This window comes from Cryptomeria japonica, chromosome 11 (assembly GCF_030272615.1).
Source record: "Cryptomeria japonica chromosome 11, Sugi_1.0, whole genome shotgun sequence".
NCBI lineage: Eukaryota > Viridiplantae > Streptophyta > Pinopsida > Cupressales > Cupressaceae > Cryptomeria > Cryptomeria japonica.
The window spans coordinates 27,506,227-27,578,315 of NC_081415.1; the positions used below are offsets into that span (position 1 = coordinate 27,506,227).

Here is a 72,089-nt window from a genome sequence, read left to right on the forward strand (position 1 = left end):
TGTATATTTTCGCTGTGTTTACTCTTGCTAACCAGTTTGGACTGATCTCCTCGAGGTCCCTCCTCATCGGTGACTGCTTCAATTTCGCCAAATGGGTTGAAGCTATTCCAGTGCGGAAAACCACTTCTGAGGTTGTTTGTAATTTCCTCAAAGAAAATATTCTGGTTCAATTTGGAGTTCCTCAAAAAATTGTGGCTGATAATGCAACCAACTTCTCTTTTGCTGAGATTTCATTATTTTGTTATGATCATGAGATATCTCTTGCTCACTCATCAGATTATTATCCTTAGGGTAATGGTCAAGCGGAGTCAAGTAATAAAAAAATGATAAATATTATGAAGAAGTTGGTGAGTGAAAATTTCAAAGATTGACACAAACGATTGTATGAAGCTCTTTGGGCGGATCGTACATCTCCAAAAAGAGCTATAGGGATGTCACCCTTTGAATTGGTATACGACATGGGGGCTCAAGTGTCACTTCCCTTAGAACTTGCAGTTTCAAAGTTACAGACTGTTATTGAAGATGTATATTTTCAAGATTCTCTAGAGAAGAGGATTATGTGTTTGATGATGATTGATGAAGAAAGGGATAAATTGGTTGACCGGATTATAGAACATCAAATGAGGGTCAAGAAAATATTTGACAATAAAACCAGGCCATGAAAATTCATGTGGGGCGATCAGGTTCTGCTTTGGGACAGAAGAAGAGAACCAAAAGGTGCACATGTGAAGTTCGAATCATTACGTAAAGGACCATTTGCAATTCAAGAGGTAAAAGCCCCTAACTCTTTCAAGTTAGCATATCAGGATGATACTACTCTTCCCCTAACCTACAATGGGAGGATTTGAAGTTATATCAATTGTAAGTGGGATTCCCCCGCAAGTCTTGTACATAAGTTTTGTTGTGTCTGGCTTGTTGTTTCGGTTCCATTTTTGTGTCTATTTTGGTCCTTTTGATATAAGGCTCATTTTCAAAACCAGAGATCTTGAGGTTCATGTCTTGGTCCCTCATTGTCCCAGTTCCCGTTAGAGCCAATGTTAGTCCCCCCAAATTCTCATTAAAATTTCAAACTCAGAGGTCGCCTTTTGGTGTTTCTTTCCTCTTTCGGTCATAAATTTCCTTTCTTTGAACCCGAGTCATTGAACCTTTTAAAAGTTCAAGGTTCAAAGTTCAAAACGTGCTTTAAAGAATTTTCTTCACGGCTTTGTGTTATAGTTAGGCAAGCACTTTGTTGCAATTTGTATTGAACTTAAACCTTTTTGGTTCAAGGTTCAAAGTCAGTCATGCATCGGTTTTGTTTTTGCTTGTAATTGTTATTTGTCTTGTCGCGTAGTCGATGTTTTGTGTTGCTCTATGTTGTTTCTCAATATTGAACTTAAACCTTTGAACCTCTTGCTTCTTGGTTCAAAGTTCAAAGTTCGAATTCCTAAAGGCTGGAGTTTTACGTAAAATTGATACATGCATCATAAAGGGAATGTGGTGACGGGAAAAGAGAATATTCCGGGAGATTTAAAATGTTAGTTTCAAAAAATTATGACAAGAAATCATGACAATTTGTGAGTCGTGTGATGGAATGACCCGAAATTAAATGCATGTCGTCTATATGTCAAATTAGGTGTTAGCTTACACAAACTTACTTAATCAAGTACAACCAACTAAGTCTTGAGTGTGATTTTGTCTATCTTTGTTATGAAAACTAGCAATTGTTTCTAGAATTTTCTCAGTAGTAATGCGAGCGGAGAAAATTGGAGGTATTGTATCTGCACGCAAAAGTTTTCCGAGAATTTGCTGTTGAGATCAAGTTAGTTTCAGTCATTCTCTCTTCTGCGATATTTTCTTATTCTAGAAGCCAGCTGTGGTTCGTTCCCCTTTGCTATGTATAAAATTTATTGCATTCCTGTAACTGTTTGTTTAAAATGAGAGGGGCCATTATAAGGCCTACTTTGCCAAAACTAGGCCGCACTTCTTGCCTGGTTAGTTCACTCCTAGAGATGGGAGATACTTCATTAGCCCTCATGGATCTCTCTGATTTTCTTGAGAGAGCCAAAAACCCAGTTTAGAATTCAATGATGGAGAAAATAGTGAAGAGTGGTTTGATTGAGTCCTTTGCATTTCCCAATGCTGCACCAGCCAAGAGTTAGTATTGGAATGTATGAATAGGTATGGTGTGGAGCACAGATGTATCAGGAACATCAATGGCGAAGTGCTATTAAAAATCAACAAGGAGATTGTAATGGCAGCCATGGGTATGCCTCATAAAGAGCCATATGAGGACTGGACTATTGGAACATCATACTCATTCTTTTATGAGAAGAAGAGTAGTTATAAAAGTGTGATCGCCAGGAATTGGTTACTGAAGATTCAAAAGGGGGGGTCCAAGTTGCCAAGGCTGCTTACTAGAGAACACTTAATAACATAGGTGCAGGACATTGTCATCCTATTGAATAGGTTAAAAGGAAATGCCCATGCCTTCTACTAGTAAGAATGGATGTACTTCAACATCCAAGTCATGTTGAATGGAAGCGCCTACCTGGATTGGGGGCAGGTAATTGCAAAAAGATTGCACGAGAGTCTAAACAAGTTTGCATGAATGAGTGGTTTCTTCATGTCTTCATATTTGTTTTATATGCTTGCATGTACCCGAGATTGGAATGGACTGTGTCATGAACCTTGGATTGATGGAATAAAGGTATATGAATAGTACCCTCACCTGCAGGAACAAAGATGTGCAGAGAATTTTATGAGATGGAATGACATTTTTGCAGGGAGATTGGTTTACGAATTATAGGGAAACACAAATAAGAGATTGACAACGGAGGCCATGGAATTCATCAACATTTATGGTAGTTACTTTATCCAATTCCCTCAGTTTAGTTATATTTGAGTTGTGGTTTTCAGGGGGAACCTTTCAAGTTACCCCAGTTTGTTTTGAAAAGTTATGTTTTAATTGAAGTTTGTCATCAACTAGCATACATTGACAAAAAGAGTGGAGGGAAGTCCGAGGTGGTATTTCTCGTAGAACTTGGTCACTATAGCTGTGCATCTATTTCAGACGCATTGAATCTTGAACTTGAATTCAAAAAGTTCAAGTTGCAATTGTATGTTGCCAGATACAAATTTGATAGTTGGGCATTTGCTAGAGAGAATTTAGAGGTTGATAGTGATTTTCGACATGAGCCTCAATTGGAGGATTATTGGGAGAACTGTGTTGATGAGTTCGAAGTTAGAAGAAGGTTGTGGTAAAGGTTCACGATTCAACAAATTATCACAATGAGCTTATCCATGAATGTTTCTGGGGTGCAAGAAGATAGAGATGAAGAAGTAGTTGACCCAGAATTCGATAAAAGGATACAGGGACATCCTATCCCAAAAATTGATTGGAATAGGAAAGGGGACGATATCATTAAGGCTAGAACCTTTAATGTGATTATAAGAACAAAAAAATCGTTGAATGATTGTCATTTCAGACAAAAGCCTACTCTTGCCCCTAAGAAAGTTGGTCAAACTTGTGCGACTTCCCAAACATCTCTTCCTTCTTCTAACATTGTTGTTGATATTGCAGGTGAAAGGAATTAGATGACGGAGAAGGCCAAAATTGCAAGTCTAGGAGAGTCTTTTGTGGGTTCTGCCTCTACCCATGTTACCAGACCACATAGTAGGAAAAGTAACCAGAAAACCCTGGCAAGTTCACTGGTAGTGGACTTAGATTATGAGGAAGAAACTCAAGAAGCAATGGATACTCATATGCAAGACCAACCCCTCACAAATGCTGCAGATAAAGGAAAAGAAATCCTGCAACCTGAGGATACTGGGAATACCATGGTTGTTATCACCATTAATCAACAATCACCATTACCAAAGGAAAAATCCATCACTCCTAAGTGGTCGAGTGCTTCACTTACTAAAACTAAGAATGTAATTCCTATTTTAATCCCAAAGGAGGATATGGTTAGCAATTGCCTTGGAAGGACTTAAAAGCCCAAAATAATAAAAAATAGAAACCATGATCGATGTGGATGAGCAAACAAGACACTGAGTTGCAAAAGTGGCTAGACCCCTGATAGATAAGGAGGTCGAGAATGTCACTGAGAAAGATTTTATCATTGAAAATATTGATCTATGGGCAACTTCTTGGGCTATTGAAGTTAAACATTTGGAATCTTCAACCAAAAGGATTCTCACGAGGACTTGGAAGGATGAGAAAGACAAGAATGAGATGAAGCAGATTATAATACAGATGGCTCAATATATCAATGCTATCCAAAATCCAAATCCCCAACCTCTTTCCCAAGTTTCTTTATCATTCGATCCGAAATCGCCCATGAACCAAAACTTACTTGATCAGGTTCCAATGAGCTAAATGATTACAGATGTCTTTAGAGAATAAATTGAATCAATCGCACAACAAGGAACTAGATATATCTCTGATTTGGTCAAAGTGTTCGAGAATGCAGAGTCTATTGGGAAAGAGTTAGAAACGGAAATAGTTGTTTGGGAGAAAGAGAAAAGTAAATGGTTGGATGTGTTGAGGTAGATGGGAGATACACAGAGATATGGAGTGATGAACTTCCTCACTGAGAAGTCGATGCATGGCTTGGATGATAATGTACTCTTCATTTGTAAAGAAAATATTGAGTGGAGAAACTCAATCATTCAACAGGGACATGAGGAATTCGTCAAACTTCTCAAAGAATTGAAGGAATTGACCGACACTACGCAAAAAGACATGAAATGCATAGACCTTCAACTTCTAAGAGAGGATAAGCAAACGCTTGAGGATTTATCACAAATGATTCAAGTTTTCAAAGATCAAATACAACAAATTCAGGAAGCAAAGTCCTTGACAATTGAGGACTTCTCAAAGGTTGCAAGAATTGAATCTACGTTGGTTGTCTGCTTTGATCATCTAAAAATGCATAAGGGTAAGGTCCTACAGGTAAGAAAAAAGAAAGAAGTATGGAAGGAACGAATCCTACATATAGGCCTCCCACATTACTAGCTCATTCTAAACTTCTCTACAACTCACTTGGAATTGCAGAACATTCAAAGTACCCCCAAATCACAAGACAAATAGGTTGAAGCCACGTCATCTTCTAGAGCCTGATCATGCCTCTGTTGCTCGCAGCTCATGCCGCTTTTCTAGTTTAGTCATTGCTTTTTAGTTTTAAGAACTAAACTTATTTAAACTTTGGGATAGAGTTAATCATTTAACTCTGGTTTTATTTGTAATAGACTATTATAGCATCATGATTATTTATATGGTTAGAAAAGTATTTTTAAAGGTCCGAAAACTTTTGATTGAAAGAAACATACTTAATTTTCTTTAGATTTTCAATATAGATATTTGTGGTACTTGAATGAAATGATATTTTGATATGATCTTCAAATCTGTGTTTGAAAGATTAGCAATCTCTGTTGGGATATATGGTTATGTGCGAAATATGCTATTTCATTACCAGTTCTTTCTTAGTCTTTGAATTCATTGATTCTCTTTGTTTAAATGGTACTTCATTGTTGTTTAAATGGCTCTGGCCCCCCTTGTCCTGTGAGGCATGAGCGAGAATCGATCAACATTTACACTACTTTGAGTGTTTTGGGTGGAATAAATTTTATATTGAATGGATATGTGCAGGAGTAAACTCTATGAGCTTTACACTTATTGATAAATATTTGATAGCATTCTTTTATGTTGACAAATGAATGTGAAAGCATTTCTTGCTTTCTCGTGAAAAGTGTGTTTGTTTATGAGTAATTCCCATAAAATTTATTGAACATCTTACGAGGAACTGCACTCTCATGCAAAGGGTAAATCCAAACACGGTGCACCCAACTGTTGGTTTATTTTCTTTTTAATGAAGGGTATGCATGAGTCATTATTTTAAAAAACATATAAAAATCACAGAAAAGGCAAATTTGTTAACCAACATATTTTTGGTGACTTTGCTGGGGAGTCGAATAATAAGATTGGTCGCCTGGTTACAGGATAGCAAGAATTGGATTGTCAATCTTTAGGAGTTTATTCGGCGCCATCAAAATTTTGCATTGTAAATAGACTGGAGCCAAGAAGATATACTAGATCTCAAAGGCGTGAAGGAATAGTTGACTCTGTTTTTCAAGAATTGCAAAACCTAGATGTAATTTAATCATAAGGTGTCAACTATAAGATTCACATTAGGTTCATAAAATGATATGCGTGAAGGAATAGTTGACTCTATTTTTCAAGAATTGCAAAACCTAGATTTTCAATCGTCCTTTTCACCTAAGAGACGAGCAAAAAGTAGACCTCCTTCTCCATCCCCTTCACTCCCTATATCTTTAGTTTGTAAAGTCCTAACCTTGCATGGTGTTGCCTTACCCAGTGTAATCAATCCAAAATCCCTCAATATCATTCTTCTAATGGCAACAAATAATCCTTGGGGGGGCGAAGTAGGTCCATTGAACCTTGGTTTGAATTTGAATGCCTTACTTAAAGGAGCAAGGGATCATTTCCCTAAATTCAGTGGTGATGGGAAGGTCATAGTTGATGAGTATTTGAATGAATTTAACGTTGCATGCGGTATAATAGTTGTCCAGCATGAAGATGTCATAGTAAGGCTGCTTGTACGAACCTTAACTGAAACCACTGCAGATTGGTTCTATCATTTCCTGAACAGTGTAATAACAAACTGGCAAGATTTGGAAACTAAGTTTGAAGCTAGATTCGAGGAAGAAGAGGATGAGCACTCTCTTTTGGCTCAATTAGCCCAGTTAAAAAAAGAAATTCTAGAATATATGAGAGATTTCGTGACTAAATTTGATAAAATTATTCATAAAATTCCTGCAAATCAGAAACCCTCAGATGATAAATTTTAATGTTTTTTTATAAATATTATGCCCTTAGAGCTAGGTTTCTTGATTTGCAGACAAATAATTTCAACTCTAAGTGATGTTAAAAGACTTGCCGTTGAGTTGGAGGATGACTTGATCATTGAAGGAAAATGGAAGAGAGAAGTACAAGTTCCCAATGCGCTACCCTCTACTTCTTCAGAACCTGTAATTCAAAGACTGATGAAAGATGTAATAACCCTCAAAAGATAGTTACCCAAGACTAGTACATCTTATTCATCACCTTACCAAGACATACCAAGGAGGAATACAAATCAGTCTATGGGAATTGGGAATAAAGCCTTGCAATTGCCCCCGACCCAGCAAAGATTGGCGATTGAAGCTCCACCATCAAAGGGGAATATGTGTATTTTTCATCTCACTGATGATCATGAAGGTAATTCTTGCCCAAAAATAGTGCGTTATACACAACTGATTGGTTCTAAAAGAGATTTCAAATGAACTAAGTGAAGAAGAATCTTTTAGGCAACCTGGCGACTCTGAAATCCATTTCCTGGAGTACGAGTTAGATTCAGAAAGAGGAGGTGATATTTTGGTTGCCTTGGAGGATCCTTCATGTGTTGTATTGACAAGGATTCAACATAATGTAAAACCTCAGGGTGCTTCTTCGTCCTCTATTGTGAATTCTAAAGGTAAGGACATTGTTTCAATGTTTCATAATAATGATCATAAGCCTCAAGAACCTCAGTTGATAAAATCTGTAGAGATTGAAGGTTTATTTGATATTGTAGAGTTTTGTAAATCCTCCTGTATTCAAATTACACTAGCTGAATACCTTAAATCAAATCCCAAAGAACTTGATAGGTTAGTTAAGTTTGTAAAAGGAAATAATGCATCACAAGCTAACGTGGTACAACAATCAGTTAATGCTACATTGTCTTCCCAAGGTGATGTGTCAACTCATCCTGTTACTCATGAAGATATCCCTGAAATAATAGCCCTTCAAACCGATGATACGTTATCTATTCTTTAATCAAAACCTGAGCCTTTTTATATATCATTGTTCATAAATGGTCACAAATTAAACAACTGTATTATAGACTCAGGTGCTTTAGATAATATTATGCCATCTGCAGTAGCTAAGGTGTTGGGATTATCGTTAACAAAAACCTTTGGCAGATGCTATTCGATGGACTCTAAACAAATACCGTTATTAGGATAGATCAAAGATGCTCAAGTGGTCCTCACTGCTCATCCAAATAAAAGAATTAAGTTAACCATTTTAATAGCTGATATCCTTGCAAGTTACGACATGTTATTAGGCCGCACATTTTGTAGAGACTTAAGGGGTGAGATAAAGATGGATTAGTCATAAGCCACCATTCCCATAGGAAAATAACGAGTCTGTAGCCTGAACCTAAATCCAAGTTCACTCTTTTTCCCTCTGATGATCCGAAGGCTCAAATTTTGTACCATGAATGCCAATTCAAAAATTATCTGATCTTATCTGATAATGAAGCTTCAAAGAATTTGTCACAATCATAGGCAGAAGAGAATCTATGGTTGATGGAATTCTATGGAAGTTGTTCAGCATCAGGTTCTGGTGCATGGGTAGTTCTCATTCCTCCCTCTGGCATACACATTCCCTTTTCTTTTAAACTGGAATTCAAAAACACAAACAATACCACCTAGTATGAAGCCTTGTTGTTGGGATTAGTGGAAGCAAAAAAAATGGGTGTGTAGCTTCTACAAGTTAAAGGAGATGCAGAGTTGATTGTGAAACAGGTCTGAGGATTGTTCAATGTGAAGAATGAGAGATTGAAGCATTACCGAAATAGAGTCTGGGACGAAATTGAAGATTTTGATGCATTTTCTATTGAAGCCATTCCCAGAGAACAAAACTGCAAAGCTGATTCTTTAGTAGTATCGACTTCTCTATTGATTCCTCATCCTGAGTTTACCAATGATACCTATCGAGTGGAGTTAATATATTGACCTAGTGTACCTGATAATACTGAGTTCAGGCAGGTCTTCGAAAGTGACAAACAAATCAACAACTTCTTGCATTATGTAGAAACATTCGCTATTACATTCTTTGAAGGATCAGATGCTGAATGTAAAGAGTTTTCACCAGAGCGGGGTCAAGAAATGAATGATGGGGTAATATAATTAAAAGGGAATAAAACTCCTAAAGGTTTGGTCTCTTTAGAACGTCTCTTTGATCGTCATGATGCCTATAAGAAAATAAAAGATGAACAAATTCCTGCAGTCCAAGATGCTGGTGGTGATGGAAGAGTTAATATTGGAACTGAGAAAGATCCCAAGTTTATAAATCTAGGAAATTGTTGCACATCTTCAGAGAAAGAAAGGTTCATCAGTCTCCTGTTGGAATACAAAGACGTTTCTGCCTGGTGTTATGATGATCTAAAGAACTTCAAGGAAGGGAAATTTCAACATCACATCCCTATGAAACCTGGAATGAGTCCTTTCCAACAAAAACTTAGAAATTTTAACCCCAAAGTAGCTGAAGCTATATTTCAAGAGGTAGACAAAATGTTGAAAGCCACAATTATATACCCTATTCACCATTCTACTTGGATAGCCAACATTGTCCCTTTCAGTAAGAAAAATGGAGAGATAAGAATTTGTGTGGACTTTAGGAATCTGAATCAGGCCAGTCTCAAAGATAATTACCCATTACCTGCTATGGATCATATTTTGCAAACAGTCTCAGGTTCTGAAATGATGTCTATGCTTGATGTTTTTTCTGGTTATAATCAGATTAGTGTTTCAGAAAGTGACCAGCATAAAATTACTTTCATCACTCGTTGGGGTACTTTCTCCTATAATAGGATGCCATTTGGTCTGATTAATGCAAGAGCCGCCTTCCAAAGGGCTATGGATTTATCTTTTGGTCATTTGAAAGATAAAATAATTGTTGTGTATCTTGATGATTTAACCATGTTCTCAAAGAGGAGAAAGCATCACCTAAGAAACTTGAGGCAGGTATTGCAAAGGTGCCAGGAACATGGAGTGTCGTTGAATCCAAAGAAATCGATGTTTGGGGTTACAAAAGGTAAATTACTTGGCCACATTGTTTCTAAAGAAGGATTTAGAGTGGATCTTGAGAGAGTAAAGGCAATTCAACAGTTAATTTTACCATCGAACAAAAATGCAGTCAGGTCTTTCTTTGGGCAATTAAATTTCCTGAGGAGATTTGTTCCAGATTTTGCAGAAATCAATAGGTACATTGTAAACATGATGAGTGAAAAGCAAGTATTTAAATGGAATGAAGAGGGAAATAAAGTATTCGAATCAACAAAGGAAGCTATTGCTCAAGCACCTATTCTTGTTAATCCAGATTTTAAGAAAGATTTTATCATCTATTGTTATGCCTCAGAACATACCATGTTAGTGATTTTGTTACAAAAGAATGAAGAAAATGAAGAAGTTCCAATATCTTTCATGAGTGTTCCCCTTAAAAAGCATGAATTGAAATATTCCCTGATGGAAAAGCAAGCGTATGTAGTTGTGAAAGCCGTAAAACAATTTAGGTATTATATTCTTCATTCTCATGCAGTAGTCTATGTGCCACATTCTGCTATTAAGAGGATTTTAACTCAATAGGATATTAGAATCAATAATAGGGCCTCATGGGTGTCTAAGATACCAAAGTTTAATCTAGACATTAAACCAACAAAATTAGTTAGGGGACAAGGTTTGAGTAAGTTAATTGCAAAAAGTAAGAATGAAGCGATTGAGGAATTGCCCTTAGTCCTATTTGTTGGACTTCAAGATTCCTGGTTTGCAAATGTTGCATATTACTATCAATATATCATTCAACTTCATAACTATCCATATCCTCAGCAAAGATCTTATGCAAGCCCTGACAGTAATCAAGGGAAATATGCTCCCAACCCTCAACTTTCCAATCATCACCATGTTCAGAAGCCCACTTAGCCAAATAATTAGTTGCTCTATTCCATTCACGAGGAATATGGATGAAAGACACCTTCTCCATCATAGCACTAATTTGCAAAATCTGGTGTACAATCCCTACTAGCTGCCAATTAGTCCCGCTCACCTTCTTCTCAATCAATAGATTAACAATTCACAGATAACCTTATGCCACCTCAACTCATATGCACGCTCCAGGGCATAGAAAATGGCTAATCCCTCCATAAAATTATTACATTGTTGCCTTTTATGCACTAAAATGAAGAAAACCGTGCACCCCCATACGGTCCCTACCGACACCCCCAATCCCAGCAGGACCTAGATTACCCCGAGAGGAGCCATCAGTGTTAATCTTAATGGATTCATCCTGAGGGGGAAACCATCTGCTCACCCTTTGAACCTTCTTCTTAGCACGTCTACCTCTCCCGACACAAGCTGAGACAGGAGACATCTCCTGCAAACCCAACCTACTCACAATATCAACCTCTCCTCTATCTAGAGGAAAATTCACCTCACATTTAGCTTCCACCGTCTCTTGGATCATTCCAATGATTCTATTCCACACTTGCTGAACTAACAGTTTGACTTCCCTAAATATCCTCCTATTCCTCTCTAGCCAGATCTACCAAAGTATGAAAATGGGCCCAATGTGCCAGATAGTCTGGAGAAAAGAGGACAAAATAGGAGGCCTGCCCAAACTGCTCCAAAAATCCACCAAGGAATTTGCGTGAACACAAGGGTGCTTCCACACCCCTCATCAGTAATGCTAGAGCATCAATGAGAAATGGCATCTGAAGAATAGGTGTGAAGAATCCTCCTCTCCATTACCACACAAACACGGATGGAAGGCCTGTGGAACCAACACTTGTGAATATTGTCCCAGGTTAGACATCTATTCGAAGCCAAAGTCCAAGCAAAATAGTTACACTTTGCCCAAGAGAAACTGTTCCAAACATATTTCCACCAGTGCACCTCCCTCCCCTCCAACCTACGAGATGACAACTCTCGGTACCTACTGGCAATAGTAAAAACACCCTTAAGATTTGGGGACCAAGCAAGTTTATGCCTATCCTTAAGGGAACTACAGTGTCTACTAGCCAAAATGCCATGAAGCTCAGCGCAGTCTTCCTCCATACCAACAATCGACCATTCATTAGTAACCTTCCACCGCACCATCTCCAATTGCCCACACCAATAAACTGACTTAAAGTCGCTCACTCTAGACCACCCTGCCTCTAGGAACCTCTTGCTAAGATTCACTAGATTAGGAAACTGCTCAATAATGGGGGGGTAGCCATCCCAAGAATTGAACCAAAAGAGAACCTCTTCCCCCCTCTTATAGATCCAAAAAATTCCTTCTTTGATCAGTGCAACCCCTTTCTTGAGAGTACTCCAAATGGTAGAGCTTTTTCCCTCAATCGGATATCTTGGTATTTCCTCCTTCGGGATCCTTTGCATATACTTGTAAGACAAAATCCTAGCCCAACCTCGATCCTGTTCAACACACTACCTCTAGTACAATTTTGCCACCAAAGCCTCCCCAACTAAAGTAGATTCCTTAGGCCAATCCCATCCAACTGTTGCGAGCTGCACACCAAGTCCCATTTGCAAGACTCTATTCATAGGAGGATAGGTTGCCTACCCATAAGAATTGCCTTGCCAAAGAATCCAATTCCTTCACAAACCACTTTGGGGCCACTTGGAGCATATACTTATAAATCAGAAAAGCATGAACCATCGACTGGATTAGTTGAACCCACCCAACAAAGGATAACCATCTGTGTGTCCAATGTTTAACCTTCATGCAAAATTTATCCAGAATACCATGCCAAGAGTCCCTGAGAGGACTACCAACAGAGATAGGAATACCCAGGTAAGTCAAGGGAAGAGAACTAACCTGGAATCTCAAGATATGAGCAATCCTTAACTGAATAGTTCCGGGTGTGTTGTAGAAGAGAATGAAAGATTTATCCTCATTGATCAACTGGATAGAAGAAGAAAGATAGACATCCAAGACTTTACGCAGATTTATAGCTTCTCTGATCCTAGCTAGTCCCATCAGGGCCGTATCATCCACAAATTGCAAACGGGACTGAGGAGGTATGTCATTACCCCAACCATGAATGATACCCAGTGCCACACTATACTTAATCAATCTCCCTAGACCCTCAACCAGAAGAATGAATAAGTACGGGGAAAGAGGGTCCCTAGACGCACCAAACGACTCAGTATGATCTCCATTAATTAGCACAGAGAATAAGGTAGATGAAACACAACTCATAACCCATTGGATGCATTCATTAGCAAAACCAAAGGCCCTAAGAATTTTCTGGAGAAAGGACCAACCGACTCTATCATAAGCCTTTTCCATGTCCAGCTTGATAAACATAGCTTTTTCCTTTGAAGTTTCCATAGAATGAATGGTCTCAGTGGCAATGACCACTCCATCCAATATTTGACAACCCTCCAAAAACCCATTCTTCTCTTCAGAAATGACACCCCCAAGCCAATTCTTCAACCTTTCCACTACCAGCTTAGAAATAATCTAATAAATCACATTACAGAGAAAAATAGGGCGGAACTAGCCTAACCAGTCAGCCCCATCACACTTGGGGATGAGTGCAATGAAAGTCGCATTCAAAGCCCAAAGCATCTTCTTATTCCTTTGGGACTCTTGGACCACCTCCAATAAGTCCAATTTGATAATATCCCATAATTATTGATAGAACTCAATCAGAAACCCATCCGGTCCAGGAGCCTTCCCCTTCTTCATGTGGAAAACAATCCTCTCAAGTTCGTCCAACAAAATAGGTCCCATAAGCTACTCATTCATCTCCCTCGTAACTAGAGAAGGGATACAAGTAAGAACCTAATTTTCCTCTCCTGATTCCCCTTGAGAATTCTCACTAAAAAAGGGATTAGAAATACTGCATAGACTCCCTAGAAATCTCCTGCAAGGATAAACACTGCTCATGTCTATCATTAACCAGAACAGGGATGGAATTGCCATGTCTTCTTGCTTTCACTGAATTGAAAAAGAACGCAGTATTCTTATCCCCCGCTTGAAGCCAATCAATACAAGCTCTCTATTTCCAGTAGATTTCCTCCCTAAGCTCCCACTCCTCTAAATCCTTGACTGCCCTGACTTCTTCCCTAAGCAAGGCTTCTAACAATCCATGCTCTCTTATCTCTCTGGTAATTGCATTCAACTCTAATTGAGCACCTATCTTAGCATTAAAAATATTACCAAAACACTGACGATTCTACCATTTAAGCCGAAGCTTAACAAATTGTAGCTGCTCGACAATAGTGTACATAGCAGTGCTAAAGGCGTGCCTCCCTTTCTTCCACCACTCCGCAACATGATCCTGCAAAGAAGAATCTTGCAACCACATAAGTTGGAATTTGAATGAAGGAGTGTGAGCGACTTGAGCAGAGGTTGACACCAATTTGATGGACCAGTGGTCCGAACCTCTCCAATCTAAAATCTCAAAGCATGTGGACCATCCCCCACCAACCCAAAAACTAGAAACCAGAAAGTGATCCATCCTCTCCGCAATCCAATACTCCCCTATCCTCTTGTTGTTCCAAGTGAACAGACCATTACCGGTCTTGATGTCAACAAGATTCAAGGTTGATATACTATCCCGAAGGAGGGATGAAGAAGGCTCTAACCACATAACACCACCCTTTTTCTCACTCAAGTCTAAGATGGCATTGAAATCACCCGTCATAATCCACAGATGAAAAGGAAAAAACCCATGAATAAAAGTAATATGAGACCACAAATTCTTCTTACCCTGAAGATAATTGGGAGCATAAATGTTAGTAAGCAAGATATATTCCCCAGTCTCAAGACTAGAGGCAGCCCCAAATACAGATGATCTGGAAGAAACCCACCATATAGGACAAATCCTCAAGGGGTTCCAAAGATAAGCCACACCTCTAGAGGAGCCAAATGCCCCAATACACTGACATTCTCCTCTCCCCCATAGCTTTGGCACGAGACACAACATACTTTCCATAGATAATTTAGTTTCCTGCAAGAAAAGGACATCAGGAGAATGACTCCTTATCAATTCTCGAGCAACTATTTGTCTAGGGACACTGTTCAAGCCCCTCACATTCCATGATAGCACAATCATTTCGAGGGATTAGAAAAATGAGAATCCAAAGTCTTTACTAACCCTGACAACCAAATTCTCCCCCATCAATTTGATCTTTTCCAAGTCCTTCTTTCTGCCAACCTTTGAAATCTTCTATGTTGCTCCTTTTTTAATGTCTTTTTGAAGAAGACCCAAATGTAAAGAGATCTTATTACTTTTAACCCCAACAAAGTCCAATTTATGTGTTGCAGGAGAAACATCCCCACCAGCCATCTTCACTTCAACACTAGAGATGGGTCCCTTCTGAGCCACTACCTACTAATCCATCTCCATCTGTTGACTCCCTATCTCTTGCAGACCCTGGGTAGTATCCAAGTTCACACTATCAGGCATCAACCCTGTTGCACTATGATCCAAAGGAATCATCCTTGGATTCACCTCCTGTTGGCTAAGATCATCCAAGGCTTCAAATTTGTTAAAGGTATCCTCCTCCCGTCTCTCCTATAAAGACCTCTTTTGACCCCGGTTCCTATTTGTTGTCTTAATTGGGATGAAACCATCAACACCCACAACCTCACTAGACATGAAAGCTTTCCTTTATCAGCCCCATCAAGGTTACGAGAGGGCTATTGAGGCTGATACACAACCGGTTTAGACCTAGGGCACTTGTGCTGCAAATGACCATACTCACGACATAGACGACACCGAAAGGGTAAGGTCTCATAATCAAGCTGTTGGACCCAAGAATAAGAGCCTGCACACATATCTATAGCATCTAGCAAAGGCTTACTAAGATCAATTTCAACATAGATACGAGCAAAAGTCATTACCTTTCTCCCCAAGGTTTGTGTTGAAGATCCAACAGGCTTCCTAAGAAACGAAGCTAGCATTCACAACACATCCTCCTAACAACATTCCACTGGAAATTGAGGTAATCGAACCCACACTGGGACATGATTCGGGAGCTCCTTCGAAGGGTTAAATCCTGCATGCCAAGGTTTGATGAACAACCCCACCTGGTTATAAAAATATAGGCCTCCCTCAAAGACCCTATTGCGATCATCCATGCAATTAAAATTAAACATGAAGTAATTGTTAGCTAGCAACATAATATCCATCTCCCCTTCCGGCGCCCACGTCCTCTGAGCCCAATTCTCCAAAAACTATAGAGAAACCCTCATCCCCAAAAATTTGCAATATAACGAGTGTTTTGAAAAGTGTTTAACATCTTCGGCTATCATCTTTGGAGAAATTACCAATTTCGGCCTCTCACTGCATTTCTTAAGACAACCATTAATCTTTGTAATGCGAGAGCCATTAGGCATACCAACATTACCAAACCCCGAATCTAAAACAAAAAGATTATTATCAAAGGTCTTGATACCTTGGGATGGGGATTTTGAACCCAACACTGCACGAAAATTCATGCCCGATGATGCCCCTGCGATCTCTTCTCTAGTTCTAGGCATCACACCCCATGATAAAACCCACACCCCAAAGGAAAATGAAAGAGGAATCCACACCCCGATAATCACCGATCACCCACTCCACTCGAGAACCACCAAAGGACAATACATGCCAAAGCCCCCTCACCCCTCTGGCTATCCACGAAGCAGCAACAAAAAACCTGAGCCCCTGCCACGCCCTACACAAACCCTCCACCCACAGACCACCTCACCACCACCAACACTAGTCACCCGACAGATAGATCCTTCCCTCCCTGCCAGAACAACCTACGCCCTTCCCCCAACACACAGGCAAATAGAGACCACCCATGAGCTAGGGCGTCGATGCCCTAGCTCGAAACCCGCAACCTCCCTTCGTGCTTGAAGCCATCCATTCATCCCTAAAAACTTTCATTATAAACTTATTTTTAATCCTAATCATTATTATAATTATTTTAGAATTATAATAATAAATAAGAATTAAGATTAAGGTTATAATATAATTAAGAATTATAAATTAAGTTATAATCATTTGTTAAAATTATTACACTATAAAATTAATAATAATAATAATCTTAATTTCAATCAATAATTATTTAATACAATTATTAATAATAGATTTATTATTATTATATTTTGGGTAATGTTATTCTTAATAAATTATTTATAATTAATATATTAATCTTTATACAATATTTTAGACTATATTATTGCATTATATAGATTTAATATTATATGATAAATATTATATTTCATCTATTTTATAAATATAATTTATATTATAATTAAATATGTTAAAAATATTGGTCAATAATATGCATAATATTAAATTATTTATTCACATCTTAATCTCAAACTTTTAATCACAAATTTACTTATATTTTAATAATTTGTATATTTAACCTTACTAATATATTATTATATATAGTTTTGTTATTCATTGATTATATATAATTAACATGTTTAATTTTTGATTTTCTTTTATTATCAAAAATGTATTTAAGCCTAATATAATAATTTTAATTATATTATTGTATATATAGAGAATTAAATGATTATATATAATTAACTTGTTTAATTTTGATTTTCTTTTATTATCAAAAATGTATTTAATCGTAATATAATAATTTTATTTATATTATTGTATATATAGATAATTAAATATATTAATAATATTAAAATTATTTATTCATCTTTTATATAGAAAATATATATTAATATATTTATTAAAATATATTTATCAAAGATATATATTTATATTATTAAATTTTATGAGGATAACTAAAGCTTTAAAAGATTTAAAGATTTAGATAAAAAAATTAAATAATTTGAAAAGAAAATTAAAACATACTAAACATTATTTTAACCCAGATGGAAATCATTTGAGCCCATACAAATAAATTAGATCATCCAATCGGAAAATAAGAACATCCACACCCATGCAGTTAAAAATTCATAATTTTAATTCCCCTCCACCATTTGATAGCCAAATAAAAATGAAAATATTTAATGCAGATTTTCAATTAAATTAATTTTGGCAATGGACATTCAATGCTACAACTTTTGAGGGTAAATGGTTGGTTTGTAAAAATAAAATTTTATACATTATTAACAAAAATATTAATTAAAAGATGTATATAAATATTTTGTTTTACAATTAATGGAAAAAAAATAAGATTAAAATTAATCTTGTTGAAATTATAGTCTATCTTAGCTATATTCATATGTGGAAATTAGGTCCAAATAGAGAAATTGTTACCTAAATAATTGTCATTTTGGTGTTGATATATAATAGAATTTAATTTTAATATGATATTAAATAATATATAATAAATACGAGTATTACAATATAATATAATTAAATATTAATATACACTAATAAATATCAATATAATAAAAGTAATTTTCAACTTAAATCCTTTTATTAAAGATAATGATAGAAAGAACAATGATTTATAACAATGATTTACAAATATTACATTGTGTGAGATAAAAAATAAAATTTACAATAAAAAATTTAGAAAGGGAAAAAATAGTAATTTACAAAGAATTTTAGGTGAAAAGTTAAAAAACTACCTACAGAGGGACTAAAGTGCTTAATTGCTAGTTGGTTCTTTGTTGGTTTTTTGTTTTCTACTATTAAGTTTTATGTTTTAAAGACTTTAGACATATGATATTTTATAATTAAAATGTTTCAGATTTGTATTGGATATTATTTAAAGTATATTTTACTATGCTTATTATATTTTATTTATTTTGGACAAATAATTGCATGGTAAAATTTAATTTTTGTAAATGCGCTTCCATAGAGTAGGCCATTGTTTAATTATAATAAAATTTATAAATTTTTAATATATATTTATAGTTTAAAATGAATCTCTTTCATACTTTTTGCATTCTTAAACATTGCACAAATTTCATTTCTTATTATAACATATTTTCATCTTGCAGGGAAACTCATCTACACAAACATCAAAGTTATGATAATTCATATTAGTGTAGATATCATGCAATGATATCTTTGAATGAATGATACCAAGATCAAAAAAATCCACTTTGACTTTCAACATTACCATTGCACCTCCATTCCAAAGGCTAGTTTAACTATTTTTTAAATACCTACCCTATTAAACCCATTGAAACATTAGTACTCTCGTACTAAATGACAGCTTAACTAACTCGAATTCCTTTCCTAACAAGCTTTACAAGCCTCTCGTTTTCGAACACTCAAAACGCCACCAAAAACAACTATCGACGGGTATTTGGAGTGCATGAAATAATTACTCTAATAAAACAGGAAAGAGGGTTTAGCATAAACTTTTGTCTTTCGACATATAAAGAGAGCCACACAAAGTTTCATCGATGACATGTATGAATACATACCAATAAATCCATCAAAACATGCTTCTTAGCACCTGCTCAAAACCATGTATAGCATTAATCCTCGTCAGTGAATTCTCCCATGCTCTCTTCGTAAATCTGCAACTACTATCTTATGCCAATACCCACTTAGAGCAAAATGATAACGGGAGCGTATTCATCTTCAGGCACTCTTACAGTCACTAATATAAAATCCTACATTTCATTTTATACGCACAGAAAAAACAACACCAACAAGAACACTAAATATATCAGAGTCTGTGCTACTCCACCATTTAGCATCCCCTCTGAGAAAAACAAGAAGAAGAAACAAGTCAATAGATTTTGGCAGATTGTAAAGAAGGACAGTGAATTTGTACAGAAGGGAATTCACTGGACTAGAGAAGTTGGGCTTCCTGTATTGGCTAAGAGGATCGAGGGCATCTTTTTGCTCAGGAATTGGGAAGACCCAGATGCAAAACTACTGCCTCCCCTGCCTTGGTCTAAACCCCACTATCCAGGTACCGATCACAGTATTAATATTCTCGCCCTCCTACTTTCAATAGTTTGAAGCATTGAGTGTTTAGCTTCGGGATGGTTTTAGCGGCTAATATTTGCGCATTTAGTGTTTTTGTTAAATTTTCTTGTCAATTGAAAATGCAGATTCGCCCCAATGTCTACAAAAATGATAGTTTATCAATGTAAACAATGGCCAAACTTTTGTACAGTATATATCGAAGGAACAAAATTTCTGAACTTCTAGAATGGGGCGCTTCACTAAAATTCTTCTATTTCGGCATATGAAGTTCTAATTTGATTTCAGATGTAATTTTTAATATTGGTAGATGGATCTACTCAAAGACACGTTTCAAAGAGGCTGTAAGTTGTGTAACTTCAGTGAAGCTGAAGTTGATTCGCATTTCCTCTAAACTGGCCGCCACTATGTAACTATAGGCAGGTGTGAAACGAGAGAACGGGCAAAAGTGTATGCCTGGAAATACCCTCAAAATCCTAGATGAAAGAAGCGAGCAGGGAGTCAAATATAGATTAAGAATACTAGACATTATATATATATGACATTTGAGCCAAATTTGGAGCAGCCAATGCTGTTCACTTATTGCCATTAAGTGTAGTAACAGTTAGAAGATTAAGCAATAATTAAAAAAAACACACACACAGAAGTCCTGCATGAATAGATTAAGAGTATGTTTAGCTGTTTTTCATTAGCATGCTCGAACTTTTGTTAGAGTAAGACGAGTCCAGTTAGATTCACATGCATAGAGTGTAATGATGTACATTCATTGTAGCGTAGATTTTCACAGAAAGATACTGATAACAATTTAGAAACACAAGATGTAAATATGCAAGAGAACAATACTGTAACTAGGATTTAAATGAAGGGAGAAGTAAAGAAGGAAATATGTCTCATACAGTGAATGTGTGATTTGTGCCTTGTGGATGATTTCAATTTATTGGTAATTTAGATTTCTATTTTATTATATGTAAATTGGTTTTCTTACTTTGATACTTGTTACTTAGATTAATAATAGCCAAAGTGTCAAAATGAATCACAATGAAACTCAATACTCCAAACACAGGAACACAACCTCACAGAAATTACAAATTTCAAGACAAGATCATTATCTGATTAGTCTTGGTTCAGATTTACTTATTTTTTAGTATTACATCTAAAGTGTACAACAGCACAAAAACGACAACTGAAGAAACAGGACGACATAAGATGAGTTCCATGGGAGATAGGAAGGGGAACACAGCATCCCATTGCATACCTCACCCTTGCCTGCATGGGGCACTGCCCCTTAGAGAACTGAGGGGTGGGACGCATGTGTTTGAACTTTGAGTCCTGTAGGGGACTGAGGCATGTAACATAATTCAACTAGACATCTATTTGTAGTCATAACTAAAAGTATGTAAAATATTTAACTAGGGCAATCAAACAAAGCGTGGATTATCTAATTTAAAACTGGACACCATAACGACAATCATCTAAGATTGTAAACAAACAAATACATCTGAAGTGTACGACAGCACAAAAACAACAACAGAAGAAACAGGACGACATAAGATGAGTTCCATGGGAGACAGGAAGGGGAACACAGCATCCCATTGCATACCTCACCCCTGCTTGCATGGGGCACTGCCCCTTAGAGAACTGAGGGGTGGGATGCATGCATTTGAACTTTGAGTCCTGTAGGGGACTGAGGCATGGAACATAATTCAACTAGACATGTATTTGTAGTCATAACTAAAAGTATGTAAAATATTTAACTAGGGCAATCAAACAAAGCGTGGATTATTTAATTTAAAACTGGACACCATAATGACAATCATCTAAACAAATAAATACACTTTGATAGGTTCTGTAGGTCAATTTAGTCTCAAGAATGTTACAAGTCGATGATGACCACAATAAGCTTTAGCTTTTGTAGATCTGCCTAGCTCTAACCCAAATATATTTTGATTTGCTAATGCAAACTCAGGTAGTTCATTGAGGCCCTTTCCCATTAAAAATTGGAGCATGCTGTTCTGGGCTCCTATGCATTGAGATGTCTTGTAAGGTCATTTAGGAAAAAATAAAAAATGCTCTGTAGAACCTATAAGTTATAACAGCAGGTTTACAATGAATTTATCAATCCTTTTCTATTTTCTTGAGCTAAGATTTCACATACCAGGCTTTCTTTGTAAAAATTTGGGCTTTCTTTGTAAATGTTTGAAATTTGTTTGACATCATTCAAATTTCACACTTATTCTTTGGATTTAAACTGTCTTCATTAGGGCCCCTCTACCATTTTCACCGTGTAGTTTGTGTGTTGCTTCTTTGATTTGCAATCATGATTTTCTTTTTGAGGCTGCCTTCCTATGTGAGCAGGTGACATACTCTGATTTGGAGTGATGATATTATTATTCTTCCTTAAATAGAGTATATTTATCTGGTTTGCAATTTTTTTTTGTTGTTCCAAAAGTTATCAGTTATTTTACTTAAATGTTGAAAATTTGATTGTTGAGATAACAGAGACAAAGCATTTTAAAGGTACCTATAATATAAGTAAATAGATGACTTTCAAATCTGGCAAAATAATTCCAAACCATAATGGACAAGTATTAACTGTTAGCTTTACCACTGCAGCTAAATAAAAAGAGAACTATTATCAATTCACATAATAATATTAAGGATAAACTAAAGTAAGCATAAGCATTTATGGTACAAGACAAAATATAATGACATATGGACATAATATTTAAGAAGTCTGGACAGTACTGAAAGATAGAAAAAAGAAATATAGTGTTGGTGTTATTGGAAGGGTGCAGGGAATTAAACGATGCTTCTATCCTTCTAAGTGTTCAATTAGCATATAAAAGAGAAATAGCTTTTGGATATTTAACAAAAGAGCCTTATATTGATCTATCGTATCAAACACTAGAGCTGGGAATTGGAGAATGAGTCACAGAACTGAAATGTTAGAGAGGAAAGTGTTGTGACTTTTTCACACATTGCCCCATTGCAAATGGGGACCCCCACTTTTTGTTCGTAGGTTAGTTGTCTTAGTTGAGTTGCCTAGCTTGGCAGTAGTTTCCTTAGCTATTAACCTCTTGCTTGAGAGGGAATGCAGTGCAACTTCTAGGTCAGGTAAAGGTAGGAGTCTTAAGTGTGATGAGTAGTCAAGCAGGCAAGTGGACATCTTTAGGTTGGAGAATGGAGGCAAGGAGCGATCAAGAAGTAATGAGCAATCAATTGAGAAGAAGTGTTTGATGAGTAGCAACCGAGGTCTTGGTGGTGATGTTGAATGGAGGTGGCAACGAGTGAGTTACCCCCATGAGTTCCACTTCCTTCCACTTCCACTTCACCCTTAAATCCACAGCCTATCTTGGAGAAGCTCACTTCCACTTAGCATCAAAATCCATGGTCAGCTTGGGAGCACTTCCAATGACCCTCTAAAAGTCCAGCCAGCTTGGGAGCACTTCCAGTGACCCTCCAAAAGCCCGGCCTGCCTTGAGCAGTTCCATTTCACCCTCAAAATCCCGACTATGACTGATTTTTTCCCTTAATTTGGTAATGAAGGTGCATCAACATGAATGTTTGATCAGGCAGATGGTTAAGATTGATGAAAGTGATTAAGGCAAACACAATTTGGAGAAGTTATGAAGAACTTCCACTTGCTGGCCAAAACTCCGGCCTTCCACTTCGTGTGGTTTTATGCACATTCAACACAGAATAAAATACCCAGAGATATCCTATTCTCTCTTGATCAAAATCTTCTATGTGCTAAACAACTGAACTGTGTGATCACAAAGACGACTCCAAGGTTCCCAAATGCATACGGATAGTCTTAGTTGGTTTGTTGTGATATGCTGATAATTTCAAGGAGGACTTACATAATTATTCTTACATAATTATTCACGGAGTTAATCAATCTAAGGATTCTGCTGATTCCAGACATTTGTAACTTTCTTTTTTTTTGAAATGATTTTGCAATAAGCTCTTTCCAATCCTACTTCTACTAAGACTTGGAAAAAAAAGGAAAAAGGGGCGAGGGTTTAAGAAGATAATTCTAATCCTAAGCTAATCCTATGAACTCTGGAGACAGGAATTGCAAAAGTGGAATTTAAACCAATTCTTGCTTTGCCAAATTCAACGACTACACAAGAGTAGTGCTATCTTCTAAGGCATTCAAAAGATTTTTCATATCACTTATATTCACCAACATATTGAACAATGAATATAGTAATAGAAGTTAAGTTTTCATTTACTTGTTCAGTCTAACGTTGCAAAATAATTGAAAATCATTCAATTATAAAAAGTATGAACAAATCAACTCCACATTAAGCAATTTTATTAATCCTTCATTCAATCTATCAACTTGGAAATTAAATCTATTCTAGTGAGAGCCAAGAAACCATGCTAACTTGCAAAAGTGGACAAAGATTCACCAAACTTCAATGAATTATGTCTATTACTTAAGAAGTATCACTACAACAATTTCTCTGAAATCTTTGTATAACAAATGAAAAGAGGAGGGTTTATATAGACACCCCAATACAAAGCAATGACCCAGATTGATCCATGATCAATGGCCAAGATAAAACCCTAATTAGAGTTAATTGCAAAAATCCAACTAACTTTCAACTGATTGGTTATTTATCTTTGACGCTTGGCACAAGGAGGAAGAGTCACTTGGAACATAGATGACACCGACACCTTGCGTACTAATCCATAGGACCAGATTCCAAAATGTGATTCCCCTTGTCTCGTTGTCTGCTTGTGAATGCAATGAACTTGGCCATCAGCGAATTGAGTTCCTCCATTGCTATGCTCGACAAGGCATCCAATTGCACTCCTATCACGTCCAAGGCCTCCATGCATCAGCCAAAAGTATCCTCCCATTTGTTTTCTTGCCTTTGAAAATTGTTTATTTAAATCATAAGGAAAACATGTCATCTAGCTGATCTTCTTTTATAACTTCCATTTCTTTGAGATACATATTTTTAATGCTCTTCCTCAACTCTTCAAATTTAAACCATTTGCATCATTGACATCCTGCCCAGATACTTTCTCAAGCGATCTAAGGATCCTGAGCTGTATCCTTTCAAGTGAGTCTTTCATATCCATGCATTCTTCCTTCATCTTATCAAATACTTTCTTCCTTACTTTCAAGGAACAGTACCATCTATTGAAATCATTTGAAGCCCTTTCATCAATAACACCCTCTTGAATCAACATCTGCTCTGGCAACTATTTCAACACTCTTAGACGAGGTATTATCTTGTATTCTACATCGTGGAATTCTTCCCAATTGTCCTCTACTTGATGAATTTCATTTACGAACATGACTACTCTATCAAAGGTTCAAACATACCTCTCCAAGAATTGCTCCACTTGCTTTGAGGTATTTTCAGCTCACCTCCTTGTTGCTTGACTTGTAATTCTCATTGCTTCAAGACTGTCAACTGATTCCTAAGGGAAGTAGTGGAACGAATGTCTCATCTTCTTGTCTTATTGGAGCAGCCATCCATTGAATGAGCTCTACAGGCCTCATATTCTCCACCTCTAATCTATTCTTCTTCTCTTCTGTTTTATCAAATTTCTCCTTAATAGCTCTTGTTGTATCAGCCAACTCTTGGAAGTCTTGATCTTTTGTGGTTGGTCCAATGTCAAGTGTTGTGAACTCATAATCCATAGGGGTAACTTCATCTCTTGGCTTATCACCCTTTGGAACTGCCACTTGCAAGACCCTGGATCCTTTATCATCCCTGGTGATTTGACAATACTTCTTTGGTTTCTTTGGTACTTTAGCTTTGCCAATCCTTTCTAAGAAGTCATGCATATTCTCGATTGGCTGGACCTCATTTACTGGCTTGGGCTTCTTCATCAAACTCTTTGCCAACCAATTTGGCAGAGTAGATAGCTCCATTCCATCCTCTAATTGAGTGTTATCACTTATTCCCCTTAAGGCTGAAATTATCTCCTCATCTATTTTATCATTGGTGTCTAGGATTTCAGTATCCTCTGAATCTTCAAGCATGAGCGTATCACCCCCTTCCATGTAAGCTTATGAATGGATAAGCTTGCTGTTGAAAAGACTCTAGGTGTTCCTCATTTCGAAGTTCAATTTGTTTTTCATGGTATGATTCATTGTCTGCAATGGGTATTTCCTCCACTATTTTGGTGGTTGATGTGCTTGTAGCTGATTGAGTAACACTAGCCTTTTGCTTCCTAGACCCGGACTCTTCACTTGAAACTTCTTTTCCTTTTGTTTGAGAGCTTTCAACCATCTCTTTCCTCTTCCTTGAACCTAGAATTTCACTGTGAATATCCCGCCCTTTACTGTTTTCAACTTCTTCATTCTGACCTTAGGGAACCCCAACATTGTCTAACTTGGAGTAGGTAAGAGCCGCATCTTCTTTCCTCAACCTGCTGATTTGGTGATCTATCCACTCTCTGGAGTTAGCTATGATCTCTTTCATCAATATATTCAAATCTGTTAACTCTGGTTGTATCCAACCTGGTAATAAGATGGGTTTATTTTTCTCTTGTTCATATTGAGGATGCATATAATCTCCATTATCTTTTACTTGATCAGGAATAGGAAACAAGTTACATTTCTTTATAAAATCTATTGGAATTCTGGAGGACATCTTCTTCCTTACCCCAAATTCATCTATCAATTTGGACCAATAGTCCTCGAATTCCACTATATGTTCTTTCTTCTTTCCATGAACTTTTGGATGCAAACCAAAATTTGGTCTTTCTTTGCATCCGCTCAGCTTGTAAAATTGCAATTCTGAATCAGCTGTCTTGGCTGCTTGAAGTGAAGGAAGGACATACATCTATCATATTTCCTATCACAGTAGGAAAATGCACCCCTTGCATGTGTTCCTTCTGAATGGAGTCCCAAGTGAACTAGCTGTCTTGCAACCTTGAGCATGACTACCTTGTCCGTTGGGTACCTTGGAAGTTTGTATGGAGCATCTGAAAACCCTTGAATCCTTATGTAGGTGAAGGTTGGAAATTGAATGAACCATGATCCATACTTCTCAACTAATGCCATGGCCTCTTTGGATAATCTCTTGTGAATTCCTCCTTGAAGCAATCAGGTGGTGTACATGACAAAGACATCATTATTTATCTTGTAGTTACCCTTATAAGGCAATTGCAGCTGAGGATAGCAATCATAGACTTTGAATTGGTTACTCCTAGGTCCCACTTCTCCTTTACATATCAGACCTCTATATTTTGTGTATCAGGCTAAGATATACACCACATAAGAGCTCATGTAGAAGGCCTTTGTTCTTTCTAAGTTTCTTAACTGGATGTCAAGGTTATCACTTATCAATTTAGGCCAATTTATCACTTCCTGTCCCAAGACAATCTCCTCTACGTATGAGAACATCCACACTTCAAAGAATGCACCTTGGGAGGTACCAATGACCCTGTTCAACATGTGAATCATATCACTGTATTCTCCTTTGAAGTTAGTAAAGATAAGCCTCTTGGGTAACTTAATGATGCTGCTTCTTTTCTTTAACCCAATTGGTATTTATTATACCCATGCAGGCTTCTTGTGCTTGATCAAACATTGCTTGCGATTCTTCTTGATTTCTACTTGATCTTTTGGCGGCAAGGAATACCAAACAGCTCCCTAACTGAGCCTTCGGTAAGATACGCCAAGATTGCTCCATTGGGTGCCCTGATGGACCTTGTTTGTGGATCATACCTCTTGGCACATTTGATCATCAACTCACTGCATTAAATTGCTGGTGGGAAACCTGTTGCTTGATGCAATCGATACTTGATTATGTTGCTTGCTATGGGTGAAGGCATTTCAGTATGCGTGCCAAACAGTCTTTCCTTGTATTGAGCCATGTTGAATTGTTCAAAATTAGTGTCTCCAACCTTCTTCCATTTGGGATTCAGGATAAAATCCCTTAGTGACCTCCTTGACTTGAGTTCTCCTAATTCCTCCTCCCATATTCCTTGGTGCAGACATGGTACCTGTATGAAGCTTGAAATTAATGACTTTGTAAGGCAACTAAAACATAGAGGAATACTAATTAATTCCAAAATTTCTCAAGTTCTGATTTTTCTTGTGAATTTCAGACATTTTAATCTTCTAAAATCAGAATTCAAAACTATGAATGCTCAAACCTTGACAAAATCTGGAAAATGGAATTCTAAAACCTGATTTTTACCTTTTAAGGAGGTCTGATTACAATTGGAACTTAGAGATATCAATCCACTATAGATCTGGAAATTAAATTTCAGTCCCAAAATCCAGATATAGGGAGAAATTCTGTGGTTTTGTCCTCAAAGTATGATCACCAAGGCTGAATATATGTCTGAAACTGCTTTGCCTGTAAATGATGAGGGCTTTGTTTTGTTGCTGAGCCTTTTTCCTTCATGAGTCTGCTGTTTCAAGGTCTGCCTAGAGCAAAATCGAACTTGTGGAATGAATGATTGTTGTTCTTCTTCCCTTCAATAGGCTTGTGAATTTTTCTAGAAGGAGGTCGACTCATGCCTTCTATCTTTTAAAAAAAAAACCAAAAACAATAACTCTTGCCTCTCATAAGTGATTTGCAAAAAAAAAAACAATAATGCCTTTGCTTTCTTTCCTTAATGAATTTACAAATAAAGCCACAAAACTTGTTGATTCCCTTCTTGAGCGATTTTGACAAATAAAACCATTGATTTCTTTTTGAATAAAATAATTGATTTTTCCTTTTTGGGAAATCGACCTCATGAAGGAATTATTCTTCCACTTCTAAGTGGATTTTTTTACTTAATCTCAGTTACTTATTCACTTGGGAAATTCGACCTCCAAGTGGATTTTCCCTTTTACCTCACAAGGATTTTTCATGGACTTGGAAACTTTTGCTCACCTATATTTGGGAAAATTCGTCCTCAAGGGACTTGTCCTCTTTACCCTGTGGATTTTTAATCTTCTTTGTCTTCAACTTGGAAATTCAAACCACAAGTGAAAATTTTCAAAGTGGATTTTTAAATCTTCTCGAGAAGGTCGGACTCCATGGTCTTAACACGAATTTCCACTTTGTTCGGGTGGGACTAGCACTTTCAATTGGATTTTCCTTTTCTCCTTGGTGGATTTCATGCCCTCAACAAGATTTTTTTCCTAGAGAAGGTCGAACTTCATGTCAACTTTGTGGATTCTTCACCTAGATTTCATACGTAGCCAATTTCTTGTGATCTTCCATTAGCATTCCTGACATTATCCTTTGGATTCGAAGGTGGTTCCATATCTAGTTCGTTCCAGATGAACTTTCTTGGCTTGATACTTCTTCTGACTTAGTAACTACCTGCGATCTTGGGAAAAGCAAAAAAGCAACTTTCTATTTTTAGAAAAAGCAGAGCAAAAAAGCAGGTTCTCGGATTGGCCCCAAAATGCCAAAAATGAAAAAGCAAAAAGCAAAAAAATAACTTTCCTAAAAAATAGGAAGCTGTCAGAATTAATCCTGGAAAATTGCGTTTTTACTCCTTTGACCTGTCTGAGCACATTTGTAGCATCAAAACGTTCTTTTGATCATTCTTTCTCCTTATTGATTTGATGACTCCTCCGAATTTGAAGAGGTTGACTCATTTGCAAAAGCGAGAGACCGGAGACAAAGTCGAAGACGCTAAAACACTACCCTAAAAAGCGAAAACAAGGGGGTCCCCATTTGCAATGGGGCGATGTGTGATTATGTCACAATAGAAACCAATCTAAGTTCATTCAAGATGCAGGAAAGGGGAGAAGAGGCATCCTCAACTCACAAGTGAATCCTAGACTTAGATCAATGATAGCCAATAGGTTGGATTAGGTGATAAAGGGAGAAACTTAAATCAAGAGGAATACTCTAAAGCAATGTTACAAGATAAAGGAATGCATCATGTTGGTGTTGTCAATTTTTATTTCTTTTACTTTTTAATTTTTCTTTGTGCTTTGGGCACACTTGCTTTAGATTTTATGCGTTTTTGCTTTTGGATGAGGTTACCCTCTAATCTTAATGGTTAACCCCACGTAACTAAGAAGTCTAAGGGCTTATTACCAAAGGCTAAATCAGGCAAGTAATGAATATGTATATACCCTTTTCAATGTGGCTCACAATAAGCTAACTCTTTGGGGCTCAACTCTTGATGAGGTAGTAATAGGGACGATCCACCCACAAGCCTCTAGTAGCAGCAAGTGAGATTGGATATTGGGAAAACATAATAGGGGAAATACAAGCATGTACAAATTATGGAATTCCTACCTAACATATTTAGTATAGTGAATACAATTAAGACCAATAAGGATAATTATAATTTAATGTGGAAGATGGCTGGTAAGCAATCTATAAAATATATGACCAGGTCTATGAAATTGCTGTAGGTAAGAGAGAAAGAGACAAATATTCTATGGACTAAGATGGGATGTGATTGAGGAATCGTGGAATACAAGGTAAGGAAATATTTAAGTAGGATATTTATAGCTGGAAGGCATGAAATAGTGTTGAAAAAGCCTTTGTCGTACATGGTACATAAGCAAAAGATGTCATTATATAAATCTACAACTACATTATATTGTCCTAACAAGGAGATGATAATCAATTATAGATAAGAGAAACAAACAATGTTGTGGTTAATGTATAACATGGAGATGTGATATGTATAGTAGAGTAGAAGGAATAATAATAAAATTAGGATAAGATGGCATAGATGAAGATGAAACAAACAAAGAACCCATGTGTGAAAGGTGAAAGATAAAATAGAGTGAACAACAAACATGGAGTAGGAACAAACAAGGCATGCAAATATGATATGAGAATGATTGATGTTTGAGATAGTGTTACACAAAAAGGGTATAAAGAGTTGTGCAATAATCTAGTGTGGGATGTATGGGAAAAAGAGCACAAACGGTTCTAGTGGGACAAAGTTAATCCTAATAAATAGGATACATAAAATTTGACTATGAATCTAGGATCATCATTCTCGGCCAATATAGATCAACATAGTCACGAAGAAGAAAATAGGATAACACATCTTGACGATGGCTATAATGACCAAACATGTCTTTCTTTAGGTCGACATGAAGAGGGATATGGCTCTCTAATGATTTGTATCATCCCCAAAAGACATAGTAGGAAAATACAAAGAGCAATGACTACATAAAGTCGAAAGGCACATGAAGAGGATACAACATATAGAAGGAAATAGAACATATATATTGGGTGCTTCAACAATAGTATGGTTAACATGAAACGGGGGTATATCCCTAATACTTTGCATTGTTCCCAAACATTGTTTAAGGAGGGTAGGAATAACATATACAAAGAACTTGTGCAAGTAACAAATAGAGGAAAGTTGTATAACAAAGAACATCAAACATTGCTCCCACATGTTGGGCATGCATATAGATCATCAATGTAGTGAGGGACAATAAACATAGGCATGGAGGGAAAACATGATAAGGACCATTGACAATGATAAACTAGTGAAATAGGCATCGAAGGACCAAAACTAGGTGGTACCTCATCAGCCAAAATGTCATTACATGATCAAAATCAGTATTCACAAATGTTGCTAAATGAACTAAATTCACATCAGCGACGGGGGGTAAAGATAGATGGAAGGGGTGGAATGGCAGTGACACTGTCGAACAAACTATTAGGAAGAAGGGGAGCAATGTGGAGTGTAGAAGATTCTTGGACTATAGTTGTCACAATAGAATTAGTAGGAGGATAGGTATGCTCAAGATGAAGAGAGTCCAAGTAATATATAAGTGTATCATCAATGGATGTATTGTGTGAAGCATATGAAACTATAGGATCCTTAATAGTGGGAATTGGGGAAGTCATAAGAGGAATCATAAGGAATGATGAAGTTATGTATGATAATGGTTGATATGGGAGCATATGTTAGTTGAAGGTTATAAGAATCAAGTGATGGAAGTGGTTGGCGTCTCAAATTTCAAGATGATCAAGGTACAAAATATGGCTAATGACAAGGTTGGGGTGGGGCAAGACATTAATGGGTAGGAGGTTGGAGGATGTCCTTAGCAAACACAAGGGGTTGGGGTGGGATAGGAGTGGAGCTAGGTAAAAGATGTAAGTGAGAGAAGACATAAGATGTGAACTGGTAACACTGGGAAGCAAAGGTGAAAGTGTAGAAGGAGCTAATACCATAGGAGTACAAGGTGGTGGCATAGGAGATCAAGACCGGGACATGAAACATTGCTTTAGGCTACATAGTGTAGAATTTGGGGATGGGTTGTCATCGACAAACAAGAGTGGTAGGTAAAATTCTAGAGATAATAGGTGGAGGGGGTGCAATTGTTGTAGGTGTTGATGATGAGGGAGAAGGAGATCAAGCCCTAGGATAAAAAGGAGGGTCATTCTTCCTAGGTTGAACTCTACTATGGGGAAATGAAGGAGGTTGGACACAAGGGACCTATAGAGGTTGAGTAATAGAAGTTAGTGAAGGGGACTCAAATGTTAAAGCCCTTTTGTGATTGTAGAATAGGGATCTTGTAATGTCCCCTTCCTAACTAGTTCAATATGGTGGACCATTGGCCTATTTAGGGGGTTCCTATAGGCTAATGAGTTAGGGTTAGGGAGCTTTTGGAGATAGTTTATGCAGTAGGTTGGCAGTATTACTATTTTTTAGATGTGTTGGTGGAAGCAGTGGATATCAGTTTCTTGATATTTGATATAGTCTAGTGATTTTAAATTAAATAATGTCAAGTTATTATTTTATAAAGATAAATTAAAGATTTAACTTTATTGTTATTTAAATATTTTTGATAAAAGACTATGGGTGCCAATATTAAAGTTAAGTGATAAAATTTAATAAATGGCCCCTTTTGAGACTTGGATGCCACATTGGGGAAATAAAATGAGTTTTAAATTAATTAAAAAGGCAAAGGCAAGAGGGGGTAGCTTTTTGGAGGTTATTTAAGAATGCTTTTGGGAGCTCATTTCTCATGCTTGAATTGATAATTTGATAAACTTCTTTGCTGGAGGAACCTGTTCTTCTTGAAGGTTTGTGAGGACAAATGTTTGCCCTCTCGGGTGAATAACTTAAGAAATAAAACACATAACGCAGAATAATGTCGTAAATATCAGACAAGTGTAACAGATGTTCTATTCATAATAAGTGTGTTTTACAAGTTACATTCCGGAGTATAAAAGGGTACCGAGGGGGTGCGAGCGCCAACCGTCGCACCGCAACTTCCACCCCTCGGTTGCCAACTAACCAAAACAATTACACATAATTAACTAATGTTATTCCCGTGTACAATAATGCCACCAACATCATCCCCCCCAAAAAGAAAAGTCGTCTCCAGGCGACTTACAAAAATGGAGATAATGCAACCTAGACAAGATATCGGAAAGACTAGGGAGGGGGCTGAGAAAGCGTCCTTGAAGTAGAAGTGTGAGATGGCGGTGTCTGGGCTGCCAAGCGGGAACGAAGCTCGTACACCTGCTGAGTGCGTACAGCCACATCTCGTTCTGCCACGAGGACCTTCTCGAGAGCTGTCTTCACTATGTGTGCTGCCTCCAGTAACTCCTTCTCCTTGGTATCCACTGCCTTCGTCGCACAGGCCAACCGTGTCTGCTCGGCTGCCAGGCGGCCCTCTACCTCGGCCTTCGCTGTCCGGATCTCAGCCGTCTCTGTGCGGGCCACCTCTAGCTGTGCCAACAACTGTGCCCTCTTGGCTGCCCATGAGGCCTGCTGACTGGCCACCTCGGTCTCCAACGCTACTCGGGAAGCCTCCCTGACTGCAGACTCCTGCTGTGTGTGCCTCAATGTATAATAGGCATCCCGATAGACCTGCTCGATCTCGCGGACAACTGCCGTCACCCGACTCTCCACAACGGGCTGACGCAACCTCCAGGCCTAGAGCATCTCCGCTGTCTCCGTAGTCGGCCACCCCTGAGACTCAAAGCAGGTAGCAAAGGCTGTCGGGTAGTCCACCCGCATAAACTGTAGGACCTACTCGAGCTCCACCACCACCTGCTGCAATGCTTGCGTCTGGGCGGCGGCCACTACCCGCCTACCCCTCGTTACCATATCATCCATGTCCGCGAGATAAGTCTCAACATCCTCTCCCACCTGTGCCGAAGACTGGGAAATCCCTGGTGGAGCGGTCACTACTGTATCCTGCTGCGAAGGTACCGCCTCCGCCATCGAAGGTGCACCATCTCCCGGTGCCTGCCCAGAGGCGACCTCCCCTGCCTCGTGCCCAACTGTGAGTCCATGTGCCTCCCCTGACGAGTCATCCAAGTGGACTACCTCCGCTCCCGTCTCTCGACGCGGTGAAAATACAACAACTCCCTCCGGCTGTGCCAGTGTCATCTGAAACCGCTGTGTGAGCCAGCTCTGCATAGCCTCGAGGTCAGCACGCATCTGTGTGACTGGGGGAGGGGTCGCTGTGGTCGGCTCCTCCAACAACGAAGCAGAAACAGTCACCACGGCGTCACCACCCACGACCTCCAACCGCACGTGAGACTCGGTAGCCTCCACCTCCGTCGGCCCCTGCTCGACCACTACCCGGTGTGGTGACTCCTCCGTCCCTGACTCTGCCATGTCCTCGGTAAGTGCCGCTGTGGCTGGGCCCGACGGTGCTCCCTGTTGCTCGTGCTGGAGGGGACCCAATGTAACAGGCGTATGGCTCTGCCCGAAGGCCGGAATACAAGTGCCGCCTACTCCAGATGCTGGCACAGCCGTGCCCATCGGTAACAGAGGTGGGGCAAACCGGACGCGTACAGGCTCCTCCGTTGCCTGACTGCTATCGTCCTCCTCATCTTCCTCCGAATCCTCCGTGCTGCTGGACTCCCTCCCGCTGTCAGGCTCCCCTGAGGCCGAGGCCGTATCCACCGCCCGTTTCCGCTTCGCGGAAGAGTGCCCAATGTCCAAGTGCCTCCAATACATTATTGGAGGCTCTCCCGCTGCCAACGGTCCCTGTGGCCGTACCTCCAACTCATCCTCTGGCACTACTTCCCGCGTGGCCTCCAGGAATAACCCTATAGCATAATGAGGCATGTAGAATGTGCGATGCTGGAGCGTCAGAAACTCATACATACGCTCTGCCAGTAACGCTGCCCAGTCATACACGATGCCATTCATCAGCCCATTCATCAGCATAATCTGAGGGAGGGCAACGTCCGACGCCTTGCCCGACCCTATCAATCTGCTCTTGATAACATCCATGATGCACCTCCAGTGGCCCTCCGCAACAAAAGTCTTGCAGATTCCGCGACTCTTCGTGGCTCTAGCCACGCTGTCCAACTCCGCTGTGGTCAAATTCCGGGAGACTAATTTAATCCACCGCTCCTTCTCCTCCTGTGTCATCTTCTTGGCCTTCAGGTCTATTTTCTTGCCCTGGCTGCCCGGAATGCCGAATACCCTCGTGAAATCCCTTGCTTTGAAGGATATAGTGACATCCCTCCGGAGGTATTCAAACGTGCTGGTGCATGTATGTCTGTCGAAGGTGTCCACCATGAAGCGTAGGGCACCCTCATACTCCCGGATAGGGAACACGGGCATCCGAATAGCCCACTCTACTTGTTCCTTCCAGAGGTTTTGCTTTACCAGGTCATTATCGGAGGTATCCTGCCACCATTTGCGGCATTCCAATCCATTCAGGCCTTCGAAAGTAATATTTTGTGGCGTCACTGTGTTTTTCGCACTTGCGGCAACCTGTGGTGTTTTCTGTTTTTGTTTTTGCCGAGCGTTGACGTCCATGGTGCCGCCTGCAACACGCACTCCTGAAGCTAAAATCTTGATATTGCTACCTCTATTCTTCTGACTGCTGCTGGAGGAAGCGTGTAGCTGTTTCTTCCAACTCCTCTTCCCTGCTGAATCCATCGTTCTCCTTGTAACTGATTTGTTTAGAAAAATCTACCCTTCGTAACCGCCCTCTCTTTTTGGCTGCCGCCGTGCGGCTGGTCTACCTGTGGCTCTGTAGTCTCACGAACCCGACAAACAATCTAACGGCTCTTAACTCGAACTCCCAAATTGACACGGAGGATGGTGCGTGGGGTTTTCCCTTCGTGCGGCGTGGTCTTCCTCGTACGGCGTCTTGTGCTTTACTGTGGTCGTCGCGTGGTGTTTCCTTCTTTCCCTCGGCGGTGTTGGCATCGCGTGGTGTTTCCTTCTTTCCCTCGGCGGTGTTGGCGTTTTATGCTTTTCCGTGGCCTTCGGTGGTGTGCGGCGTTTACAACCTTGGTTCCCTTCGGCGGTGTCTCCTTGTTTCCCTTTGGCGGTGTGCGGCGTTTACCGTTTATTTTTGTTCCTTGCACGACGTTTTAAACTTGCGTGGCCTTTTATGTGTTTCGCCGCCGTCGGTGGCTTCCACCGCACGGTGGCTCCACCGTCGGTGGTCCCACCGCACGATGGTCCCACCGTCGGTGGTTCCACCGCACGGTGGTGCCACCTTCGGTGGTCCACCGTACGGTGGCCACTTTTTTTTCTTTGGTTGTCCTCCTTTTTTTTTTTTTTTCTCTTTCTCTTTTCCATATATATATTTTTTTCAATTTTCTTTTAGATATATATTTTTTTCAATTTTCTTTTATATATATTTTTCGAATTTTCTAATTTTTTGCCGTGGCTGTCTGACTGGGGTTTCCTGGTTCCCTCCGTTCGTGATAGACCTTCAGTTTCGACCCGTTGACTGCGTCTGGTATCTCCTTCCCGTTTAGCGTCCATAACTTTATTGCCCCGTTCGTATTGACCTCACGTATCCGGAAGGGCCCTAACCATCGGACTTTGAATTTCCCCGGTTTAATTTCGTTCCTCCCGTTGAATTTTAACACCAGCTGTCCGGGGGTAAAATTCATTCGCCGGAGGTGCTTGTCGTGCCACACCTTCCGTCTTTGCTGGGCTGTTTCTGTCGCCCACTGAGCCATCATCCTTCGCTCGTCCAATTTGTTCAACGCGTACAGCCTCTCCCTCAGGCTTTCCATGTCGCCAAGGCGATTATCGATGGCAATCCGCAAACTTGGTACCATGAATTCAATTGGCACCACGGCTTCTTGCCCATACATCAGCTGGAAAGGAGTCTGTCCAGTAGTTACTTTGTAGGTCGTTCGGTATGCCCAAAGTACCGACGGTAGGCGCTCCTCCCAGTCATCCTTCTCCACTCCGCAAGACTTATATATCACCGACATTATTATTTTATTTGTGGCCTCCGCCTAGCCATTGGCATGTGGGTAGTACGGACCTGAGAATGAGTGAAAAATCTTGAAGTCTGATGTCAACTTGTGTATGACATGGTTCACGAAGTGGCCTCCCCGGTCACTGGTCAACTGAATAGGTATACCATATCGCGTAATGATCTGTTCATAAATAAACTTCGCTGTGCTTACTGCCGAATTATCCTGGAGGGCCCTTGCCTCCACCCACTTGGTCAAGTATTCTGTCGCAACTATAATGTATCGGCACCGTCGTGCGCGACTGGCCTTAAGAGGGCCCACAAAGTCAAGTCCCCATCGCTCAAAGAGTTCTTGTGCATGCGACGGGTTGAGGGGCATGAAGTCCCACTTCAGAGGTTTGCCTGCCCGCTGGCAAGTGTCACACCGCACGACCCACTCCCTAGCGTCGTGATATACCGTTGGCCACCATAGTCCTGCGAGAAGCACCTTTCGGGCTGTGGTGTCTGGACCCATGTGTCCACCTGCGGGCCCTTCGTGTGCCTCCCTTAGTACACTCGAGACTTCTTTCTCCATGACACAACGCCTTAATATCTGGTCCGGCCCCATCTTGTAAAGTAACCCGTTGATGAGCGAAAAAGTCCTGCTCCTTAATGCGAGTTTTCTTCGTTCCCCTGGAGGCATACCCTCCGGAAATCGGGACGTCGATAGGTACTCTCCAATCGTCTTGTACCACGAAGGGAGCACGGCTATTTGGAACAAGTGTGCATCCGGGAAATCATCATTTACTCCCTCTAGAGGTTCCCCTGACTTAATCCGCGACAGCTGGTCGGCTATGACATGGCTTCGCCCTGGTCTCACCACAATTAAAAATGTGAACTCCTATAGTAGCAATAGCCAACGACTTATCCTCCCCTGGATAATGGGCTTGTTCACTAAATACATGAGTGCCTGGTGGTCTACGTAAAATGTGAATGGTGTGGCCAGGAGGTAATGACGGAATTTCTGTACTGCATAGACCATACCGAGTGCTTCACGTTCTGTGGTACTATAGTTTTTCTCCGCTTTCGAGAGCAATCTGCTGGCAAAATAAATGGGGTGGTCCAGCCCGTGTCCTCCTACTTGGGCTAATGTAGCCCCGATGGCATAGTTTGAGGCATCTACGTGAACGTGGAATTCCTTATCCCAGTTCGGGTATGCCAGTATGGGCGCTACCATCAACCTTGTCTTCAGCTCTTCGAAGGCCGTGCTCTGTGGCTTTGCCCAACTGTATGGTTCCCCTTTCCTTGTCAATTGATCCAACGGGTGGGACACCTCCGCGAAGTTCTTGATAAACCTCCTGTAGTACCCCACATGACCAAGGAAGGATTTTACCCCCGTGACGTCCGTCGGAGGCTCCATTTCTACTATTACCTGAATCTTGTCCGGGTCCGTTTTCAATCCCTCTTTACACACAATGTGTCCCAGCAATCTCCCCTGTGGTACCATGAATCTACATTTCTTCGGGTTGAGGGCCAATCGTGCCCTCCGACACCTCTCTAAGCACTCTCCCAGAGTTTTCAAGTAGATGTCCTGTTCACTGTAAATAGACCAATCATCCAGAAATGCTTTGAAGTTCCCCACCGACATCCTTTTGAAGATGTGTAGGATGATGCGCTGAAAGGTGGCAGGCGCATTGCATAGACCGAAGGGCATTTGGTTATATGTGTACACACCGTCCTCCACCACGAAGGTTGTTTTCAGCTTGTCTTCCTCCGCGATGGATATCTGGTTGTAACCAGAGAACCCATCCATGAAGGAATAGATTTCGTGTCCAGCTACTTCCTCCAAGATGCTGTCTGTGAAGGGTATGGGAAACGGGTCTTTAACGGTGACAGCGTTTAGGCATCGGAAATCTACACAGATCCGGATCTGATTGGCCTCTTTCTTGAGGGAAATCACAATGGGGGACACCCATTCGCTTGTCTGCACTCTGAAGATTATGCCCGCTTCCAACATCCGCTCAATCTCGTCGTTCACCCGTACAGCATAATTTTTGTTCATTCGGTACGGCCGCTTCCTCACTGGCTGGGCTCCTGGTACTAATGTTATTCAGTGCACACATAGCTCTGGGGGCACGCCCTTCAAGTCCTTGTATGTCCATGCAAAGACATCCTTGTATTCCAGGAAAATTTTGAAGGCTGCGGTCTTCAACACTGGATTCCAATCATCTCCGACCAGGATGATCTTGGGGTCACTTGTCTCCCCAAGATTCATTTCCTTTAGCTTGGCTTCCTGATACTTAATGGGCTCCCCTTCTGGAAATTGGTGTGCCGGCGCCTCATTCACTGCTGCCTCCCCCTCCTTATACTCTCCATACTTTGGGGGAAATATATCTGGTGCTTCTTCGATGCTCAATACGTTGCACGAGGGTGTAAATAGTTCATAATCTCCCATTTGCCAATGGAAGAGGCCATTCAAGGAGTCCCCATCATCCCCTGAGCATGCCTCTAGTTCTAACACCCCTTCATCACTGGGCTCCATGCGGCCTCTACTTCCACCCTCCGCTAACTGGTGCCCCTCGGACTCCGAGTTGGAGGAAGAGGCTAACTCCTCGCTCACCATCTGCGTACGGAGATCGATTACGTACTTCCTCCCGACGTTTTCCAAAGAAAGGGTATTCCTCTTCCAGTTATGGTTTGCTTTCGCTGCAATGAGCCACCCCCGCCCCAGGATGGCGTCATATCCTTTCTGCTTTAAGGGGATTACCACAAAGTCCAGCACAAACGGCTGCGTGCCGACCATCACCTGCTGGCCCATGAGGGTACCAATGGGTTTAATCCCATGTTGGTCTGCCCCTAGTAGGTTGAACGTAGGGGGCCACAACGTAGGCTTTCCCAACCTTTTCCATGTCGCTTCTGGGAGTACATTTACTCCTGACCCTCCGTCCACAATCGTGTCTGTTAGGGTGGTCCCTCGTATACCCATTTCTACCACCGCCGGGTGGCGTTCGTTGTTGACTACCAACAACATGGGATCAATCACGGGATTAGTGACCTCCTTAAATGCGGGGTTGGTTGTGGGGCGTACGACCTCCTTCGTTTTTACTTGTGGGGCTACAGAGTTTAAAATAGCTGTTTTTAGCTGCGGCATACTCTCCAGGAGGTCTTGAATTTTCACCGGTACCTCTACCTGCAAGATTTGCCGTAAGATTTCCTCTTCTCCCTTCGTCCGTGGTGGACTCACTATCTGGTGACTGTTTTGTCCTTGTGCGGCCATCTCCTTCATGATCTCGTCTCTGGCCTCCCGCACTCTCTCGGTCTCCATGTGGGGATTTGGGTAGGCAATCTTTTTAGCTTGTGCCCTTGTGATTGCCAATACTTCTGCCTTCGTAGGTTCTATGGTTAGAAGGTGTACGCCAGGCTTCGGGCAATTTGCGTCCTCATGGTCGCCTGACCCGCACCATCGACAGAGGTGCTGAGTGTTGGCTTCCTTCGTGCAATCGCGGGTGAAGTGTCCCCACTGATTGCAGGCCCTACATTGAATCATCAGCCGGCCCTTGGCATCGTACTGGATCCGGTTTTTGTTGTTGTTATTGTTATTGTTTCTTCCGCTGCCGCCGCGTCTATTATCCCGGTATCCTCCAGATGATGCCGTTGTGTTAGTCTGTTGGCCCGTACCCGCTGGTGCGGATGTTGTGGCCTGCTCTGTGAACAACACCTGGTTCAGGCTTCGGGTTTTCATATTGTATGGGCACTCCTTGGTGGAGTGTCCCATCATTTGGCAAATCTCATAGAATGCCTTCTTCGGGCAAGTACCCTTTGTGTGTCCATCACTCCTGCAGTCTGTACACCATACTTCAGTTTCTTCCATCTTACTTGTACTCCCTTTCATGGCCTTGAATTCTCTCAGCATTCGTTCCATGTCCTTCTGGAGCGCGTGTACCTTTTTACCTGATCCGCTACTGCTACTGCTCTCTCCGTCAGAATCTTCGTCATCGTCAGATGAATATCTATTACTCTTCTTCTTCCTTGATGTTTTGTATTCGCTTTCTAGATCCATCGCCCTGTTATAGGCGTTGTCGTATGATGTCGGGGGTACAATCTTCATTTTTTTCCGTAGGGAAGATTTCAATCCTTCCACAAACCATCGTTTTTTTAAGCCCTCAGTAGGCTGGCTCTCCATTTTACCCAAAAGTTCTTTCAATCTCCTGCTATATGCCCGTACTGTCTCCTTAGTACCTTGCTTGGTACTATATATCTCTGTCACAATTTCGTTGTCATCACGAAGCAACCGGAACTCCTCCGTGAATTCCTTCTGTAGGGTAGCCCATGTGGCCACTTTTTGCTTATCTATATCAGAGTACCAATCTATGGCGACTCCTCGTAACGTGGCTGGGAACTGTTGTACCCAGTCATCATGGTCTGTTACTCCATTGGCAGACCAAATGGTCTCACATGTATGGCAGTGCCGTAAGGGGTCTTCCTTGCCGTCCCCTGTGAACTTTGGTAACTTTTGTTTGCTCGCCATCCCTGGTCGTCTTCCTAGAGGCGGTTGTGTCTGTGTCTGTGGCTGTGTCTGTGGCCCTGCGTTGCTACCTCCGGTAGTGTTGGTGGTGTGTCCTGGAGGTACGGTGTTTTGCCTGTCGCGTGTGGCACCTACACCCGTACTATTGCCCTCCCCTTCGTTCTGACACGCTCCTACTCCTGCTTCCCGTTGGTGATCTTCACTCCGTGGCGTGAGGGATAAGTTCCTAAACTGATCTCGAGTCTCCTCGACTAGACTTCGCCGTAACCTTGTTTCTTCTAAAAATTCTTCGTGGCTCCGCGTCCTACGATGATCTGGCGATGCGTAGAAATTTCCGTCGGCCTCTGCACCTTCCGTGACACCTCCTTGGTTCCCCTCGGGCCCCCCTTCGGCAGGTCGTCCTTCGGCAAGTTGCCTTAGCCTTCGTCTACGTTCTACTTGCTGCTCCAGAATCAAAGCCCTCTGTGCGGCTTCCCACTCGTTCGTTTCCGGTTTTCTATTTCTATCTTTATTCAAGAGGTTTGGCATTAATTGTCGCACATTTCCATAACTCTCAATTCTTTAATCAAAACATGTCTTTATTAATTCATCTGCTCAAGTACAACTCGTGTCAATGACACTTTTATTTGAAAATAAGAAGTTCACATTTCAATTCCCTCCTGGCCTGTTGCCATCTCTTTCCGTGTCCTGTCGGTTGTTCTCTTCGTATCGTTGCAGGATTTGTTGTCGTTGCTCTTCCTGGGCAATCTCCTCCAGGCGGGCCTGTTGTGCCAGCGATGCCTGGGCAAGCAACCGGGGGAGGTGGTTCATCAATCGGTTTACTGCCGGGCTAACCTCCAGCGCTGTCCACACGACACTTGGTGGGATTTCTGCCTCCACTGCTTCTCGTCGAACGTATGTCTGAATGGCCACCTGGAGCAAAATCGAGAATTCTCGTGTTGCCGTGTCTTCTCCTGTGTACAGTTCTGTCCGTGCGTCGTCGGCCTCTGGGTTCACCTCACCAACGGGTAGGCCCATTGTGTTTGTGCGCCATCCGCGTCTTCTGTTCCCGAGTTCGTGTAGGCAACGGCGCCAAATGTTTGCCCTCTTGGGTGAATAACTTAAGAAATAAAACACATAACGCAGAATAATGTCGTAAATATCAGACAAGTGTAACAGATGTTCTATTCATAATAAGTGTGTTTTACAAGTTACATTCCGGAGTATAAAAGGGTACCGAGGGGGTGCGAGCGCCAACCGTCGCACCGCAACTTCCACCCCTCGGTTGCCAACTAACCAAAACAATTACACATAATTAACTAATGTTATTCCTGAGTACAATAATGCCGCCAACAACAAAATCCCTTATAGGCAATGTCTTCCACGTTATTGAGAGGCCCAATTTGGAAGATTTTTGTGGTTTTATTCAATCTAGAAGATTTTTGTGGTTTCATTTAGAAACCACATTGGAGCTTCATTGGTGTTTGATATCTATTTTCGTCTTCAGTTTCAGAGCTTCAAATTTAAAGAGTTCATTCATTGTGACTGATTAAGGAGGATTTCTGAGATTATTGGCAATTGCACATTTGTTTGGTTGTTTGTGGCTGGCTGTACTTCCTAGCTGGCCATACAACCCTTCTTGGCTGGCTGTACTTACCAGAGGTAGTGTGTGGATTTGCAGAAGGGTGTGCTTGGAGTTTGGGGGTTGTTTGCTGGAGTTGAATGATGTCTTGGGCCTGCACCTTCAGTTCTAGTCATTTCATGGCCTTGGGAGGAGTTATTTAGGAGTGATGTCCAAAATGTGAGTACCAGTTTGCAGCTTTTGATAGCAGTTGAGACTTCTTTCTCGTTGCATTTTATGGGTATGCTTGAAATACATATGTAATGTCATTTCATGAACTGGGTTGTTCATATTTCTGAGATATATTGTATCTGCAGTTCAGAAATTAAATTTGAGTTGTTTCAGCCTTGTGGTTTTCCTGAATATTGTGAATTTCTGAGTTATTTAATTGCTTCAAGTATATCTATTATCTGTACTATTTTCCTTCTATAAACAAATTGCAAATCACAAAAAAACAAAACCAAAAAGAAACAAGGCAGAGCAGGGCTGCATATTACAGATCTTAGGAATCAAGGGTTGAATAGAAAGCTAAGTTGCTGTATCGTGGGATTTTTTGGGCAGATTTGAGTACAAAATGTACCAGAATCGAATTCTGAAACAAATCTCTTTGGGTGCATCCAGGGTTCATGTTTTTAGATGCCGAAATGCATAGTTACCAGGAGACGGGGATTCTTGGAGACTCTGGAGACTGGTACCGGTACTGGCACGACTAATTTTCAAAAATAGGAGATGAGGGTACTTAGAGACGCCATTTTTTTAATATAATTTAATAATTTCAAAAAATATCATAACAGAGAACTTTGAAAACAAGAACAGTTGTAAAGTTTAACATTAGCTTTTAAATTGAACAAAAATTGACATTAAAATTGTTTATACTGCTAATACCATAACCATTCTAAATTGTTTAGTGAAAGTAAGGTAATAAAGGTGTCGAGCACACTCAATATTGTCAGCTAAATAGTAAAGGCAATTTCTTTTTAGACAATTACAATGTCAAGAAATTAGTCCTCTCAAAAAGTCTAAACTATCAGTAGATCCAATCACTATAAATTTGCATGGTATTTTGGCTTCCTGTGAAACGGTTTCCTTATTAGTCATTTCCCTATGACTTTGCTATGCTGCAAGCTTATCTTATTTATTTGCTTTACTTTTTTTGCCTTTTTGCTACATTTTGCCCTAAGTTTTCTAGTAGGAGACGTCAATTTTTGGTTGGGAGACTTCAGAGACGGCAACCAAAATTACCCTATGCGTCAAGAAGTTTTTGGAGACCTCTCTAGTATCGGAGTCACATCTCCATCTTTGAGACGCATCTCTAGGGGTAGGAGATGGGTCTCCTGTTAACTATGCCGAAATGTTTAGTGATTCTAGTTTGATATATTTTGATATTCTTAAGACCTACAGTGCTGATTAGTCAACTCAAAACTTATCTATCATGAGATTCTAGTTTGATCTTTTTGATTTTGAAAACTAAATTTAAATTAGTATGTTATGTTGCAAAATTTGAAATTTGGAATGGTTTTGTTTAGCATATTTATTGGTTTATGACATTCTAAACTTAATTCTATTTTTTAACTCTATATATATATATATATATTATTTTTGTATGAACGTACTGAAAACATACCCAATTCCCCAAAAACATTCTTCCGTACCGGCATTTTGTATCCACGTACCTGTTCCCGTTCCCGTACCTGATTCGACAACTTAGATTAGAAAGTGATGGTTCACGCTAGGCCTTCCTCACTACACCATATGCTCGTGTTGGGAAGAAGTGAGTTTCCAAATGAAGTAGTCAATGGTAAAATTTCTTGATGCACATAATTGTTGGAATTTGGAATTCGGAATGGAAACAACCTAGTTGTCATGAATAAATTGAAGAAATAACCATGAGAGATAGGGATCTGAAGACAACTTGCTAGATGGAAACAACTGCATTTTGGCATGAAATATGATTCTAAATGGAAAATTTAATATGCTACAACATTGCTCAAATAGCTAAGTGACCTATATTTGGGCACATATCTATTCGATCTGATTTTTATTAATTTCCCATGCCGCCTCATGTGGAACTTTTTAGCCTGAACAAAAACTGATCCTATCAGCTTGTGTCCCTGAAGTATAAGTTATTTCTTTTCCTGTTTTATGCTCCTATTTGGAACATGAGGTTTTATTTTCATCCATTTAGCTCCTGAACTTCTGAACTTGGGACTCATTAGACTCTAATCCCTCATTAAGTTTGGCTAGCCTCCAATGCAGGGCTCTAAATTTGACAAAATTGTTACAGCTGATTTGAACTCACCACCTGTTACCTATGATTGAAGCAACTAGATCTCTCGACTGTATATGTCATACTAATACATGCTTGTCACACCAGAGTTCATTTACTGGATGCTCTTCTGAAAGTAAATTGATAATCTTTTCACTGACACACGTATAATTATCAAACATATTTCCCAATAATATGCAGGATGCTTGGTAGCTTGTGGAATATTCCGAGTTTTCCTAAGCAGATTTATTTATGCACTCTTGCAAAAATTTAATATAATACAATGCTAACACCTGTATGAATTGTATCTGTCTGTCTAACTCTATTTTTATTTTAGATAAGAAGTTTTTATGTTATAAGGTAGTCACTGTTGAAAACACATAAAAGTGTAGAGTGACTGTACTCGGTGTTTTTTAAAATTACTGATACAAATATGAAGTGATCAGAGGTCCGGTCACTGACCCATACTGTAGCCAAGGTGTATGAACAAATGCCTCAGATATGCATATAAAGACATAGAGACATTGACACTTACTTTCAAATCCTTAAACAAGATAACTTGTAAACATATATACAAAAGTTTTCTGGGTTATATTGAAATGGATAACTACATTCACACCTGATGACAATTTCAGGTTGTGATTCCTTGTATTACCTGCAATTGGTGATTCAAAAACTCTTGATGGGTAATAGGACAGGCCAAGAGTGGAGTGGAAAACTCTAACAGTAGTTCTGTATTATTGGTTTGCTAGGAGGAGATGAATGTACCATGTGTTACATGTTAATTATAGTTTATTCATTTTTGTTTTTGTTTTTTCAGAATTAACAGGTACAGACTTGCTAGCAGCTGATGTTAAATCTTTGAAAGAGTACATTGATTATTTACGGGGTTCATTAGATATGTGGCGCATTCCGTTGCAGGAGTCCTATGACCCAGATCAGATAGCCGCTTATTTCAACTGCAGGCCCCATGTATTGGCTTCCAGGATTCTTGAGGTTTGCACTTTGTTGTCTGTGTTTCTTCTATGATGTGACTTGCAAGTTTGTGTCACTGATCTTAGAATCAGTATCTCAGTTGTTTTTTTATATTTTCAGTTTATATTAATTAATCTGATCACCAAATTGTACTTAGCCTGGCTAGCTCTAATGACGTCCTTTACTTCAAGATCTCCTGTTTATGTTGTAAAACTTCTCAATAATGCCATTAACCTGAACATTTTAAGGTGTATCAGGTCCAACCAAGTTAAAGATCATTTTCCCTTTTTTAGTTTTACTCTGGGCTTTGGTCGATCACCATTTTCAATTTGTCTTCTGTACTTATTGATTTATATCCTGCATTTTTTTCTGCTTCCTTTGTTTTCATAGATTCCGGTCTTCCTCATTTTTCAAAACATTTGTCTTAAGCTAAACTATAATAGCACTTAATCTAAACTATGGATTTTCTTACAATTTAATCTTGTATCTCCCTATTATTGGCTTGTTCTTCTTCTAAATGATTGCAGGGAACACTTTTTATTTTCAGAACCTAGTGTTCCATTCACCCTCGCAATTTGGAGACCCATTGACCAAATTTGGTCACTTACCAATAGCATGATTTCCTTTTTTCTTTCCTTATACCTGATTCCCATTAGGTCAAAGTTAGTTTTGTAATTGCGAGTTGTTAACTACTACTGGGTACGAATTTATCATCAAGGAACATTGGTCATTTCTAGATTCTTTTATTATTTTAACAATCTGCATATTGAAACACATTGTATTTAAATAATCAACTACTTATAGCATTATTTGGTTTTTACCAATAATATACCTGCTTCTGCACTTACAAAAATTTCTTTTTCACCTGCTTCATTTAATTCTTCATGATGTTGTCTTCTGTTCTATATGTCATTGGAGTGTCTATTCTGAGTATGGTTTAGTAACCGTTACTCCCATTCCATTACAAAATCTTGACAACTTGATATTTTGGTTTTCTTACTATTGTTAAAATGTAAGTCATTGGGCAGTGTAACTTATACTTTTTAGTACTGTTCCCATTGGTTATACTTCTTACTCATTTTACTTGAAATGTTAATTGCCTCTGTATTTGTCATGCAAATCATGCTGTACTTCAATTGTAGAGCATTCTCTTCCTTTCAGTTATATTTACTTGACTCCCATACATCCTTAATTGTAGGTTTTTTAAATGCTTCAATTGTAAGAGTGCAGCTATCATTGGTGGCCCATTTTTGTTTTTAATGCTAGTTTGGCGGACAATATCTTTAATGAATCAGATGATACTATAAGTGTGTAAAAAATAAGGTGGATTGTATTTGAGTGGTTCTGTCAATGACAACATTTTGTGTAAGCAACATCATGTAGACTTCTAGATTCTGATTATGGTTATGAATTTAGGCTTTGATTTACATGTTTCAGTACTTGAAAAAGAATGGTGTGCAAAAACTTTTACAGGCTTTACACACTGATGTTATGATGTGAAATTCTCCATTTTAGATATTATTTCTCCTAGATTTCTAGTAATATTTGTAAGTTAAAGTTGTCTTGTTTTTCCTTAGTTAAGAATCATCTTTGTAAATTTGAAATCTACTTAGGGAACCAGAAGATAAAGCATGTAAGATCATCATTCATTCTGTTGTCTAACCTTTTCTTGTCTTTTGAAGGTATCTGTGGCCTTTGCATCTGTGATTATAAAAGAAAAATCTGAGAAGGCACTTAAATTAACTAGGTCTTTCTCAAACAGAAAAACAAATGAAATTCAGTCTGAGTACTTCACTGGAGAAATTCTCAAAGAAACAATGCTAAAGCTTGGACCAACTTTTGTAAAAGGCATGCTATCTCCGGCCTTCTGAAATATCTTATGTAGAATATAACTCAATCTTTCTTGATATAGACTTTTCTTGTGAGAAGTATCTCTTTCACTTTCAGTTAAAATTATTTCTTATATCATCGTCAATAGTTTATTCCTTGATTATAAGAATAGAGTATTTATAGGTTTTCTTTTGAAGCCTTTGAAGCGGTGACATATTAGCTGATTCTTTCTTTAACCTGTTAATGCAGTTGGCCAGTCTATTTCTACAAGGCCAGATTTAGTAGGTCAGGCAATTGGCAAGGTATACTACATGAAATTTTTTTCCTAGTCTACTAGGAAGAAATGCTTTTGTATTAGATTGACAAAATTAACATATCTACTAACAGTTAGAGACATATAGTTCTAGGTTAATCAGCATCCATATGCAGGGTATCTAGGCTTGGTACATAAAAGGTTTAAACATAATCTTTGTCTGGTGTAAACCGGAAAACTATTAGACTATAAATCAAATATCAAACTATACAAAATTGCTCTGTCTTGCATTTCAAGTTCTATATTTTAACTAGAAAAGAACAAATCTGAGATACTGAAACTGTTAAAATTGCAGGAGCTAGTTTACAAAGTTGTTCAAGTCTCTTATTTTTCATGCACCTAGTGGCAGTCAGACAAAGTCTCTCCTTTTTTTTATCAGTTAAAAAAGAACCTCATCATATTAGATAGAAATCAAAGTGTACATATTTGACTATGCCAGGCCTGAAAGCGATTAGTTCAAGTCTGAGCAATATAGAGAAAAAGATACATATTAGAATTCATTGGGACAAGTCAGAATCCAGAATCTTTCTCAGATCCTCTTGAAGCTTGTTCGACCACCACCGAGGGGGCAAACCATAATAAACAAGGTTGTGGTTGTCAAGAGCCCAACTGGCCAGCCCATCCGCTACTTTATTGCATTCTTTGGGAATATGGCTGAATTGAACCTCCTGAAATTTGTCCTGCAAGCTTTGAATCTTCTTCAACTCTTTTGCTCTTTGCCAAATTTTGCTATGGAATCCCTTGGGATTGGATAACAAGCCGATGATCAGCTTTGAATCAGATTCAATTTGGAGTTTTTGCCACTCAATTTTGAAAGCCTCTTGTATCCCTTTATAAACGGCTTTGATCTCAGCTAAATTATTGGTTATATGTTACAATTGTTCAACTTACTGTACACAAAAGGAGGAGCTGTCCAAGGTCTATCTAATTGATTTTTCTTTTTAGGTCTAGAGGCAGGTATTGTTGAAGTCCTCTGTTGCAAAGGGAGCTATTTATAGAACTTTGCTTAATTGCAAATGAGGCTAGACTTGTATAATTGTTAAACACAGATGGTTGTGATAGCGTTTAATTCAGTTTATTGTTTCGAATTCATCTCATAGATGTCTTTCTTAATGATGTTTTAGGCATATGAAATTCATACATCTTCCAAGTTACCTTTGCTGTTGTTTGCGTAAATCAACAAATATCTTGAGAAGCCACTAAGAGCTACACTTCTTTCTTACCGAGGGGATTTGAAGCTTCTTTGTCGTTTCTGTGGTGAAGCTGATGATGTTTATACATGCTAATGATGCTACTGGTGGTTTTGTGGTGGTGGTGGATGATAATGTTGTCTGTTCTTCTTATGCTTTACCACTGACAGTTCTTTGGCTTTAAGTGTTAGGAGAGGTTCTATGCAGAATTGACTGCCTCCTAGGGTCGTTAGCTCAGGTCCCTTAGCCCTGGAATTTCCTTTATGAGCATTCTTAGACTCTGCATTTGTACTCCAACAATGATTGATGGTAATATCATTTTCTCCTCCAACGTGTCCCCGACTGCTGGTACTTAAAGTTATTGGATCTCTGCCCATGTGATCTTTGTCTGCTTTCAAAGCTTTGCATATTATTCACCCTGCATTTCTATTTATACTTGTACTTGTTTGTGGGTTAGCCTTTTGTATTAGTCATTGTTTGTGTACTTCATTTTCCTGCATTCCTTGTTTTATTGAATTTGCTTAGAGTTTCAGATCTCTTTTACTTAGTCCTCTGCTATTGTACCTGACGTATGTTTCAGTCCTGTTGACCTATTCTTGATCATTTGTGGATATTAATATAAGTTCTTTCTTTCTTTTGACAAACATGTGACTGATAGTTTCCTTTGGCAGTCTTCATTTTGCATTTCCATGCTATGTTTTACCTTTATTTCCCTTGTGGAGTTGTACTGTCACTTGAATATTTATATTTGCCAAGGTGGCATGGGTACGGGGGTACTTGGAGACGCTGGAGAATGGTACTGGTACTGGTATGGCTATTTTTTCAAAATAGAAGATAGGGGTACTTGGAGACACCAATTTTTTTTAAATAAAATTTAATAATTTATAGCAATTCTGAAATATAATTAATATATGATAATGTGAATATAGATTATATATACAAGAATATGAATATAGATATACTTACAAGAATGAAGAAAGAAAATGTATATCATAGGAAAATTCCCGACTCTCAAGGATCTAATAGAATTCATCCCCATTATGCATACCGCAAAGTCTACATAAAGGAATTGAAAGAACAACAAGAATATAGAAAATATGAATATCTTTTGAGTTTCACATTGAATTGCAAATAGTTGAATGGCAAATACTTGTCGTCTTGTTAGCTCACGTTGACTCCTACCTTGCGTTGGCTTATGTTTTCTCTTCCGTGGTGTGTTTATTTTCCAGCTTTCCAGTGCATTTAATTTTTAATTTTTAGGGGTTTTTGTTTTATTTGTGTGGGAGTCAGCGCCTTTTGCATGGGAGATGGCCAGAGTCTTCCAGAGACCGCAGTTGAAAGTCTCCTGCAATTGGAGACATCTGAGGTAAAGTCTCTGGTACTAGGACGCATCTTGGAGATGTCTTGGTCTCCGAGACGCATCCCAAGGGGTCGGAGACGGGTCTCCGTGTAACTATGATATTTGCCTTTGTACAGATTTATTCCCTCTCATGGTGTTGACCTTGTTTTTATTGATTTTTTAGATGTGATTCTAGTCACCATTTCAGCTTCTAGGATTCTTGTCTAGCCTAGTACCGTTCTATAGTAATTGGATGACATTTTGTTCCTCTTGACCAACTATCATCACTTTTGGACATGAACTTTTTTTTTTCTATCTTCAGTTTTGAGACATGCAAAAATTTCTTTAGTTTAACTCTTTGTTCAAGAGTATGATTTCTGCTAGTTATATCCTTGTTTATATGATTTGTGTGCACAAACCCTGACTTATGAAAATGTTTTTGAATTCAGTTAACTGTTTCCCCATATACATGCCAATTTTACATTGAATTCTAGCATTGTCCTATCTTTGTGTGTTCTCAAATTACAAGGGAACTTTGCAAATCAGCAGTAGGAATTCGTTTTTTCCTCAATAGATTTACATTTGTTAAGGCAGGATGAATATAATTATGAATACTGTGAATTTGTTTTTCCTCCTAAATGTTTCTGTAAGTGTTATTCATAGAAATAATGATTGTAGTGAGTCATTTTTGCCAAAACAATATAAATTTGATGCTAGGAAATGTTTCTCACACAACTAAATATGGAATGCCAATTCAAATGCTTTATACAACCTTATTATCGACATTTTAACTGTAGGTCCTAGCAGAGTTGCAGGATCGATTGCCTCCTTTCCCAACAGCAGAAGCCAGACAGATTATTGAGGAAGAATTAGGTTGCAAGGTTGATGAGGTTTTTAGTTCTCTCTCCAAAGATCCTGTAGCAGCTGCATCATTTGGCCAGGTAAATGTGATCATTAAGTAATGATCTCTGAATTCAATGATCTGCATGCAATTTATCAGACACTTATGACAATTTTCCTCTCGTTTGATGTCCTTAATTAATTGGAGATATTAATAGATGGTCCTACTTTTTGGCGTGGTCTTTTATGCAAATTTTATTTCAGTTTGGTCCTTAGAATAACAATTCATTCTGTTAACATAGAGATAATGAAGTTCAAATGCAATAAACTCTGAATATGATCATGTTTGGAGTCAACACGTAATACAATGAACAATGAAATGTAATAAGTAATGTAGCTACATTTAGTTGGGGGTTTATGAGCAATCGCTTCAAATTATAATGTCTTGAGTTTGTAACAAACCTCCAAGTCTACAAGGAGTGCCCTTACATTCAATTTCGATTTCATGGTAATTGAGGGGATCATTAATGAGTGACTTGAAGATATTCGAGGAGTGCTATTTTACATCTTAATGATAATATTATTACGAAGTAGAGTAATAATCAATGTCCATATTGTGTATGCCTAACCCCTTTGACATAACATTAATGCATATTATATATTTTGCAGTACAATTATATTAATTTTCTAGCTTTGCAGGTGTATCGAGGATGTACAATAGAAGGTGAGGATGTTGCAGTTAAAGTACAACGTCCCAATGCCTTATATAATGTTGCGCGTGATATCTACATTCTCCGACTTCTTGTAAGTTGCATACATTTCTTGGAGTTATTTAAATATTCTTCTCTTGATATTTGGAGCCATATTATTTGTTTTTACTGGCCAAAGTTGTTTTAATGTGATTGTAATATTCCTTCAAAATGTATTGGACCTCTTGGAAACAATCTCGTAAGCAATTGCTTCAGGGTATTGAGATGTGATTATTGAATTTTCTGCTTTTTATATTTCATTGTTATTCCTTTGCTACAAACCATTCCCTCTGCTTGTTTTTATTGTGCTCTATCTATTCTGATCTTGTGACATAATTAGTATTCTAATCTTTTGTTATGCATCATATTTGTAAAATGACACTGGTTTCAACATCACAGGCATGTTCTTCACTTTTTTATCATGTCAAGCATGAAGTTCCTACCATAGAAGGCAATATTAAATTTAGAAGGCAATATTAATTCTAAATTTATGTAGTGTCCTTTATGTTTTCATTTTAACTAATTGTTAAAATAACTCTCAAGTCTTGAGAGGGATTTGAATTTTGAAGAACCTAAGGATACTTATTTTTTTCCAGTGGAAATCTTATTTATTTCTTCAAATTTTTGATCAGTCCTTCAATATAATTTTATACACTTTACTCTGTTAGTTAATGAATGCATTTTCAAGTTACATGACTAGATCAATGATCTAAACAGGACAGCTTTGACTTATCATGTTTTCAGTGAGGAAATTTAGACTCTTCTATAGGATGGAAAGGGGTTATGGTAGGGGACTAGAACTTTTGTTTTCCAGAATTAGGGCATTTGACTATAAACTTATCCTTATACTATGAATTGCTGGGTGCTATTTGCTAGGTTCATTAGAATAAAGCCCGTTGAGCTGGGCTTGAGGGTTTGTGATCCAGGATTGCCATTTATGATTTAATATGTGGACTATCATGTTTTGCCACAAGTAGTGTGATAACTTAGGGTTTATTATGTTGGTGAGGAAGCATTACAAAGGAAAATTAGTCAATTGAGGAAATATAGATTAAGATTTCCTCATCAGGCCCAAAAGTGAAAAAAAGTTCTCTCTTTTGCATGCACTGGATTTTCTATCTGCTTAGTGTACATAATGTTTGAAAAACAATACAGCTGTTTAGATTATAGCAGAGCAATTGGTAAAGTTTTTTTTCTGCAAGTGTATAAGTTATGCACAGCTACCTTATGATTAGTCTTTTTTTCCTTTTGATTAATTAGTGGGGAATCTATAGGGGTCCCTGTTCATAAAGGAAAGCAACTTAGAAAAGAAGGTATTATAACTATGAAAATGGTTGAAATTGATGCATCAACTTGAAGCCCAAAATCCTTGATTAGCTATACATAGAACGACAGATTCAGAAACATGCACTTCACCCACCTACACCCCCAAAAGAATCTATACTCAAGCTTACCAAATCCTCCAGAATCATGATGTCCTTATCACCGGCTGCATCCACTTGTGTAGAGCTAGAGCATGAAGCAGCAAGATTAGTAACTTCACCTCCAGGAACATCATTGGTCATTGTTTGGACCACACCAATTCATCAGCATCAAGAAAATGGTAGTAAACAAGATTGACATCTCTAGGTACTATCAAATTCTCCATTTCCACTACACAGCCGAGGTCCAAACAACAACCCCTAACCATATGTAGCTCCATGAAATAGTGACAATTTCCTTCCTCACAAGACCAAGGTCCTTGATAGAAACTATTGCGCTAACACACTAGTAGCCACCTCCATATCAAAAGAGTAGGAACACATTACCAATTGAAGAAGCCACAACTGATGTTCTACACCTAGAACCATGATGGTAGTTTTTGAATAAAATCATCACGGATGAAAGCTTTCGACCATGGAGGGCCATTCTCTCCAATGCTTTCACCATCTCGAGTTTCTTTGACAAAGCCAAGTGCCACATGATCACCACAATTGAAGATGGCTATCATATGCTTTCCCTTTTAAAAGTCACCCCCCTTAACCATGTTGTTATCTCTTACCATGAAAACAAACATGTGGAACACTAAACAAACCCACCTAGCTCCTATCACCTTTCCACAATTCAACTCCTACCACTCATAGCTCACAACCAAAAAACACACTGCCAATGAAACATCCAAATATTGGCACCACAGTAAGAATAGACCAAGAAACCTCTCTAGTGACTTAAAATTTGAGAATGGCATCTCCAACTATGACAGGGAATAAATGTTGGAATCCTTCGCATGCAAGCTAATCCACCTCTCTTAAATAAATTATCTCCACATGGATTGCCAATGTTTCAAGTGCATACACATTGGAAACAAAAACAGCCTTCCCTTATATTGACAAAAAAATAAAGAGGAGCTTCAAGGTGGCTTAAAGGCCAACTTATCCTCAAGGCTTGACCAAAATTTGGATAGTAAGCTATATATAGTAGTCAAAGGTTCTTACCCCACACCGAAATTGGCTAAAAGCTGGGCTGCCAAATTCACCTTATTATAACAATGTGTGAAGACCACTTCCTTAAACGAAGAACATAGCACATCCACGCTTCCAAAAGATTGCAAGTTTCCAATTAGGACAAATGTCGTTACAAATACCATTAATAACATTTAGAAAGTCTTCTTCCTTTACAAATTTCTTAAAACCCAAAATCAGATAGAGACTGTGCCATCAAGTTTGCATAGAAGACTTATAAAGCATTCATAGAAAAGGAGAAAGAAGTTGATGAGCTTAACCTTGACTTGGGTTTAGCTCACTTTTCTCTCTACAAAACAGAAAATCAGTCACCTCTTACAGCCATATCAAAGGAACAAGAATGTGATTCAGGGACTATGAAAGTTAAACAAGTGATCAAAGAAATTAATGACCTCCAAAGGGACTGTGATTTGGAGCCAACCTACCTTTTGAGACATGAAGGAGGACTCGAGAATGATGAAGAATTTCTCAGTGACTACAACAGCTCTACTATCACAGAGATTCAACATGATGATAGCACTTGGGAAGAGCATCATGAGTGCAATTCTGTTGGGCTTGATAAGTAGATTTTGCATGGTAATACATCTCCCATTTCTGATTCAAAACTATCTTTCAATAATCTGATTTATGAGACATCTGATTCATGCAGTGAGAATGGAAAGATATGGAATCTGAGTGACTGTTTGGGATTCCTAATGGATCAAGCAGTTGAATTTCATGTTGATGGCATTGTGAGGTATGCTCAACATTTTTCTTTCAGCCCATATACAAATGATTTGATCATGTTTCTGATGACACATAAGAGTGGGATAGATAAGGGACTACATAGAGCACTCTATTATAAGGTGCTTCCCTCTATAAAAGAAGAATCCAAATCTTGTAGATCTCTTAGTTTGTTTCTACAGGATGGATATTATGTTGGTTTACAGGAAAAGGGAATAGAAACTTGGCACATTGATTCTCTAGTTGTAATTAGAGTGGGGCAACAAAAGTGATTAGGTATTGGGGATGGCAAACTCCCAATTTGGCCTTGGGATCTAGGGACTTATATGATTGGTGGATTACTTCACAATGCAACAAAAATTGATAGAATTGCAAGGCTGTTGGTGCATTGGAGATATGATGGAGCATTCCACATGTTCATTTGGGATCTTGGTATTGGCATGCATATTCAGATTGCTTAAGGACAAGCAATCTTTGGGAAGAGAGAATTGTAATGTTCCCTTTTATTTGACCTTAGAGAATAGTTAAATGATTAAAATTAAGTTTTCAAAAAAATAATAAATTAAAAGATGACTAATTATAATTATTTAAAAAGGTCTTATAAATGATTTTAAAATAATAACCTCTTAAAAGTTCCATTAGGTTATAAAAGGAAGAGTTAATGAGAGGAGATGACATTATGAAGATTTATAATTTCTCTTTTCGAGATTTGTGCATGTGGCCAAATTTCTATCAATGCGATGGAAACTCCAATGTTTTCATAATAGACAAATACTCGGAAGGCAAAGCGGTTCCTACAAGGGATTGATGGTGAGTTGAAGAATTGGAATTTGGGGATGAAAACCCTTAGGCTCCATTTAAATAGTCTCATCCAGAAGTTGTCTTGCACTAGCCAGTTGCCTTATTTGGTGAGATTAAAATGTCAAGGGTATGAGATACCTGGGTTATGGTTCCTAATTTGCATTTTAATAAGATTGTATGCCTTTATTATTATTCTAGTCACAACAGCAATTATGGATGATTTGCTCAAGGATGAAATGCATAAGAACATTTTTCGAGTACAAATGGCTTTGAATACACCCAAATTAATTGTCATACTAGTTATTAGGTTTTAAAAAGCCTAGCTAGGGGTTGTAAATCCATTTGTAGGCTACATCAAGGTTGTAAAAGACTTAGGTAGCCTATGTAGGGCAAGCTAGACATTATGGGAAGATTTCTGAGGTTGTGTTTTACTATTGTAATGCTGCACAAGTGTTTATCACGTCACTCCAGATATGTGTGGTGCCATGATTGGAATTCGCACCTGTTCTAGAGACTCATGGGTCACTGAGGGTGGTGTAGGGTTCTCAATCACCATGGAAACTGTATTTTGGTTGATAGGAAATGATGCAAGTGTGCAAAGAAGTCGATAGTAATTGAGGGAAGGAAATTGTGGATTTATGCAAGGAGGACGATTTTGTTGATACATGATAGCTTCGGTAAGATAAATGATTGAATGAGAGATAAATGAAGTCTCTCATTCAATCATCTATCTCATCGATAGACTATAATAGACTTCACTTATTATTCCTTTGTTCTATCATCTGATATTACTATTATAATTGCTCTCCTTATATATATGGTGCATTATCGGTTTTACCGATTATAATCATACAAACTGTGCTAGGATCGTATTTCACGATTTGTGTTAATATATTAACATTGCAATCTAACAATAAACAGTAACCTTGATATCCCGATTGTTATCGGGCTTCATTGTTAATGCCACCGATTAGTTATCGGGCTTCATTGTTAATGCCACCGATTAGTTATCGGACTTCATTGTTACGCATTGACACCGATTAATATCGGCATTAGATTGGTTACATATTGCAAATGAAAAGGCACGATCAAGTGGCATCTTGATCAGCCATGTCTAATAGACATGTTCGATCAAGGTGTCACTTGATCGTCCCTATTTTTTTATATATACCGATCAATGATAAATGGAGAAGACATCGAAATTATTAATGCTCTATCTCCACCTGCAATACACAGAATATAATTAATCACCAGAACAATTATATTGTGATAAACATTTACATTGAAATACAACATTATATATATACCTTGATCATTGAATTGGAATTTGAAAAACATTTACATGGTATCAGAGCGCCGGTAGATTGAACCTGCGGCTTTCAAATTTGTGAAAAATTCGAGTCAAGAATATATCTAACATCACATTTCTCCAAATGGCCAGCACTATAAAATTTGAGGATAGGCTCGAAGGAGGTGACAATTTCTCAGCATGGAAGTTTAGAATTAAGATGATTCTAAGAGAGAATAAAGTTGAATCATTTGTAAAAGCTGAATCTAAAGAACCTGAGAACGAACTTGACAAAACGACATGGATCGAAGGCAATGAAAAGGCCATAAAAATCATAGTTGATGGGGCGAGGAATAATATTATGCCTATCATAAAGAAACATGAGACGGCCTACCATATGTTCAAAGCACTTGAAAATGCATTTGAGATATCCAATGCAAGTAGAACCTTGGCCTTAAAAAGATAAATAAATCATATAAGTATGATCAAAGGGGAGTCAGTCAATGCCCACTTCATGCAGATATCAGCCCTAAGGGATGAACTAGCAACACTTGGATATGAGATCCAAAGCAAAGAGTTCACTCATTGCCCTAGATGGGTTGCCTAGTATATGGGAAACGTTCGTCCAAGGTATCAGTGCAAGGGCTAAATATCCAAAATTTGAGAGGCTAAGAGCAGATTGTCTTCAAGAAGAGTCAAGGTTAAATGAGAAAGGGATCAAAGAAAAGAATATAGATGAAGATCTTCAAGTCCTAAATACGAACTCCAATAAGAAAAGCAAGAAGAAACAATTTAAGAAGAGGAAACGTAGTCAAGGCAAGAATACCTCCAAGAAGGATCTCTCTCATATTCAATGTTACAGGTGTGACAAATTCGGGCACTATGTTGCTAAATGTCTTGAAAGGGCTAAACAACAAGCTACATTTGCCAAAGCTGGAAAATCAAACGGAAAAGATGACTCCGAGAAATATGTACTCTACTCAGCACTTTCAAACCAAGCATCAAACAAAGCTAACTCATGGTTGATCGACAGTGGCTCATCCAGACATATTACAGGGTTTAGAGAAGTGTTAGACTCCATGATAGAGGAGACTGATGAGGAAGTGACTATCGGAGATGACTCTGCACATCCAGTTAGAGGAATTGGAACTTGCACCATTAGACTGAAGTCAGACTTATCATTACAGCTTACAGGAGCACTATATGTCCCAGGCATCAAGAGGAATCTAGTCTCCATCTCAACACTAGAGGATAATGGGTATAGGGTGACCTTCATGGACAACAAAGTATTGGCTTGGCCAAAGAATTCGTCCATTCAGAAAGCCAAAACCATTGGTCAAAGACAAGGCTACCTGTATGAGCTGTGCACAGAGCCCAACCTAGCCCTAATCCATGAAGTTGCAGATGCTAATGAAGTTTGGCATAGAAGACTAGGGCACCTAAATTTCAGAGCTTTATCATCTATGGAAAACCTTGTCACAGGTTAACCCAAGTTAAAAGTAGTATCATTCAGGGGCATGCAAGGGATGTGCCCTAGGTAAAAATACCAAGGGTTCTTTTCAAAATAGTACTAGGAAAACAAGTAATGTTTTAGAATTAGTCCACTTTGATGTATGTGGACCTATGTCTGTACCCTCTTTAGGAGGATTTTTGTATTATGTAATATTTGTGGATGATTACTCTAGAAAGACTTGGATCTACTTTTTGAAATGTAAAGAATCATAAGAGATCCTTAATAGGTTCAAAGAATTTAAATCACTAACAGAAAACTCCTTAGGAAATAAATTTAAAACCTTAAGAACTGACAATGGGGGGGAATACACCTCAGATCTGTTTAAGGATTTTTTTAAAAATGTTGGGATTAAGAGGGAGCTTACTATACCTTATAATCCTCAACAAAATGGGGTAACTGAGAGGAAAAATAGGACAATTGTAGAAGCTGCCAAAGCTATGCTCCTTGATCAAAACCTAAATACCAATCTTTGGGCAGAAGCCACCGGCACTGCCGTGTATATACAAAATAGATGTACTCACTCTCATATTGAAGACAAAACCCTTGAGGAGTTTTTTACTAAAACAAAGCCAAATATCAGCCATCTTAGGATATTTGGGTGCCCTGTTTATATTCATGTACCTAAATAGAAAAGGTCAAAACTAGAGCCTTCTGGAAAAAGGGGAATACTTGTTGGGTATAGTGAAACCTCCAAGACTTACAGAATCTATATACCTGGTCAAAGGCATGTTGAACTTAGTAGGGATGTAATTTTTGAAGAAGACTTAGCCTTCAAAAGAGCCCAAAGTTCCATGGAACTTGAAGTCCATGTTCCTGCCCCTAGCATAGATGAAGATCCTGCCCTTGAGCTTCAGAGGGAGAATCTTGAGGAAAATGAAGGTGAGATTCAAAACCCACCTAGAGAAAATCTCAAGAAAAGACCACTATGGGCCACCAAAACTCTAGAAGAAGCTCAGAAGTATGCTGCCCCTTCAGGAACCTTCAGAAAGCAAAAGGCCTAATAAATTCACCAGCTCTGTTGCCCTCATGAATGATCTTTCAAAAGCTGAACCTACCAATGTATCAGATGCACTTAAACATCAAGTATGGAAGAATGCCATGTCTGAGGAATATCAGTCCATTATGAAAAATGATGTTTGGGAGATTGTTCCTAGGCCAGTTGGAAAATCTGTGGTTTCCTCCAAATGGCTTTTCAAGATCAAACATGCTGCAGATGGCAGCATTGAGAAACACAAGGCCAAATTTGTAGCCAGAGGGTTCTCACCAAAGGAAGGAATTGATTATGAAGAAACCTTTGCACCTGTAGCCAGATACACCTCAGTAAGAGAAGTCTTAGCCATTGCAGCAACAAAGGGATGCAAAGTACATCAGATGGATGTAAAGACAACATTCCTTAATGGAAAGATTGCAGAAGTAGTATATCTAGAGCAACCTGAAGGGTTTGAGAATCATGATGCAGAGTCTCATGTGTGTAGACTCAAGAAAGCTCTTTATGGGCTTAAACAGGCTCCCAGGGTCTGGTATGAAAGAATTGACACTTATCTCACAGGGCTAGGCTTCTCAAAGAATGATGCAGATCCAAATCTCTACTATAAGCAAGACAAAGGTGATATGCTGATATTGATTCTATATGTTGATGATTTGCTAATCACATGAGAAGATAACCTCATAGATCAGTGCAAGAAAGACCTTGCTAAAGAATTTGACATGAAGGACTTGGGACTCCTTCATTACTTCCTAGGATTGGAAGTATGGCAGAATTTTGATGGCATTATACTAAACCAGGGTAAGTATACCTTGGACATTTTGAAGAGATTTGGAATGTTGAACTGCAGACCTATGACTTCTCCGATGGAAACAAACCTTCATAAACTTAAGGAAGCAGCAACAGAATCACAACTCACAGATCCTACTCTATACAGGCAAATGATTGGGTCCTTGATGTATCTGGTAAATACGAGACCAGATATCTGTTATGCAGTTAATGCTTTGAGTCAGTTTATGTGTGATCCAAAGGAGATACACTTGGTTGCAGTAAAACATATCATGAGATACTATTGTGACGTTTTCACACATCGCCCCATTGCAAATGGGGACCCCTGCTTTTTGCTTTCTAGGGTTTGTTTTCTAGGTCTTTTAGGGTTTTGTCCGTTGGCCTTTGCATTTTGAGTGTCACCAAGGGGATCACATGGATAGCAAGTTCGGCTTGAGGAATGTCCTGATCTTGAAATTTTGGCTGAGTCTGAAAGTCTTGATCCTGAAAATTGGCTAAGTTTGGAATGTCCTGATCTTGAAATTTGACTAAGTCTGGAAACTGAAAATCCTCCAAAAATTAGATTTTGCAATATAGCTCCTGGAGGTCTGAAACCACTCTCAAACATCCTGAAAGTATATATGGAATATAACTTAAAGTATAAGTCACTTATACTTAAATGTTATATTCCATAAAAATTATCCTGATAGAGAGTTCAAAAGTCAAATTTCGCTCCTGTCCTTCACTGAGGATCTAGAGCGAATTTCGCTCTTGACCCTCTCAGGAGGTCCAAGGCGAATCGCTCCCGTCCCTCACCAAGTGTCCAGGGCGAAAAGGGCTTATTGGAGTCATTCCTGACCTTGTTTGGTCAAATTGAGACATCAAAGGCATGGTGAAGGACGAAATGAACGTGATAAAGCATCTAGATTTGATTAATGACAATGAAATGATGGAGTTTTTGCCTAGAAGGGTAATTTCGCTCTTGTCCCTCACTGAAGGACGAGAGCGATTTTCTTTATATACACAATTTTAGACCTTTCTTGGACATTAACTCTTATTCATAGCATCAAGTAAGATGAAATCTTCCTTAGCAAAGGAATTTCGAGATGAAAAATGAGACAATTTGATCATGGTGGCAATAGGCGCTCTTGTCCTTCACTGAAGGACCATGGCGTTTTTTCAAAATTCTCCTCTTTGTTTGAGATTTTGAGGCAAAACCTGACTTGGATGGGAGGGAAAAACAATGTTTTATGCCTTAGATGCGATTGAAGGTTTAAAGAATGAGGAATTATACCTAGAAGGCAAAAGGCGCTCCTGTCCCTCTCCAAGGGTCCAGAGCGATTTTCTAAAAAATGCAAATTTCTTGCAAAAGACAAGGCAAGTTTGTGATTGAAATGAATGGAATAAGGCATGTTTAGCCCGTTGAAGATAATTTGGAAGGCTAGCAAAGGACAGACAAGCTTGAATTTACAAAATCGCTCTTGTCCCTCTCCAAGGGACTAGGGTGAAAAACATATTATCTAGCTCTTCTCTCCAAGTTTGGACAAATCTAGGCCAAGGCGCAAGTTTGAAAGGATGTTTGAAAGGCTTCGAGGTGGAATTGAGATGCAAGATTTGCAAATTTTGATGACAATTGGCAAAAGCGTTCCTGTCCCTCTCCAAGGGACCAGGGCGAAATCTCCAAATATGCCCATTTACCTTGCATTTTGAAATGATATTTTTGTTACCAAGACTCAAGAAGTAGTGAAATGTGATATTCTACGCCTGGAGAGTAATTTGAAGATTAATGTGATCATGAATTTGTGCAATGGACTTAAAGCGCTCCTGTCCCTCACTGAAGGACCAGGGCGATTTTTATAAAATCAACAATTTCCCTCCAAGATTGCGCTAAGGAAAGATTGAGCAAGATAGGAAAGGTCTTCTAAAGCATGGTGAACAAAGGTTTGACTCCAAAAACATGATGATCCTAGGCCAAATGCAAAAGTCGCTCCTGTCCTTCACTGGAGGACCAGGGCGAAAATCTTTGAGAACCTATTTTGCCTTTCAAGAACAATTTAAGCATGCATGGAACAAGTGAAGGAGATCATCACTTACCCCGCCTTGAGAGTTGGCAATTAAAAGATGAAGGATCAAGGACAAAAGTGAAAAATTGCTCCTGTCCCTCTCCAAGGGTCCAGGGCGAAAAAGTCTTAAAGGCTCTTTCCTCCTAGAGATCAAGTGAATTAAACTCAAGACTCCTGTTAATGCATGGTAGCTTATGCAAGATAAGATCTTCCTAACCTTCCTTGTTCTGTTATTCATCTACATGCTTCGTGTCTGATTTATATTACATATGATTATCGGAGTGTACAAACATTGCTTATCATTAAGTTATCGGGTTAAATTAGCCGATACATACTTGCTATCAGATGCATAAACATTGGCACTGATTCACATTTGTTATCGGGCTTAATTATATCGAGCATATTTGTTATCGGGTTTAATGAATACACCGCTTCATTTGGCATTAAACATTGGTTAACAAATGCACCGGTTGGATTATATTCATCGTGCACTTTGAATCATCGATGTTTATCTGAACTGATTCATTAAATAGATCAGTCATTATATTATGATATTACAATATGCTATCGGGGGTTTTTGAACTGATAATCAGCATTGTGTTAATAGTATAATTGTAAAGGCACCGATCAATGGGTGCATTGATCGGTCATGCCTAAAAGGCATGACCGGTCAATACACCAATTGACCGGTTGCCTAAATGATATATATGCCAATTGAATTCATTTGGAGAAGACATAGAAAATATTAAATGATCTCTCTCCTTCAGACCTGCAGATAAAAAAAATCAGATTTATTAGATATTGACATAATTCTTCATATTCATATATAGCATTCATAGTTCATAACTTGTTCTTCAATTAAAATTGAAATAACTTTACAACTCCAATCAAAAATGCCATTTTAAAATGCCTAGATGAAGTTTTGAACGTGAAAATGAAGAATGCAAGGCTTAAATTGCAAGTTTGCTCCTGTCCCTCTCCAAGGGACCAAAGCGAAGTTATTGGCATTCTTTATTTTTGCCATATCCCAACGTTGATATCCTCCAAATCGCATTATATGCCACATGGGCATTTAATAAATTGATTTTGAGCCTTAGAAAATCGAATTCCTATTAGAAAGGCATTTAAAATTAATTTTTGTTAAATTAAAATTGAAAATGGAGCGCTTGAGGTATCATTTTTATTATTTTATCAAGTCAGCCTCTCCTTTTTGCAATTTTATTTATTTTTTTAGGCTTATTTTGTCAAGTCGACCTATGGGGAGGTGAAGTGGTGAGCGCCCTATATAATAGGGGTGTTTTGAGCAATTTTAAACAATCATTCACTCATTACTTCAAGTGCGATTTGGAGAGCAAGAGGAAGTGCGAAAGCTGGTCTATTTGGAGCGAATTTGTCTTAAGTATTGAAGACTAGAGGTGGTGGAGTTGATGCTTTTGAAGACTAAAGGAGACACATTTTGCTAAAAGGACTTTGATCTACATTTTGCCTAGCCAAAATTCACCTTATTTTTGCATCATTTCTTAGAATTAATTCTCAAGGGAAGGTATGAAGAATTACTTTTTTTTTGAAGATCTCATTCAAGACTTATTGTGATCCCATTGCAATTTTTCTAAGTCTTGAAAATCCAATTTCATTCATGATTAATTTGAAAATGTATTGTTCTTGATTTATCATGACTTTTTTCAAATTAATATCTTGAAGTTTTACCTTTGAAAAGGTCTTAAATTTCATGCTTTGAGGTTTGATGCTCAAAAGACTAACTTTAATATTTTGTGTAGGCATCAAATGGAGATCTCGGAGTTGGAAAATCAAGCCAGATCAAGGACGGTCTCCTCCAAGGACGATCAAGCAAGGATAAGGGCGACCTCCTCCAGTCTAGCATCGACAAGGACGACCTTCTTCAATCCAGCATCATTAGGATAAGGGCAACCTCTTCCATTCCAGTATTCCAAAGCGAGGTACATCATCATCCTGCACATCAAAGACACAAGAAGTCAGAGCAAAGGGTTCGTTGAAGAAGCAGATAGTTTCAGAGGAGTCAATTAAAGCTAGCTTCTCAACAACATCAAATCAAATATCTACCAAGTTACAAGTGTCAGACGAGGTGGCATCCTACTCATCATTTCTGCAGTCGGTGTGGTCCACCTCAGCATGTCCAGATTCAATGTACCTAACTCATGGGAGATGGCACAAACTTCGATGTACCTACCTGTTGTGACCATTTCATACATCGCCCCATTAAAATGGGGACCCCCTCTTTTTGCTCGGTTTTGCTTGTCCTTCTCTTAGCTTTTTAGGGTTTTGGGTAAGTGAGTAAGTCGTCTGGACTAGGGTTAAGCCTTAGGGTTTCCTTTTCGATGTTTTTAGGCCAGAGTCCAGTCCATTTTGAAGAATTATTGAGCATCCTCGCTTAGGTTGCAATTTTGAAATAGGGTGAATCTGTCAGGATGTCAGATGAGTTTGTCTAGGTTCAGTCGGAATTTTGAAAGCAAGTCCAAATTTTGCCTAAGTGTTAATGATGGAATTATGAGATTTTGTCTGATTGAATTTTTGACCAAATTTTGGGAATTTTGATAATTGATCCCAGACCTTGGAGATGACCTAATTTTGCCTTGTGAAATTTGAAGTCTTAAAATCTTGATATTTTGGCCTATGGAAGCAAAATCGCTCCTGTCCCTCTGTCAGGGACGAGGGCGAAAATCATATTTTTATGCATCTTGGTCATTGACTTGTTTCATTTGTCTTGTGCAGGGTCGCCAGGAGATGCAGTTGAACACAAATTGAAAGTTTTGAAGTTTTTGAGACTCAAAATTGGCAAGTTTTTCAAAGTTTAAGGTCAAATCGCTCCTGTCCCTCAGCCAGGGACCAGGGCGAAATGACTTACTTAGACCATTTTGACCTCATTTTGATCAAATTGAAGCATCAAGGACGAAATGGAAGGTGGAATCAACATGATGGAACGTCGGGATTTAACCGTTTACAATGAAAAGTTGAACTTTTGACCTCAAGGATAAAAATCGCTCCTGTCCCCCAGTCAGGGACCAGGGCGAATTTAAAAGGTAGCTCCTGTCCCTCTCCAATGGACTAGAGCGATTCTTCCACAAGACAAGTTTTGGGCGAAGGTGAAGTGAGTTTTGAGTTTGAGGCAAACAAAGGAAAGCGTAATTACTCTATTGAAGATAATTTTGAAGATTGCAAGACGCCAAGTGAAGCCTATTTTGTCCTAGGTGCTCCTGTCCCTCTCCAAGGGACCAGAGCGATTTCCTCATAAGGTAAAACTCCCATAAAGTTAAAGCGAGTTTCATGTCAAAGATGAGTGAAGGGGAGCATAATGAATCCGTTAAAGACAAATTTGAAAGTTGGCAAAGCGCAAATGGGCTTATAAGTGCAAGTTCGCCCCTGTCCTTCAGTCAAGGACTAGGGCGAAATATAGAATATCAAGTCTTTTCCTTCAAGTTTGGTCGGATCCAAGCTAAGACGCATGATGGGGATGATGTTTGGAACGCTTCGAAGAAGAACAAAGTTACAAGGACCGCGAGAACTTGATGAAATTGCCCAAGGCGCTCTTGTCCCTCTCCCAAGGACCAGAGCGGGATGTCCAAGTATGCTTAATTTTGAGAAGCCACTTCCGTTTCAAACGTTCAAGAGGGAGTAAGAGACACCATTTTATACTTTGAAGGCAATTGAAAGTTGATATGAACAAGGATTAGCCCAAGGAACAAAAGTTCGCTCCTGTCCTTCAGCCAAGGACCAGGGCGATTTCTATTAAAACAATCATTTTCTTCCTAGACCACATCAAAGCAAGGTTACACAAGGTCCGAAATGTCTTTAGGAGAATGATAAACAAGAAGTTAACGTCAAAATTTGACTAATTTGAGCTCAAATACAAAGTTCGCTCCTGTCCTTCAGTCAAGGACCAGGGCGAAAATCCTAAGAAGAGCTCATTTGGTCTTGAAGAGACAAGTTTGGCATGCGTAGAGCAAACAAAGGTGATCATTGCCTACCTCACGAATCGATTTGGCAACTTGGAAAACAAGGACCAAGGAGTAAAAGCAAAAATTGCTCCTGTCCCTCACCAAGGGACCAGGGCGAAAATGGTCTAAAAAGTATTCCTTCCAAAGATGGAATAAGTCACACTCAAAATACCTAGCGAGAACCCTATTTTGGACGTAGGGGATGAAGTTTTCAAACGTGAAAAATGAAAGATGGAGGACCTAAAAGCAAAGTTCGCTCCTGTCCCTCTCCCAGGGACCAGAGCGATATTGATTAATATCCCTTATGCCTCCCATGTTTAGGCGCCAACATTTTTGAATTATATTAAATGCTAAAATTCGATAAAACTTGAAATATTTAATTAAATTAGCATTTAAAAATAGCGCATGAGGCATTTAATGATTAATTTAACCCTTTAAAAAAATCGAAATTATTAATTATAAAGGTGTTTAAATTAATTAATTATTAATTAAATAAATAAAAAGAGCGCTTGGGTTCTATTTTAAATATTTTTCCAAAAGTCGGCCTCCCTCTTTTTATTTAAATTTTATTATTATTTGCCTTATTTTCAAGTCGGCCTATGGGCAAGTAAAGAAGTGAGCGCTTATATAAGAGAGGAGCTTTGAAGCATTTCAAATCATCATTTAATCATTCATTTACATGCGATTTTGGAGAAGAATACAAAGGTGCGAAATCTCATCAAGAGGAGTGCGAATTTTGTGGTGGAGCGAATTCTTTATCAAAGACGTTGAAGACTTCAATCTTCGTTTTTGCCTAGGCAAATTTCCTAATTTTGCATCTTTTGTTAGAGTTAGACCTCAAAGTGAGGTATGGCGAAGATTCCTCTTGTCCAATTTTGATTTTTTGAATCGTCCTAGCCTCAACTTTGAATTTTGAATTTTAAAATTTTGAATATCCTAGTAGCTCAATCGTATTTAGGAAATAATAACTCAAAGAGTTATCATGAAGTTTCCTAAATTCAATCTTTAATCTAATCTATATTTATACATTGCAAAATCTATTACTTATTATGAAATGTTGTGTAGGTGTTACGATGGCGACCCCGAAGGCGGGAGGATCCACCAGTCGTCCAGCTCTCATGAAGGAAGATCAAAAGAATGAAGAATTGGAGACCAAGATTGTGTCGAAGTGGAGCAACATTGGAGATACCAACTTGGGAAACTTCAGTACGAAGCAGTTTCGAGAGGTCCCTTACATTGGCAAGCCATCACCTGTCGCCAGGAGGATAATTGAAAGTGGCATCATTAAGGCGGCCGGCTTCCCTCCAGCAATCCAGTGCCATGAGTTGATGATCGAGTGTGCCCACCATTATGATCCACAATCCAGATCGATCGTATCCAAGGAGGGAAACACTTTGGCTTACCTTTCAGAGGAGGCTATAAGTGAGGCTTTCCATCTTCTGGAACACAGAGATATGATCTACAAAAGCATAGAAGGAGCCAGGTCCATGTACGAAGATGATCCAGACACTTGCCTAAGCATCATCAATAAGAACTGGTTACTCAAGAGTCGTCCTCGCTTGAGCAAGATTCCAAACACACCACATAGGATCGACTTCCAAGAGGAGTACAGAGATTTGATAACACTGCTCAACCGAGTAACAGGAGCCCCTCAAGCCTTCTATTTTGAGAAGTGGATGTTCTACTTCATCCAAGTGATAGTTCAGGGAAAAGGAACAATTCATTGGGCTAGAATGATTAGCCATTGCTTGGACGTACAGTTAAGGAGACTGAAGGCTACCAAATCTTTCCACATGAGTTCGTACATCATATATGCCTTGATCAGGAGCTTTGAATATGCAGGACTACCTGTTGTGACCATTTCACACATCGCCCCATCGCTAATGGGGACCCCCTCTTTTTGCTTGTTTTTCGCTCGTTTTCGCTTTCGTTTTTAGGGTTTTGTTAGTTGGTTAGTTGTCTGGATTTAGGGCTAAGCCTTAGGGTTTTAAATTTTGCCTTTTCAAGCCAAAATCCAGTTGTTTTTGAGAGCTTTTGAGCTTCTTTTCTAGAATGCAAATTTTGAATGCAATAAATTCGCCAAAATGGTCTAATTTTCAATTAGAATGTTCATGCAGAGCTTAAATTTGTCTAAGTGTTGACCGTCAATGTGAATTTTTGTCTGATTGAATATTTTGACCAAATTTTGACCTTTTTGAATTTTGATCCTGGGCGTTGGAATTGATTTGTTTTCGCCTCGTGAAGTGTTAAAATGTGAAAAATCTTGTTATTTTGGCCTGTAGGAGCAAAATCGCTCCTGTCCCTCAGGGAAGGACGGGAGCTCATTTTCAAATATCTCATCGTCCCTGCAGAGTCCAGACAAATTTTACGTTTGAAGTGATGGAGAATGGCGAGATCTTTCCATTGAATATAAATTGAAGATTTTTATGAGCACAGAAATGCCTCCAGGAGGAAAATCGCTCCTGTCCCTCAGTGAAGGACCGGAGCTACAATTCAAATTTCGTCTTGTCCTTGCAAGATTTCGAGAGCTTAATGATTTGAGGACGTCCAAGGGAGGATGCTTTGCCAAATGAATATAATTTGATATGCAAAAACGAAGGAAAATGACCTATATTGACCAAATCGCTCCTGTCCCTCTCCAAGGGACCAGGGCGAGGTACCTTGTAGCTCTCGTCCCTCTCCCAGGGACCAGAGCGATTTCCTTCATTTTGCAAAATCCAGACAAGGGTCAAGGCAAGTTTACGTTCAAAAGCAAGGGAAAACATGAGATGAACGCATTGAATATAAATTGAAGATTTTTGGGACGTCCATAACAGTGTTAAATGCCTAGTTCGCTCCTGTCCCTCAGGAAGGGACCAGAGCGATTTTTGATATAATTGCTTTTCTTGCAAGGTCGCAGATGATGTCAGGGCATGGATGAATGGAGTAGAGAAGGACGAGTCCGTTGAATATAAACTTGGAACCTGGCAAAGTAAGATCGTGGCCACAAGAGCAAGTTCGCTCCTGTCCCTCTCCAAGGGACCAGGGCGATCCAATGGTTGTATTGCTTCTTGTTCAAGTTTAAACCGATCCAAGTCAAGACGAAGGGTGGCGAAGACATTTTAAGGCATTTCCATCAAGCGCAAGGTTGCAAAGGTCATAACATGGAAGGAATGTGCACTCTAAGACCCATATCGCTCCTGTCCCTCTCCAAGGGACCAGAGCGATATTTCCATTAAGGCATCGATTTCAAAGGACAAGCAAATATTAAGTTACCAAGAGGACTTAAAGGACGTCATCTCACGCAATGAAGATAATTGCAAGTTGGTAAAAACAAGAACAAGCTCGCAATGATGAACTTCGCTCCTGTCCCTTAGGAAGGGACCAGGGCGATGTTGGATATATTGGCCATTTTATGCAAGATTTACGTAAGATCAAGGGTTCACAACGTCTTGGAGGGTCCATGGTATGACGACAAGATGATAAACAAGAGTTTTGAACGTGAAATGATCATCATTTTGAACGTGGAGACTATATCGCTCCTGTCCCTCTCCAAGGGACCAGGGCGATTTGCTTTGGATTCCTTGTTTTGCTTCAAGATCAAGCTAAGTCAAGACGTCCTAAGATTGCACAAGGTCCAAGGCATCGTTTGAAGATAATTCACAAGGGTTTTGAACGTCTAAACATCGCCAAATAGTGTAAAACCCCCATATCGCTCCTGTCCTTTGGACAAGGACCAAGGCGATTCTATCAAAAACACTCACGTTCCTACAAAGATCAAAGTAAAGCGAGGTTAGCAAGGTAAGGAACATAGTTGGGAAGACGTTGCAAAGGAGATCGAAGTTTAAAAGCCGCCAAGATCAAGGAAAAATGTGGATCGCTCCTGTCCTTCTCCAAGGGACAAGGGCGATGGTCCCTTTAATACGTCCAAACACATAACGAAAACAAATGGAATAAGCGCAAAGGACACAAGCAATGATATTATTCGCCTTACAATGGAGGTACGAAGGTCAAAGATACAAGATAAACGTGAAGACATGGAGATCGCTCCTGTCCCTCTCCAAGGGACAAGGGCGATGTTAGGCAAAACACATGATATTTTTTGAAAATCACGTTAAGACAAGGACGCACAAGGTTTTAAATGGCATTTGGAAGATGATACAAGGAAAGGATCGTACCAAAATGGAGAATTTCAAGCAAAAACCTTAGGATCTCTCCTGTCCCTCCCCAAGGGACCAGGTCGATAATGGTCATGAGATGCACTTGCTCGCACAAGAAAGAAATTCAAATTCGAAGGACCACCAGATGATCGATTTGGAACGTGGAAATGAAGGAGTTGAACGTTGAAAACGCAAGAATCAAGACCAAAATCATGGATCGCTCCTGTCCCTCTCCAAGGGACCAGAGCGATGAGGTACGTCCCTTTATTTTCATATTTTTGGCGCCAAATTAAACAATTCAAATTTCCTTAAATGCTAAATCGATTTAAAATTTGAAAATCTTATTTATTTAGCATTTAATATGGCGTTAAACATTTATTAATTATTTTGCCTTTATTAGAATCGAAATTTGCAAATTAAAAAACGCAAGGCATTAATAATTAATTATTTAATTAATAAAAAATCGATTTGAGCGCTCAATTAGGCAAGTCGGCCTTGTCATTTCATTGCAAATCATTTAAAAAATGGTTTTATTTTTATCAAGTCGGCCTAAGGGGTGAAGGATGAACGCGCTATATAAGGGGGGTAAAAACTATCATTTCTACATCATTATTTTACTTTTCTTCATGCGAATCAAGGAGAAGCGAATATAGTGCGAAGTGTGTTCAAAGGTGGTGCGAGTTTCATTCATCCAAGGGTGGCGCGCTTAGTTATCAAAGGGTGGTGCGAATCCAAACCAAAGGTGATGCGAAGTATATCATCAAGTATAGAGTGCGAATTACGTTGAAGACCAAGGGTGGTGCGAATTTGAAGACCACACCAAGCGCGAACTAGAGGGTACATTGAGGCGAATTTGCTAAGGATTTGAAGACCACGCCAAAGTGCGAATTT

General features: G+C 39.0%; 1 protein-coding gene across 1 annotated transcript; it reads left to right on the top strand.

The window, feature by feature from the left end:
• Positions 1-19,165: 19,165 nt before the first annotated feature.
• LOC131859997 (uncharacterized aarF domain-containing protein kinase At1g71810, chloroplastic-like) lies at positions 19,166-55,886 on the top strand. Its single transcript, XM_059214335.1, has 9 exons — positions 19,166-19,713; positions 46,028-46,203; positions 47,865-48,030; positions 48,262-48,314; positions 51,652-51,795; positions 52,394-52,502; positions 55,245-55,506; positions 55,594-55,680; positions 55,874-55,886. Exons 1-9 carry the CDS (start codon positions 19,353-19,355, stop codon positions 55,884-55,886), a joined length of 1,371 nt encoding a protein of 456 aa, XP_059070318.1. The 5' UTR covers positions 19,166-19,352.
• The last annotated feature ends 16,203 nt before the right edge of the window (positions 55,887-72,089 follow it).

Bases quoted from the DNA above. Each gene is read 5' to 3' on its own strand.
- LOC131859997 (XM_059214335.1), top strand. From the start codon at position 19,353: ATGATAACGGGAGCGTATTCATCTTCAGGCACTCTTACAGTCACTAAT. The intron at 46,204-47,864 runs GTTTGCACTTTG...TGTCTTTTGAAG, and splicing joins TGGCTTCCAGGATTCTTGAG to GTATCTGTGGCCTTTGCATC. The intron at 55,507-55,593 runs GTAGATTTTGCA...TGATTCATGCAG, and splicing joins AATTCTGTTGGGCTTGATAA to TGAGAATGGAAAGATATGGA.